The sequence below is a fragment of the Diadema antillarum genome, unplaced genomic scaffold (assembly GCF_040938485.1).
Source record: "Diadema antillarum isolate AM-2024a unplaced genomic scaffold, OU_Dant_1.0 seq00000533_RagTag, whole genome shotgun sequence".
NCBI classification, from domain to species: domain Eukaryota; kingdom Metazoa; phylum Echinodermata; class Echinoidea; order Diadematoida; family Diadematidae; genus Diadema; species Diadema antillarum.
In genome coordinates this window covers 295310-367398 of record NW_027271484.1, presented here as the reverse complement: position 1 = coordinate 367398, position 72089 = coordinate 295310, and the positions used below count along the sequence as shown (strand labels likewise).

The 72089-nt window shown below is 37.9% G+C and overlaps 1 protein-coding gene and 1 pseudogene across 1 annotated transcript; one reads left to right on the top strand and one right to left on the bottom strand.

The window, feature by feature from the left end:
• The first annotated feature begins 3868 nt into the window (after nucleotides 1–3868).
• Nucleotides 3869–8139, top strand: LOC139734597 (uncharacterized; annotated as a pseudogene).
• An 8133-nt stretch (nucleotides 8140–16272) lies between these two features.
• On the bottom strand, nucleotides 16273–41226 carry LOC139734581 (apoptosis-resistant E3 ubiquitin protein ligase 1-like). The gene is made up of 16 exons (XM_071645364.1): nucleotides 41041–41226; nucleotides 36250–36467; nucleotides 35339–35573; nucleotides 33132–33322; nucleotides 30858–31032; nucleotides 30190–30401; nucleotides 28100–28241; nucleotides 27586–27704; nucleotides 26754–26829; nucleotides 26060–26172; nucleotides 25121–25303; nucleotides 20520–20645; nucleotides 19308–19437; nucleotides 18742–18887; nucleotides 17844–18019; nucleotides 16273–16945 (listed from the first exon to the last, which is right to left on the bottom strand). Exons 1-16 carry the CDS (start codon nucleotides 41123–41125, stop codon nucleotides 16843–16845), a joined length of 2430 nt encoding a protein of 809 aa, XP_071501465.1. The 5' UTR covers nucleotides 41126–41226; the 3' UTR covers nucleotides 16273–16842.
• Nucleotides 41227–72089: the final 30863 nt, after the last annotated feature.

The following is a 72089-nucleotide window of genomic DNA, read 5'->3' as shown; positions in this document are numbered from 1 at the left end:
ATTTGATGCAAATTGAAAGTGATTGGTATGATTCTGTAGCTTTATATTACTGGAACTTTTTCTCCCTCATTGTCTTCTTTATCTCCAAATAATCCCTCTAAGTTATCATATTTCATCCTCCTTAATTTCTGCCTTTCTATCATTGTTTGTTTGTTTGTTTTTGATTTCTGCATATAACTCTCGACTTGACCGTAGTCACCGGCAGATATGGTTGCTGCTTATTTTCCTGACTTCTAAGATAATCGTTTGTAGGCGACTGGACAGTATGAATGCCTGTTGACTTTCCTTTCATTTGGCACAACAATTTCTTAGCACTTCCGTGTTAACTGTAGGTTCAACCCAACAATGTCAATTCATGCTTTGGCCAATGCAAAGCTCAATGAAATCAGTAATGGTACTACATTGTATTGATCGTTACTTTGCTTGAGAATAAGTATGGAACATTGCGTTATGTTTTAACTTGAAGGCCTTTCCAGTCAAAGTATGTAACTTCTCAAGATTGTTTTTGCATTTTTTGAATGTCTTTCAAAACAAAAGAGTGTGTTGCCAGTCAGGTATTATCTTGAGTTATCATTGAAATTTAAATGAAGGTGGTTTTGTTTTCCTTCTAAAATTGGTAGCAGACATTGTGCAACTGTATTCCTGATTTTATTTTCTGAAGATTATGTTGTCCACTCTTTTTATTAAAGTGAATTATATATTGCAGAATAGACATTTCTATTGGGAAGGAAAAAAGAGCAGTTCTTAAAAGATGTGAATGTACTGTATTTTGCTCTGAAAGTGTCAATTTCAAAAAGATATGCAACGTTTATTTAATGAACACTTGCTTTAATGAGCAGCCAGAGATTTATTTCTGTCCTGTAGGTCAACTTGAGCTTTACACTGTAAATTTATTGACGTGAAGGCTTCACAGAAAGAGGTGCATATTTGATATAACTACACTCAGTATTATAGTCATATCCACGTGTTGTGCTGGGATAAGTTATATACATGTATCATGTCATTTTATTGAAGCTTTAGTAATATTATATGTCATAAATATCTATACAATATTTGCATATATGAATTCATTGAAAGAAATGACATGTCTGTTAATGAGAATTCTTACCAGAGATACACTAGTGCTGCCTTTTACAATTTCTGACATAACATGTAGAAAGTGATGAATTGTTGATTCTATCAAACTGTGACTGGTATTCCTCAAAACTAATGCTGATTTTTAAAAAAATTATTTGTCATGTTTATTGGATCCATAGAAAGCAGTTTTTCGAAGACGATGTAAGTTTTAGTTGTCTGGAAATTGTACTATCTTTCTCATCCCCTCTCATACTTCCTAGATGTGTTGCCTTATATGAGAAAATAAATGAACACGCAAGGTTCTTTTTTTTTAATGATTCCTGCAAGGGAGTTACAAAGAACGTTGGATACAGTAGAATGACCACATAAATGCATGTTATGTAGTCCCCTCAATACCGACAGTCACAAAAGTGCAATAATTTCTTGATTTTAATTACATGAACTGGATGTGCATGTGTTAACTTCACAGAAGTTTTGTTGAAGCATTTTGCTAAAAAAAAGAGGACCCCAAAAAAGGGCACGTTTTCTCGCTCAACCTGAGCAATTTGTATGATTTCTGACATATCAAACAAATTCATTTATGACTTGGAACACAAGTGAATGTCAGATTTATTACAGTTACAACTTGATAAGTTAATGTGCAAAAGACCAACAAGTAACCTTGTGCAGGTATTAGGAAGGTTCATTTCTGGGAAATTAATAGTTTATTTTTCGATGAAAAGGATGTGTTTCCTTAATTATTTTTCCCTGGATACATTTTTGTAACCTGATATTAAGGTAACAATAAAGACCAAAAGTGATTTGGGAAAATCAGCAGTGAAACAAATTTATTATTGTCATTTTTGTTCTTGCATATTTTGGCTTCTTGCATGTTGTTTTGTTCTAATGCATCATGAAGAGAGAATATGAATTTTGGGAAGTCTTTCATATCATCATCCATGTAACAGTAATACATGTCATATCTTAATGTGGTTAAAACACAAAAGCAAAGTGGCAGGCTGCACAGATTATATATATATATATATATATATATATATATATATATATATATATATATATATATATATTATATATACACACACTTGGTGATTCTATCATACTATGAAGACTGCTCGATATCCTCAAAGGAAGAGCTTTAGACAGAAGTATTGAAACAAGTTCACGCAGTTGACTGCAGGATCATCCGTATTTATTGCAATAAATACGAATGAACCTGCAGTCAACTGCGTGAACATGTTTCAATACTTATATATATATATATATACACACACACACACACACCCACACACACACACAGATAGATAGATAGATAGATAGAGAGATATACCGTATATCCCAAAAAAAAATTACGGTACCCTCTGCAACGATAACTTTAAAAATAGTGGATCAATCCAAACACAATTTCAGGGTGCGAAACTTCATGTATAACTCATTGCCCACATCTTACAGAAAACCCCATTCAGTTTGCTTCAGTGGTCAAAGAGAAATGAGGATTTTTGTAGAGCATGTAAGGAATCCCTTCCCTCCAAGTTCTGTCTATTGTGTTTACACATTATTTACAGTTCCAAGAGCATCCAAGTTCTAAACTTCAAAGAATCAGACTCGTGATGTGCTTTACAACAATCCACATTTCTCTGTGACTGCTTAACTGAATTGAATGGGGTTTTCTGCAAAATAGAGCTAAGGTGCTATATTTTAAGACCCGAAGTAGCATTTAGATGGTTTAATCATATTGGGTGTTATCAATGCAAAACTCCTATTGTATTTTTTTTTTTTTTGGATATACTGTAGATATCTACTGCATATACTTCATGAGGCACAAATATTTTCAAATTTATATATTTTTTGATGTATCAACCTACATATCGTAATAGTCTCTCCCTCTCTCAAGAACACACAAACATACCGTTAACACATTTCCCCTCTCCACCATTCTTGAACTTGCCTCCACGTTGCAACATCCACATTTTGTGTTTTGTGGTGTCTTCTTTCTTTTTCTCACACTTTTATGATCAGCATATTTCTAGGCTTTAATTCCTTTTCATAAATACATTCATGTGATTTGATAACCTGAAAGGAACATCTCTAACTTTGTAGATAGTTGTAAGCACAGAAAAATATGGGTAAACTACAAGAGGTTCAGTTCATGAAATCCACGTCTGTTTATTCAAACGGTAACCTTTCAAAGAATGTCAATGGTCACAAGAGTTGGACAGGAAAGTACCTCCTCACTGGCACCAAGAATGATTCCTTCTTGGAGCGAAGCGGTTCTAGACTGGTCAGGTAAAATTATGTGCTTGAGTTTGTTTCATTTGTAGTTTAAGAACACCATGGGGGACATGCACAATGGGTGAAAGTTGTCATCTGTCACATTTTCTAATTGTGCCATTTGGTCAGTTAGCTGCTGACCACCATCAAGACTAGTCGCGTCATGGGATGCAAACGGTGACTCGCCCGTTTCTCCAGAAGGCTCATTGCAAGTCAAGTTTTAGTCCCGCCACAGAAGTGAGTCGCATAATACTTGATAATTTGACGTGTACATTAATTAGCTGAAAAGGAAGCAAATTGGAGTTTGCTCGAGTGAATTAACGAACTCATTTGACTTCTGTTGGATTTGTTTGTGTAAGTCGCAACGTAGTTAGTGGCAACAGATCGAAAAAAAAAGCTTCAAAGCTTCACTATCTCAATTCACGGCTGGGCAGAAACTCGGGTTTCCCATTCTTCAACTATTCATCGCATTTGATTTCTTGCTGACTTGGAAAAGGAGACGGAGGGAACACTGCATTAAGCCATGAGTTCAGAACTGAAGGAGAAGGACCTCAAAATCAAGAGGAGGACTGCCAAGGCAAAGCCACTCAACAGAAAGACAGATGATTGCAAGCTTCAGTTAGCCATATATCTGAGGAGGACAAGTCAGGTAAACAGACCAACTTCAAATGCTGGACTTGTAAAACCTCTGAACACTGGGTGGACCAGTGTAAGAAGCTCCTCTCAAAGAGTCAGCCTGAAAGGTCCCAAATGATGAAAGACAATCATGCATGTTACAGTTGCCTGAAGAGAGCAGGCAGGGACCACAAACTGAAAACTTGTAAGTGAAGAAAGAGGTGTACAGAGAAATTGAACAGAGAACAGTGCACATCCTTTCACCATCCTTTGCTGCACAGAGAAACAACCTGTGAGATTGTGGCAAGTGTTTCAGATAGAACAGCCCTTCTGCCAGTTGTGACAGTTACTATGGTGGGTTCCAAGGACCAGAGCTACTCAGTCAACTGTCTACTGGATTCGGGTGCACAGATTAGCCTTGTCAAACGATTGGTTGCAGAAAACCTAGGGTTAAAGGGAAAGCCAATATCCATCAACATCACTAAAGTTGGATGCATTGCCGAAGAGGTCCAGACAAAGATCTACCGAATAGGACTGTGATCTCTCGATGACAACAGAGTATAAAGAGTGTTGGCTATTGGTCTGGATTGCATCAATGACGACATAGTGGAAGTCCAGAGAGATGATTTGTGCAAGACGCTCAACATGGGACAGAAATGTCTACATTGTAGCAGCGAATCAATCATAATGATGTCCTGGTTGGAATTGATAATGCGAAGCTGCATACAGGAGAAACCTGACAGAAAGGAAACTTGGAAGCCAGATATACATCCCCCTGGGATGGGTGGTATTTGGAGCTGACTCACATCATCAGGCTACCAAAAGCATAGTATTGAACGTGATGCTTACCAATACCACGAACCTGAAAATTTCTGGACAACAGAGTTGATGGGAGTTTGTCACGGTCCAAACCAGTACCAACCGGACGGACTTAGCAGACACGAAATAGACGAGGGTAAGCTGATCAGTGATTCCTGTCAGAAGGTTGGAAAGCAGTGGCTCGTTCCCTATCCATGGCAAAAGGAGCCGGATCGTCTACCGGATAACAAGAGCAAGGCTGAGAGGATGCTTATATGCTACAGAGAGGAAACTGGCAAAAAATCCCAATCATGCAGAGGCATACGACAGACAGATCAAGGAGATGGTCGAAATGAATTTTGCCAGAAAGCTGTCACAGGATGAATTATGATCGTATGAATGTCCAGTGCATTACATTTTGCATCATGCGGTCATTCGACCAGAAAAAAAAAAAAGAGTACCCTCATCCAAACTGTATTCAACTCATCTGCCTCCTACCAGGGACACTCGCTAAGTGACTATTGGATGAAGGGTCCCAGTCTGCTGAATCGACTGTTTGGTGTGCTGATGAGATTCAGGGAACACGAGGTGGCATTCTGTGCAGATATATCTAAGATGTACCACAGAGTGATGATACCTGAAAAGGACCAAAATGTCCATCGCTTTCTGTGTAGGAATCTGAACCCTGACAAGAAGCCAGTTGCCTATGTCATGAGAGTCATCACTTTCGGTTATAAACCAACCCCAGCTATGGCACAGACAGCATTGCGGAAGACAGCCGAGGAAGGGGCTAAGTTGTACCCAAAAGCAGCATCGACCATCATGCATGATATTTACATGGATGACATCTGTGCATCAATGCCGACAGTGACTGAGGCAGAGGAGCTGAGCAGAAGCACCAATAAAGTACTGGCTGATGGAGGGTTCAAGGTAAAGGGATGGAGGTCAAACAAGGAGCTCTCCAGAGAACATGAGAAGGATGAAAAGCCCAAATTGCTAGAGACAATCACTGATGAAAAAGTCTTGGGTGTGTTATGGGAAGAAAATGACTCGGACACATTCTCATACAAAGTCAAAATGAATGAGGATGCAATTCAATCAATCTAGATGATGAAGAGGAGCATCCTTAGTCAAGTTGCTCGTATCTTCGATCCAATTAGATTTGCAACCACTCTAGTGATACGAGCTAAGATTGGATTGCAGAGGCTATGGGAGGAAGGCTTGAACTGGGATGATAAAAAGATGTCAGGGGAAAGTCAGGCTGAATGAAGAAAGTTATTCCCTGAAATGGAAAAGCTGACAAATGTCAAATTTGAGAGATGCCTGACACCAGCTAATATCAGAGGTAAGCCAACACTTTGCATCTTTTGTGATGAATCCATGGAGGCATGTAGAGCATGTGTGTATGTCAGGTGGGAGGTAGACGAAGGGAAGTACAAAGCACAGTTCGTGACAGCAAAGTTCTGAGTGGCATCGCTGAAACAGTTGACTGTCCCACAGCTTGCACTACAAGCAGCAGTACTTGCAAGCAGGTTGTATACACAGGGCTCGACACTAACGGTGGCCCGGTGGCCCGGGGCCACCAAAAATGAAAGTCGGGCCACCAAATTTTAAAAAAGGGCAAATTTGGTGGCCCGCCTCGGGCCACCAAAATATTTTGAAAAGTATGTCAATAAATTCGTAACTTTTTGCGCCGGAAATTAGCAGTTAAATTTGTTCAAAGGATGGATGAAAAGGACTGAATGAATGCCTGAGAGTGAGTGTTGCAAGTTTGTTGAAGTTTATTTATGAGTAGATATGTCCAACTTCTAATTCTTACTATCATAAATCTTAAATATTTGACTCATTAAAAAAAAGGACTTTTAATGTTTTTTATTGTTTTTTTTTCGGGACACCAAATTTTTCTCTCGGGCCACCAAAAATTTGAAATTTAGGATTTTGGTGGCCCCATCGGGCCACCAAACAAAAAAGTTAGTGTCGAGCCATGGTATACAGCAATCCAAACTGTGATGTCGATGGACATGACTGATGTTATCTTCATGACCGACAGTATGATAACAATATCATGGATAAAGAGCAAGGCCAGGAATTACAAGATGTTTGTCGCTGTCAGAGTTGGAGAAATCCAGACTGCCACTGATCCAAGTAAATGGTGTCATATCCGCTGAGAAGTGAAAGTAGCAGATGACCTAGTAGAGAGGGCTGAATTCAGATCAATTGAATGCTAGATGGCAGCAAGGATCCGACTTCCTACGTGAGCCAAAGTCAGAATGGCCTGAAGAAGTAAAGGTAGAGGAAAAGATGCCCGAAATGGAGAAAGAAAGAAGGAAAGAGCAGTGGGTTCTAAACATCACCTAGCCAGAAGAGGATGTCATGGACTGTACCAAATTCTCCAGCTGGAGAAAATTGATACAGCTGACATATGTTCTGAGGTTCCTCAGAAAGTTGAAGGGAGAGCAGAAGGAGGAGAATATCCTGATCTAGAAAGCCCAGAAGTCATTAAAAGCCAGAGTCGACAAGGGAGAATTAAAGACCCTCAACCCATACACAGACAAAACAGGTATAATCAGAGGAGAGCAGGGGGCAGAGTAGACAAGGCTGAAATGTCATTTGAAATGAAGCATCCAGCTGTACTTCCATACGAACATTGGATATCGACCCTCATTACGCGGCATCTTCACAAGAGCAGTCGCAATGGAGTGGCAGTAACGACTGCAAAGGCACGATGCAGGTACTGGATACTGAAAGGACATAATTTGGCAAAGACCGTAAAGTTCAGATGTACAGTCTGCCGAGCTTTCGACCACAAGACCGAGACCCAGGAAATGGCAGAGTTGCCTAGAGAGAGGCTATCTTTACATTCACCACCATTTCACTACACAGCATGTGACTATTTCAGGCCCTTGCAAGTGAAGATAGGACGTATCAAGACTGCCATAAACTATGGCATGCTGTTTACATGCACAAACTCAAGGGCTGTCCACCTTGAGCTTGCTACTGACTGTTCGACGATGGAATTCCTGCAAGTACTTCGACGATTCTTTGCTGTAAGGGGTCAGCCAGGAAAAATCCTAAGCGATAACAGAACTCAGTTTATTGGTACACAGCGTGAACCACGGGACATGGTAAGGGGCTGGTCCAAAGAGGAACTAAGAGAATTCTGTGCTGAGAAAGGCACAGTAGAGTGGACATTCATGACACCTGTTGCCCCCATCAAAATGGCAGTGCAGAGTCGTTGGTTAAAAGCTGCAAGTTCGTTCTCATGAGGGCAACTGGGAGCAAATCTTGACACCATTCGAGCTGTACACATACCTACTGGAGGTTGCCAACCTTGTAAATCAACATCCGATCAGCAGGATTCCTACAGATCCCGATGACTGAACTAGCTTTGAAATATCATGTTCATTTCTCCAGGCCCCAGACTGTTTATTACCTCCAGGAGTGCGCTAGTGCACGAGGTTTGTAGTCTGTGGTTTGCGTTTGACTTTGTTTCATTTGTAGTTTAAGAACACCATAGAGGACATGTGCAATGAGTGAAAGTTGTCATCTGTCACGTTTTCGCATGGTTTCAAATTGTGCCATTCGGTTAGTTAGCTGCTGACCATCGTAAAGACTGGTCGCGTCATGGGATGCGAACGCTGACTCGCCCGTTTCTCCAGAAGGCTCATTGTAAGTCAAGTTTTAGTCCCGCCACAGAAGTAAGTCACATTCTAATACTTGATAATTTGACGTGTACATTAATCAACTAAAAAGGGAGCAAATTAGAGTATGCTCGAGTGAACTAACGAACTCATTGGAACTCTGTTGGATTTATTTGCATAAGTTGCAATGTAGTAGGTGGCTACAGATCGAATAAACAAGCTTCACAGCTTCACTATCTCAATTTACAACTGGGCTGAAACTCGGGTTTTCCATTCTTCGACTATTCAATCTGCAACTTTGTAGATAGTTGTAAGCACAGAAAAATATGGGTAAACTACAAGAGGCTCAGTTCATGCAATCCATGTCTGTTTATTAAAATTGTAACCTTTGAGAGAATGTCAATAGTCACAAGAGTTGGACAGGAAAGTACCTCCTCACTGGCATGAAGAATGATTCCACCACTTCCTACAGGTGCATACAAGTACTTTTTATGAAAAGTGCCATAAAGTGACAGATACAAACTCAAACATTTCCAGAGACAGTTATTTCCAACAGACCCACTGGAGGAAATGACTGAGACCAAGTGTGTCCAGGTAACAGGATGATAATCGGCGAGAACAATATCAATGTGTTGTTGGTTATAAATAATGTCGCTGACAAATGCATGTTTATTGCTGACCAGCATACAGATTTGATACTCTGTGGTTTCTCAACCCAAGTCATGTGACATATAGCACCTGCTTAAAAATTTCGTTCATCTGCCATTTGTTTCAACATACAAAGCTTGTTGTCATGTTAACCCTTTTCATACTGAATTCTGAAATCCCCATAGACTTAATAAACAGGTCACAAGGTTCCCATATGGAACAGGTTTAGTATGGAGTGACAGAAACCTGACATAATCTATTTACTGTTTCTTGTGGTATTAAAGGGGAATGAAACCCAAATACATGTATGTAAATTGAGGGAATGCAGCAAGTCAAGTTCAACATATTTTCACTTTTCTAGCATAAAGAACTGAACATGTCACTGATGAGTTGAGGGAATGTTTACTTTTCGTAAAAAGTGAAATTCTGCGAAACTCCCTCTATATTTTCTTTATGTCATTGTACATAAATGACATCACAAACTGTGGTACTCTTTCACATGTAGCAATGGCTGTATACCAAAACTTTAAAATTCATAACTTTTGACATGACTGTCCAATTTTTTGCTGTTGTGTTCTACTAATATTGCTACATTCAGTTAATCCACATGTTTACTATTAAGTTGGGTTTCATTTCCCTTGAACCCATTGAATCTGCCATAGTGTGATTTCCTCAGAGGGTTAATGCATGGCACATCCAGTCCTTACAAGCAACTGGCTTAACAGTTCTCGCAAATCTCATGGTGTACTCTTTGCTGTGATAATGTATGGATACTCAATATCTACCTAGGTATGTGGTTTAGAAAGAAAATCACACACAAACCAAACTCCCATTTCTCACAAAAGTGAATAATGGAGGTTTTTGGTCTAATGAAGAATGGGACAAAAGCCCTTCTTCAAAATATAAAAAAGAATAATGCCTCCGGCGATACTTCGTGGCGGAGGCATAAAAAACGAATGAATAACCCTTCTGTAAAGGCAATGGTGAATACAAATGGGTATCTAGTTGTTAGTCACAAAAACATCAACTTTTGAGATGGATGTTCCTGACACGGATATGCTCCAAGAAGAGCAATGGGCCATTATCTCCACCACGATAAGCTGTTTCAAATTAGTCAGGTAAAAAAAAAGAAGAAAAACTTACATTTCATATTGTGGTATGCACAGGATAGCCCAGACAGGGCTGATGTAGCAACAATGATAACGATAACAATTTCTGAAAAAGTGTACTCAAAATGTACTCTCTATTGTTGATGACTGTTACCTATAGACAGGATCTTTTCCATTTTCGCTGTAAAAACTTTAAAAGATTTCAACATCTTCCAGATCCCCTCAAAGTAAACAAAGGGACAATATGCGAACACTCGACAAATTCCCTATTGCACAGTGTTGTGGGAGTAAATAAAAAATTACAACTTTGATAACACAAATACATACATTCACAAATTCCTCACGAAAGACCTGCATCTATACTTCTCTTATACATGACATTCACAATAACTTAATCAATAAAGAGATCACATGAAATATACATGATACTTTCTCAATGACTTAAAGGTAAAACATGGTTTCCATATGCCTGAAGAAACTGTTGATTTTTGCTCTAAAATAGACACATTTGCATAAGACATGTGTGCAAAGATGCTGTGATAATATAATTTCAGTTGGGTAACAGCAAAAATGCAAAATATTAGCCAAGAAGGTGTGCAGACTCTATTGCAGTCTCTTCAGAGCATATGACTGTGGTTGTTATGTAATGTTTTGTAATTGATTACAAATCAGAACAAGTATCCCTCTATCTTTGCGAGAGTGAATCGCATGCAACTTTGATATTGGGAAATACTCCTGCCAAGGCATAATCGATCATCATGTAATGCTCTTCCTACCCATAATAGGGCATTTCAAGAATAAAAATCATGTACTACGACTGAAATTATTTCACACTTTTGATCTCAAAATACTTTACAACAACTCATCATCCTGGCAAACCGTGTCAGCCAGACAATTTTCTTGGTAGACCCTTTCAATATATTGCACGCAAATACCAAGTGGTGGAAAATGAATTTTGAGCCCATCTGAGAACTTTGTTTTACCTTAAGTTACCTTTAAACTTTATCAAAAGAATTCACAAACACAATTTTCAACAAATAAATACGTTTTCAAAAAAGGACAATTTCTGCCAATTACACTTCCAATATTCAGCACTCTAACTTACAGCAAATAAAGACAATTGGATTACACATATGAATATAAAAACATAACAAAACTACGACAACCTTTAAACATTAAGTATTTGCTCCTTTGAACATATAATTACACAATTAATACAATCACTATGCACGTATAGATGTTTACCGACGAATGCACTACCACAAATACCTTTGTCATCTGTTTCTTTAGAAGCACGTCTTGCAAAGGAAAAGAATAATGATCATAAAAAATACCACAATTCTATTAAAAATCATTGCATCGCATAATATCTCAAATATAGGCTAAGAGTGCTCATAAATAAACTTGAAGATCAAAACTCATTTATTGAAGCGTAGCACTATGTTTCTGTTGTGATTGCTGGTCGAGTGTAGCCATGTTTGTATGACATATGGGCTCTGTTTCCTCCTTGCAGAAATGCAAAATAAAACGGTCACCTCAGCCTTCAGTGGCACATGTGATTATACAGTATCTATGTCACAGCATAGGAGTGAAATTGCTCAAGGACCAGTTTCCAGCTGCATGACTGTAGTGCTTTGAGATTTAAAAAAAAAAATGAGATGCATGCACAAACTGAAAAAAAAAATATATATATGGTAATCTTAGAACAACTTTGTAGCACCAAGGGACACACAGGTAGGTGTAAAATCCTCATTTTCCAATCACAATAGGTACAGATTACTGTGTGCCTTGATGGATAGAACTCTTGATTACATTGTTTTGTTTTTATCAGGTTTTTTTCCGCAATCAAATTTGTTTTTCAAATGATAAAATTGCTGCACAATTATTTAGACTCAAAGTCACACATATCACAGATGTTCCCCCGGAGTAGGGGTGGGGTGGAAGTCAAGCCAATCAGATCTTCATGTATCATGCATCTGTTGACCTACTTTGGTCCACATATTATAATCCCCTAGCATGTCCTTGTGACATTTCTACCACACTTTCTGTGACAACCCCCTGTATCGCTAAGACATGTGAAGACAACTTCTGTCCAACAGAATGTAATTGAGCTTGTCCCCACTGACTGTCATAATTACTGGTGTAAATAGGCAAGTCAGCACACATAGGAATTCACTGTATGTGGCACCACACCAACCAAACAAAGTGTCATTTCTACCAGGTTAACAACATCACAGTTGTTGTCCTTGTTGTTTATTTTGTCTGATTACCACCTTCACATGATGACTTCATCATACACTACCAACACTCATGTGGGCAAATCCATAATGCAGCACTAACTGGTTTGTCACATCTAGTCCAAGAAATGTAAATTCCTTTCTTTCTTTCTTTTTTTTTCTTTTTTTTTGGGGGGGGGGGGGTGCACTTTCATTGTCTACTTCTTGGTTTTGGGAGCTGTATATGTATACTGAAAATGTGTAGATGAGTGCATTGCTCCTGTATCAGAACGTTCCAAATGCCACGCAGAGTATGTGTAGTGAGAGTTACCTCTGGACTGGTATAATAGAAAGAGGATGTGCACTCATAATGAGATGCAGATTAGCCGGAGCATCAGCCTTCTCAAAAAACTGTGAAATAAAAGCATTTACATAACATAAAAATTCACTGCTGCAAGGAACATCAGACCTTTCACAGCAATTGAAATCTTCACATATATATACACCTATACACCATTTTTCATTGCTTGTTTTAGTTTTTGCCTTCTTTTGGTGGAAAACCGTTGCATTGAGGTAGGTTTCAACTACAAGCAAACTACCAGTAATCCTCAATTTTCTTCAATGTTGAAGAAGATAAGCTGGTCATTAATGTGGTCATTAATGTGTTTACAACATTACTATCAAAGGAACCACATAACTCTCTCTCCAAAAGAGACTACAGATTGTTGCTGCATTTTCATGAACACCTACATTATACAGATGAAATGAACTTTGACTTTTCAGGAAATAATGGCTGCACAGATATCAAAGTTTATGTTGAGCTTGCATTCCTACTTCATTGATGCTCCTAACCTTACCTGTGTAAGAGACAGATGTACAAGCATGTACAAGTTTCTCCTTTTCTTTTTTTTTTTCTGATGTGGAAATTGACCTTCCTTCTTGATGTGTTGCTGAATACTGAGTAAAAGATTCAAATATATGATACCAACCATATTTTTTTTTCTTATTATTGACCAGTTTTTGTCCAGTAATTGGTTTAGCTGCTGAACACAGGACATACAGATCTTGAGTCTGCTGATAATAATGTAGTCTACATCATCACTTCATGAATTTAGGGCAGATGGATTGCATGGCAAATTGAGTTTCTGGTACAAAAGACTGCACTTGATAACAGGGTTATATCACTTGACACTGGCACAAATGAAATACAAACAAGAATTTTCAAAGTACCGGTAGTGGAATCAAGTACCATAGTAGAAACACAAGATATTTTCCCCCATATGTACACTATTCTCTAGGTGCGAGTTAAAAAGAACAGAACTTGCATGCATCAAACTATGCTTCTGAATGATTAAAGAGACATACACATGCAAGGATGAAGTCACAATGAATTTCAAGTGGCAAATCATCTACAGATGCAATATTTTAAGGAGAGCTCTTTCCACAAATCATCTGTCACATAAGAGATGGTGAGAGTCTGAATGACATTAAGACATAATACATGAAGTAATAATTACATTTTGTCGACAATATCCATCTTCTTTCCATATCTGCTCCTGAATACACAATGGCAGTTAAGCAGTTCTCTATCATACACAGAATATTTCACAGAGTGGAAATTCTCACAAGTACTACACTCTACAGAACGAACACAAATATAATGACACAAACATTTTGGGGAGCTACGGAAATATGTACAGATTGAAATACTTTCATCTGCAATATTAAAGTCACATGAAGTTTGCTTGAATTGGCCCAGCCAAAAACAGACAAACAAACAAACAAACAACAATATCAACAATAATGATAGCAAAGACATTCTACTTGTACAATATATGTATAACAACACTTATCAAAACTTAATCAAGTCAACACAATATATCTATATCTGTATGGTAAGCACCCTGAAAAACAACACCAAACTGATCAACAGCATCCAAACTTTTGCATAACTCATGTGTTAACGTACCAGGTACATATAGCAAAAAAAAAAAAAAAAAAAAAAAAATGACTTTTAATATGTAAACTTTACAAAATTTGTCTTCTATGATGACAGGCACTAATCGTGTTCCTGTGGTATGAAAGCACTGAATTGCACATTGCAGTCATCTTCATATTGGACTTTAATTGTAAAACAAAATATACAAATCATTCAAAATGAAATACTCATTAAAAAATGCTACAAAGCATGCAGGACAACAAAAATTATTAAATAATGCAACTAGCAACTTTGATTTTGTGCTTTAACACAACAGAAGTAATTGTTATATGACATGGGAGTTCAAGTTTAGATAGAAATCACATCAACCCACACACTTATGATTTGATAACTGAAATATCTTAGGAATTGGGAATCATGTAATACCTAAAACACATAGTCCTACATATCCACATCTGAATTAGCTGTTATTTTGAACACTGTTCATCCACATAATTACTGTAGAGTATCAAAAAACGTTTGTTTTATTAATAGCTAATTCTTCTGTAGCATGCTTTATAACCATGAGATATATCAGTGTGCTTTGCATACAGAACAAATGAATTAACATAGTGTTTATTTGCTCCCAAAATTGACAATACTAAGGAGTGAGTGAATAAGAGCTAAATCATTCATAAACATAACAATGACTTAATTAGGGTAGTGCAGATTTTAAGATTTCTGCTGTTGTTTCAAGAGCACAAGTTCATTTTGAGGGAAAATTTAGTAATGATGCTTCTGATGGAGTGATTCAAATATATTTATAATTGCATGGAACAGTATGCACTGATCAGACTTGTTTCTATCAGCAATATATTACAGAGGATCTGGTAACCTTTTTTTCTTTTTCTTTGTAATAATGATTTTCATTTCAGTAATTTGACAGCTGAAATTGTCCTCCATACAAGTTTTGCAGCCTGCACTGATGCCTTCCATTATACTGCTTTTGAGGTTTGAGGTTTTGCAACATTTTTGTTTTCTTCTGGTATTACAAACTATACACAAGCTTTAGCATGAGTATGGTGGTATGATGATAAACTATTAAAAGCAATGGAAAAGTGGATATCACCATGGTAAATTTTCATACCTGCTGATTTCAGAACACAAAGACAGCTCAGAAGTATGATGCCTTTGCCATTAATACTATGTATTCACAGATTCAAACAAATGAAGAGGTGTAACTGTGAAATGTTTTGTTACACATCACTGGCTTTTACCGTTCCATCTCAGTTTCTGCTAATTTGGAATTGCTCTCAAACTGCTTTCACTGCTTTCCTTGATGTCAGGAGTTAAAAATGAAATAAGTGCATAATGATATCAAAAATGTTGATTTTTCTCTACAGTAGGCCTTCATGCTTTCTATCTTGACTTCAATCCTTTGACCAAGGTTGTGGTAAACTCTGAATTAAAAGAGCAATCTGTTTATTAACCATCAGAAACCAGTTTATCCCCTTTAACACTTTGAGTACAGCTGAATGAACTGTAATTCAAATCATGACCTCCATCATTGAAGTTATAGAATGATTCTTTATATGAAAGCAGTATGCAAACCCAGGAAAAATAGTACTATCATGAATTTCAAGGATTTTTTTAATGTTGCTTCACCTTTGGAATGGATTCAAATTTGGCAAGAAAGTTTCAGTCTTTTGTCCATCAAGAAGCCAGATCTTAAAACTGTTTACATCTCAATTGAAAGATTCTTATAGTATCTCTTCATACAAAAAAAATTCCAAAATCATCCATTTATTTTTCAAAAGCATAAGATTTCAGATCAGCCTTTATCTTGTGTTAGTATAAAGTAGTGCAAACAGAAACAAAATAATACCCTGCAAAAAAATACCTACTTTAATAGCTAAATGAGCTGATTTAGTAAAAGATAACATGGAATACACTTTACAAATTTAAGATTGCATATACACGACAAATTTCCTGCAAAATTCTTCAATCAAAAGTCATACATGGTTTACACAGATATGGTGAGTAAATTTTGCAACATTAATAATTGCCTTGATCCCGTGATATTTCAATAAAATTTTCATTATCCACACAACATCTTCGTACGAAAAAAGGGAGTGGCGCTACAGTGCAGCAAATCCAAGTGTCGCCATTTGACAGTAATACTGAGTAGTGTTAGAGTGAGGGGCACAACGCTACGGGTTGCATGAGTGGTCAGGGTGTGATGTGACAAACTGGTAGTCTTATCATCATGCTGACAATCAACAACTAATAAATGTGTCTTTTTCAAAAAGTCTTCAGTACCCCCTGGTCACTCTTATCACCATCGTAACTTCTCTCACTCTCATCAAATGAGACAAATATGGCTGCCATCGAAGTCATCAGTGTGATCCAGTATGATCACAACTTGCATGATTTCATTTCTGATGCTTGCTGCACAAAGCCAAAACATGTCTCTACACTGTTCAGCCAAAATATCTCACCATTCTGGTCTCACGTCAGCACCACAAGCTGATAGCAGCCCAGCTCGTGCCGACCTATGCCATACCGAATCCGACCACACCCTCCGTGATGGCAAGTACAAGCGATTTCTGCAGATGCTCTATCGTATCGTAGGTAGGGAGACAGAGCTGGTTAAAACTGTATTGCAAAAGAAAGGAGAAACAATTTTTATTTTTCTTAGGAGTTCTACCCCTGCAAACTTTTCACATATAACAAAATTTGACAATATTTTTTTGTGCGTGCATATCTAAATCCTGAACACATTTGTATACTCGACCACTTCTGCACTTTGGAAAAGAAACATACGCATCACATTGATTCTATTCCATGTGATGATGACATAGTAATAATGTCTCTCTTTGAAATGACCCTACTATTATCATCATTTTCACTGTCATTGTCTGGTACAAATTTGTATGTCTGGGTCAGGAGGTACATCATAGGTATCATGCTGTGTCATAAGGCTAGATATATGGGGTACAAATTCAACCGCAGAAAGTTGGTTTAAGAGTCCAGAGACTCAACAATCACATCACTACACTCCACTCTACAAATACAACGTGCCCAGAATGTGACAACATGTTTTCCTCTTTTATCATGGTATGATAAAACTGACTTCATCCCTTTTTAAAATCATTAATCAAATGCACTTTACACCTGCTTTACTAGCTACATTCCAGCAAGATTTCCAATGGAAGTATAAAAACCACAGACTTGCATACTGGTAGATCATTATTCACTCCCTTCACATCTCTCTTGCCCATTCTGACATTGCTACCAGAGTTATGTTTAACTCTCTTTTCATACAAAATTACTACAAAGATGTTTTCCCTGCAGAGAAACACTGTTGCAAAGGTCTTGATAATGCAACAACTGGTCTCCTACATCCACATTTCTGAGGCAGTAATCTTAGCTATTTCCTGAAGTAGTCGGGTATTCATACATCCTATGATATTCACTGAACTTTTGTGATAGTGTAACATCAAGAAACAAGGAGGAGGGGGTATTATAGGTGACGCTATTGGGGTCCACTAACCATGTGTGGGCCGTTGGGAGGATGCCATGAGTAGGGGCAGCCACCAGCTGGAACTTGGGCTTGAGTTCTGCAAAGCCCCCTGGAGGCAGCTGTGAACAGCCAGTGGTGAACTGCAGGAGACGAGACATCTCCTCCTGGGTGAAGCTGGCGATGACGATCCAGAACCACTCCACCGTCTGGTGAGAGGAGCCCATAAGACAACACTCTTTGAGTCAGCCCACTTCTTAGCATGGGTCACTACAAAGCTTGAGCTAGCAACTCTCTTTAAAATCCATTGCCTCGCTAGTCATCAAACAAATTGAAGCAGTTTTGTTTCATTAGTTTTTCACTCTACGAGTCCCCTGCTAACCTTCAAACTTAATACACTGAAATCTACAAAAGCACAAATTTGCATACATACAGTACATACAATGCATTAATAGAAACAAACATCTTCACAAGTTGGATTATATTTGCGAAATTAACGACTCACAAAAATATTGTCTCCCACAACACAAATGAGCTGTATATCATATTTGGAGGAAGTTTTTTCTCCTGAAAAAGAGTAATACTTATTTTTCAGTCCATCACTGTGGTTCTGGATCACGAATTCGGTCACTTATATATACGATTTGTGAGTGACAAAACTTTGATTTATTTCTATACAGCTCAATTTGCTTTATTATAGCAGGAATCTACTAGTACTACCAAGCAAATTGTCACTCATCCTTAGTCACAATGCAGGTAAATCTGTGCACTGAACTACTATCAGCCAGAAGTTTTAATAGGTATGACTACTCATTAATATAATATTGGATTCCAACAACAAACCAGCACTTGGACTAAAGTAAAAGCAAAAACACAAATGAGCACATGTGGGACTGCACATGAACCAGCAGCTACAAGGGATGAAACATACCTTCTTGAACTCATGACCCATACCGGCTAGGGTGTGGTTTGCCTTGAGGTCCTCCAGACTGAAGCAGCATGTCCCACATATCAGCAGCTCCAGTTCATTCTCATCAAACATGCTCATCAGGTTGTCAGGGATCAGGTCGTTCAACCCTGCAACAAAAACAAAAAGAAGAACACAGTGGTTGCAGATTGCTTGTTAATGTTCTTTCCTTAACTTCTATTTCCACATAAACATTTTGAATACCATTACATCTGTCCTGAAGTATGGTATGTCTCACAGACCTGACAACATGAAACACAAACACACAAACAAACATGTATTATGCTATTTCACTTTCATCTTAAAACCATGATTTCATTTTATTTTTAACCCGTTGAAGACGGTTTGATTTTGCTACGACACACATTTCCCATAGACACCTGCCCGAGTATATTCTGGACTCGTCCTCAACGGGTAAAATGAGGTGATAATAAACATGCAACAAAAATACATAATATCCAGCCATCTATCTACCCATCTTTCTACCTATCTATCTATCAATCTATCTATCAATCTATCTATCTATATACCTTTGAGGAAGGCTTCTATCTCGTCGGATACAGAGGTGGCCAGTCTATAGTGGGCGAGAAGGTCAAGGTACTGTATCTTGTTGTCATTGGTTACAGGGAGACTGGATCCTCCTGGCAGCAACTCTACAACCTTCATGAGATGAAGTGAAAAAGGAAAAAACAAAATCATCATTTTAATTACTTTTAAAACAAGGTGATATGAAGCCTTATCAAATGATAAGCCGAGACCAGTCTTTTATTTAGCCTAAAGGCCCAACTTTACTTTTCACCAGGTGTTAGTACACTAATGACTGGTACTACCAATCGCCAGTCTGCATTCTGCTGCATTGCCAGTTCATTGCAAATGCATTGCAATTATTGTTTGTGTGTGTGGTTCAGTTAGCTTGGAGCTGGTGCTGGTGCTGGTCTGGGAATCTTGCAAAAATGGCCACCACAGAATTTAGATCATGTCATCATTTTAAAACACAGATAATCCACAGTACTTGCTCAAGGATTTTAATTGTAAAATTATCTGCTCTCAGAACTGTAAAATTATGCAGGGTGGATATTTCTAACTCATGCCCTGTGTACAGTGTATTATTTGTATATTAGTGCTGAGAAAAAAAACAGCTCTAAAAGAACTCACTTGAAAATTAACAAGTATATTTCCTTTTCTATGAGATCACCGCTTGGTTCCTGGCACTTGAGAATTTTTCATGAAAGTGAAATTAGGAAGTGATTACACACTACATATGACTAAGACAAATGCATATGTGTGTCAATATTTTAATTTCACTGCAGTGTTAATACAGAGTAACAAAGTCTACTCAGCTTATATTGAGGTATTACAGAACTGTAATATATAAGCCTTTTTTTTGAAGGAATAGCACAATTTCTTGAATGACAGGACATCCATGATTCTCAAATTCTTATCATCTGAGCAAAAACATCAGACACACTCCATTTAATCTGAATCCAATACAAAATCAATCTATCTATCTATCTACCTATCTATCTATCTATCTACTCGTATCTATTTATCCAATCTAGATATATGAAGACATGTGCATTAAATCATATAGTTTCTGTACTACAAAAACCATTATTGTATTCCACTTTCTGTTTCACACACCACACTGAAGCATGTATAAAATGAAGAGGGTTGGAGCACTAGACCCCCATGAAAGGTGCGATGACCCCAACCTATAAATGCCAGAAGTGCAATGACCCCACCTGCTCAAGATGTCCCCTTGAGTCATAGAGCTCTTCACTGAAGGTCAGCTCCATGTCCTCCACATCGTTATCCCTGATGTACCTCACTTTGGTCATGTAGAACTCTGTATCATCTGTCTCAAAGTACTAATTGGGTGGGGAGATGGGTAAAAAAGAAAGAAAGAGAGGGAGCAATAATATCATGCAATACTGTCAATGTTTGATGCAACTATAAATTTCATCGCTCAGTGGTCCCCACTTTAATAAGGAACAAGAAGGAAGTATCACATCCAAGGGCGCCGGAAGCGGGGCGGGGGGGGGGGGGGGGGGGGGGGGGGGGGGGGGGGGGGGGCATGGGTGGCACTTGCCCCCCCAAAGTGCCCCCTGTAACAAATAATTAATCAATTATTCAAAGACAAAAATGAACAATAAAGGCACTTTCCTTGTCTAAAAGTTGTAATTTCATAACTGAAAATCAGAATTCATTATTAATATACATTATGATATCTATACACTAATATTTACTTATGAGTAAATTTAGTGTATAGATGGTAGCCTCGCGTCCTCGAGTGTGCCCCCTGAAACACACCTTTAGTAAACCTTTCATTTTCCCTTTCTTCTATACTTTTTAGCAATATAAGAATAATTTTTATTGCTCGAACAATGCGATCACGTTTAAGCTTTTAATGAATACATTTCAGACGAATGGCAAAGTGAAAGAGGCTCGCTCACTCTGCGCGTACATATAGTAAAATGAACAGTTTTCATAAGTTATGATGATAGCCCTCCGCAGTGATGTTTGTTTTGCTACGTTTAATTCCCTAGAAATTTGAATTAAAATGTTCTGTAGACGCGACTTTTAAACTCTGTTTTTACAAAAAGTCCCTACCGTGATACCCCTCTCCCACACCCTCCCTCGTTGAGGATCTCACACCGTCACATAATGTACCCCCGTATGTTATAATCGTAGTCCTTCACACTAATTCTTTTTTTTTTTCGCCATGTTTAATTCGCTAGAAATTTGCTTTTAAATGCTCTATAAATGCGACTTCTGTACTCTGTTTTCACAAAAAGTCCCTACCATGGGAGGGGGGTATCCCCCCCCACACCACCCAACGCTCGGTCGCTTCACTCCCTCGCCGAGGATCTCACACCGTCACAAATGTACCCCCCATATGTTATAATCATAGTCCTTCGCACTCATTTTTTCACTATGTTTAATTTCCTAGAAATTTGGTTTTAAATGCTCTATAAACGCAACTTTTGTACTCTGTTTTTACAAAAAGTCCCTACCGTGGGAGGGGGGTATCCCCCCTCCCACACCCTCACCGAGGATCTTACACCGTCACATAAATGTACCCCCGTATGTTATAATCATAATCCTTCGCACTAAATTGTTTCCACTATGTGTAATTTCCTAGAAATTTGCTTTTAAATGCTCTATAAATCCGACTTCTGTACTCTGTTTTCACAAAAAGTCCCTACCGTAGGAGGGGGGTATCCCCCTCCCACACCACCCCACGTTCAGTCGCTTCGCTCCCTCGCCGAGGATCTCACACCGTCACAAATGTACCTCCCGTATGTTATAATCATAGTCCTTCGCACTCATTTTTTCACTATGTTTAATTTCCTAGAAATTTGGTTTTAAATGCTCTATAAACGCAACTTTTGTACTCTGTTTTTACAAAAAGTCCCTACCGTGGGAGGGGGGTATCCCCCTCCCACACCCTCACCGAGGATCTTACACTGTCACATAAATGTACCCCCGTATATTATAATCATAATCCTTCGCAATAAATTGTTTCCACTATGTGTAATTTCCTAGAAATTTGCTTTTAAATGCTCTATAAACGCGACTTTTGTACTCTGTTTTTACAAAAAGTCCCTACCGTGGGAGGAGGGTATTCACACCCTCCCCCTGCTCGGTCGCTTCGCTCCCTCGCCAAGGATCTTACACCGTCACGTAAATGTACCCCCATATGTTATAATCATAATCCTTCGCACTAAATTTTTCCACTATGTGTAATTTCCTAGAAATTTGTTTTTAAATGCTCTATAAACGCGAGTTTTGTACTCTGTTTGTACAAAAAGGCCCTACCGTGGGAGGGGGGTATCCCCCCTCCCACACCCTCACCGAGGATCTTACACTGTCACATAAATGTACCCCCGTATATTATAATCATAATCCTTCGCAATAAATTGTTTCCACTATGTGTAATTTCCTAGAAATTTGCTTTTAAATGCTCTATAAACGCGACTTTTGTACTCTGTTTTTACAAAAAGTCCCTACCGTGGGAGGAGGGTATTCACACCCTCCCCCTGCTCGGTCGCTTCGCTCCCTCGCCAAGGATCTTACACCGTCACGTAAATGTACCCCCATATGTTATAATCATAATCCTTCGCACTAAATTTTTCCACTATGTGTAATTTCCTAGAAATTTGTTTTTAAATGCTCTATAAACGCGAGTTTTGTACTCTGTTTGTACAAAACGGCCCTACCGTGGGAGGGGGGTATCCACACCCTCCCCCTGCTCGGTCTCTTCTAAAAAGTCCCTACCGTGGTAGCCCAGATCGGTCGCTCCGCTCCCTCGCCAAGGATTTCACACCGTCACATAATGTGCCCCCGTCGAGATTTTGCCCCCCCCCAAAAAAAAAAACAAAAAAAACCTAGATATATCGCTACGGCGACTGATATGCCTCCGCCATAATGCATGGTTCTCCTAATAGGTCTATAGTACAATGTCTTGACAATGTGTGATGACAGTTTCAAACAACTGGCAAAATATTAAAATGACAGGTTTGACACAAATGTGCTGAATGTTCACTTTCCTAGAACTAGGTTCAATTGGATGAATGATTAAAATGTCAGAGTGCAGGTATTTGGGGAACTGATGATTTTTACTTGACTTTTGACCCTTTTATAAGTTTATGCATTGAGTAAGTTTTCAAGGTATTGAGAAAAAGTATAATTTCACTATCAAATGGGAAAATAGCATTATCTAAACCTGGCCTTTGACCTTTGACCTCACAGTTCCAAAGAGAATCACTGTTAGGTTGAACATGCATAAATATGTAAGTTTCATGATGATACCTATAAGTGAGTTACTTTTGAGATATGGAGGAAAAAGTGCAATTCAGCACTTTCACTTGACCTTTGACCTTTTGACCTTTGACCTTTTGGCAAGAAACTTCCCACAGAATATATATTGGGTAATACATGTACACGTATACATCAAATTAAAAAAAAAAAAAAACCTTCATTCATTGCATAAATATTAGGAAAGTAGTGATATTTTGAGGAGTTGACCTTGACCTTTGACCCCTGACCTTTGACCCATGACCCCCAACTTCCCTAGATAATCACTGCCCATCGGTACAAGCATATATACTAAGTTCCATGAAGATACCTTGAACCATTTGCGAGATATGGAGAAAAACATGAAATTTCAATTTTTTTTTTTCACAAAATAACCTGTGACCTTTGACCTTTGACCCTGTGACCCTAAAATCCACACAAAGTATTATCCCCCAAGGATATACCCTCATACCAAGTTTGATGTAAAACCACCACACGGTTCTTGAGATATCGACAAAAACAAAACGGGACGGACGGACGTACGGACGGACGGACGGACGGACGGACGGACGGACGGACGACCCGAAAACATAATGCCTCCGGCCACTTCGTTGCGGAGGCATAAAAAAGTGTTCCGGCACCCTTGATCACATCATGCTTGCTTCATAGCCTGCAGTAAGTAGTCCTGCACTGTTGATTCCATAGTCCATATGAGACAAATAATCAGGCCTGAATGCCATGGGGCCAGTTGGGGGGATTGAATAAGAACTTGGGTGGCTACCTCTCATTTCTACCCCCCCCCCCCCCAATAAGAGATGGAACAAGTGAATTTGACAATGACATCCCTTATGCAGCCATTAGTACAATGTCTGTCATTCAAAATGGCATCATAAAAAAACCTCGTGCTCGGCTAGTCATTGAGAACAAATTTGTACCATGATGCACGGTGCCTGCTTCAATTTTTATCTATTTTTTTTTTCACACTTTATATAATGTGTGACATATTCTTGGTCTATATGGATCATAGTAAGAGTTAGGTCTTAGCTTCTGAATAAGGTTGTCAAATAAAAGAACTGGTGGCAGTAAAGATATCATCAAAATGACAACAAAATAGTCTTGCACAAATTTCACTATAGTATGTTCCTCTTAAAAATCATAAATGCCCTAATAATTTATAAGAACTTTTGCACGGCTGAAAGTTTAAATCACAACAAAGTACAGGGGAACCTATGTTAAGGGGAACCATCAAAGCATTGATATACTATCAACAAAGTTCAATCCTCATCAGACCTTCATAAAAACTTGCTGGATTGGTATTGCGAGTTTTTGTACGGAATAAAATAAAGGTAAACACTCACACATACACAGTCACAGACAGACAAACAAGCAAAAACAAACAACCATTCAGCTCGCTTGCAAGCAACAGAGCAAATGAACAAATGGACAAAGAAGCAAAACAAGACAAATGCACAAATAAGCAAACAAACAAACTATCAAATAAGCAAGCAAGCTATCAAGTAAGTTAAAAAAAAAAACAAATACTCACTTTGTGGGTAATCCTGAGACCGATCAGTTGCGCAAGAAAGGAGCGTGTAAAGCGGGCCTTGACCACCAATGGTGCATTGCCAGCCAATGAAGATTCGTACAGACATTTGCCGATGAGTTTCCCGGCAAACTCGTAGTATTTAAGCTTACTGAGGTAGGATGGACGGTTTGGATTAGGATGGACCTGGGGAATCCAGTGACAGGAAAGGAATCATTAATTGCTAAAGTAGACAAAAATATTGAGTATGTATCTCATAATACCAATGATTTTCTGAGGGCTGAAAAACAGTAGATATCAGCAAAGGCCATTTCAGTGCAACTGTGACAATCTAAAAAGAAAAGCTACAATACCAGATGCATTACTTCATTTAGCTTCTGCCATAAGATTATATAATTTGAATGAATGAGTTTGATATTCATCATCTATCACGAACAGGACAGTTTTTCACAAGTGACTGAGACGGTGAGTTAGCTCAGTCGGTATCGCGTCTGCCTCACGATCCAAAGGACCCGGGTTCGATTCCCGAGTCCAATTGAGCAATTTTGTGTGTTATCACACCGTCCCCTCTAGTAAGAGGCAAAACACTCTGTCCCTCAGATAGGACATACAATGGAGGTCCTGTGTGTGGGAGAGTCAGAACTCATGCACGTAAAAGATCCAGCTTCATTTATTCATTGCAAAGAGCAGGGTGTTCAACTTGTTGAAGTGGTCCTGTCTAACATCCAACTGGACCCCATGGAAGACCAGCTTAACATAGCTGAATATGTGCTATCCAGTCATCTTCTCAGATGGAAATGAAACAAACACACAAACAAAAACTGGGAAGGTTCATTGCTAATGCACTGCTAATTTTCACGACCTCTCTGAGAGAATGAAGGAGAGCCTCCAGTTCTGATACGATAATTCATTTGTTCCTTTAGTCCACATCAGTTGACTTACCAGGGCCTGATTGTTGTCCTCTTCAAACCGCTTGAATAGTTTGTTCTCAGGGTCAAAGAGGGCCACACACACAAGATTAACCCACTCCCTCATCAGGCCTCCCCAGTCCTGACCTGTAGAGGGCAGCACATATGATTGAAAAATCATAGCTTGAATGCATTACATGTTGAAAAAGCATGGTTCCACTCTCAAAGTGATTATAGCCACCATACAGCCACCATTATCCTACTATCTAGGACAGAACATGTTTTAAATTGAGCAGTGTATGCATGCAGATTGCATTATCCAACTTAGAAAACCAAACAAAATGTGATTGGAATATTGAAGAACACAGATGGAATTTCTCAAATCCAAACTGAAACTAAACAACGCACTATTTGTAGCTTTCAAATCTAGTATATGTTCAAATATTGGTATCACTAGACGGTAAGATAACTACAGATAGTTGGATAAAAACCAGTTGATAGATAAAGATCTGTACATATGCAGATAGGCAGATAGATTGATGGACAGAAGTGGGAAACAGCATCTTCTCTTTGGAGTCATTAATGGAACAAAACCAGAACAGATAGTTTTAATATTATACCTCGAAGTTGGGAATTAATTCCGGTTTGCTGGCACTCAACATGTGTATCAGTAACATAAATAATCTGCAATTTCTTCTTGACCATAATTATGATAAACATCAGCTCACCTTCTTCATTCACAAAGTGGATCTCAAACTTTTTGCACCATTCTGACGTGGACAGGTTTTTGGTAGCTTTCATTGACTGCATGAAAGGCGAAACAAAGAAAGCACAATTTATCAAGCATAAAGAAATAAATACATGGCATACAATTCCATTTGACATTACTACAAAAGCATCATACATACGTAGCTAATCCCTCATGATATTTGAAAATGGTATCTGAAAATGCAAAAAGTTTATGCATGACGCAAAACACACAATCGACATCGAACAATGAATGATTCCGATAGCTCATTTGAGTCAAAGGCTTAAGTGAGTTAGACATAATACATAACCAATACAGACAGGGTATCTTAAGGCCCCGTCACACTACAGCGAATGCCCAACGAATGCCCAACGAATGTCCAATAGATTAAAAAATTTGAAGATATGTTCACATCCGTTGGTAATACTAGAATAGTTCGTAACATGCTTGGCGTTCTTTGTATTCATTAGCTAATCGTAGGGATTCGCAGAGATACGCTGGAGCCGATTTTTTTTTAAAACATGTCCAAAATCTCCAGCGTATCTCTGCGAATCCCTACGAATAGCTAATGAATTCAAAGAACGTCAGACATGCAAACTGTCTTCACATTTTCGAATTCATTGGGCTTTTGCTTGGCATTCGTTGGGCATTCGCTGTAGTGTTTACTTTAAGGAATTCAACAGAAAATGGCAATGACACTCCCTCAGACAAGTTAAATTTTCCTTCTTTACAACTATAAAAATTGTCAATATCAAGCTAGAAAAATTGCATTGCAGCATCAGACTCAATGTCCACTTTTGTCTCAAACTCACACTTTCCAATAAGCTATGCCGGTCTATGTTGAGACTGATGACAGAAGTCTTTCTATTGTGAAGCTTCATCACCTCCTGGTAGAAGCAGCGCTGCTTGTCTTGGAATATCTCTGACCCACCTGTTCAAAAACACACATATAATGAAAATAGTAAACCTTAAGTATGCTAGGAAGTCATAATACTGTCCCATCAAATTATCTCAGTCCTGATTAAACACTGGTGGCTGTATATGTGGATACGAATGTAACATTACAAATATACACAAATATATCACAATATGTATGTTGACATGTCAAGTGTCTGGCTGTATGAAGTCCCAATAAAAGCATCATCCACTACCTTGAATAATGTAAAAAGAGTCATTCCTCACGTCACATAAGCTTTTATTGTCCACCTCAGAAATTAACAATTTTGTAGGCCTTCTACAGCCTACTTTGTGCTGAATTGCCATCAGCAGCCTGGAATCCAAAGGAATGCTTATAAATGGACACAACAACCAGTATGTGAGCCTCACCAATGTTCATGAGGAGAAACTTGGAGAAGGTGGCCGCTATGATGTCACGCTGTTTGGCAGCCAACAGAATGGGGGGTTGCCCGCCGTCATCGATAGTGAACATAGGCGCTGACAGGTCCGTATCACCACCCTCAAAATGAAACTAAATACCAACAGAGAAAAATGTTTGCATCAAATCTGAATTTGACCTCCATGATTACTGTGAGAAAAAAAGACATTTTGATGAAGGACTTTGTTAATAAATGAAAAAACAAAAAACAAAAACAAAACCCTCTTATTTCTATTTCCCCTGGTCTCTGGTCCCTAAAGCTCTCATGGAATTGTGTGTATTTACTTCATAATCAATTCTCGCTATCACCAATGACGTAAAAAGTACCCGGATGTGGCTTTTTTGTCAAGATTTAGTGCACTTGGTAGCAAGGGCACTTCCGGCGCGGAGCATAATTTGCACAACGCTAGCGTGCGCGTACGTGTACCTTACCTATAGCGCCGCGCCGACCACGGATACTAGTACAGTAGCTAGGCGGCTGTACCGCCCGAGCCAGCGAGTGGCCAGGCCTGTCATACTCGTACACTGTAGTCGAGTCCCCGCCCGGCGGCCGGCCTTGCATTAGCATGCACCACTGCACGCAGGGCCACTAGGGCAGCGCATAAGCTAACACATACTGGTACAGAGTACTGCTTGATCATGCGATCGATGTGCACATCACAGATCAGTCATCTCTGCATACGCTGAAAATATGCTGGAAAATATTCACTCACCTGGATATCGTCATGGAATGCCCATCTTTTTTAAAATTTGTTCTCTGTCGAAATGTCGCGAACACAATCGGGAACGAATCGTGATCTCGAACTTATCCTGTCTCCGAAGCAATTTCTTCCAAGTAAGTACTAGTACGTAGGCACTAGGCCTACTACCACTAGTACTAAGTCGCGCGTGCACGTACTGCGCTGTGGAGTCACCCGCAAACTTCACCCACGCGGCCACGTCACGTCTCGCATGCCAGTAAGGGTCCTATTTCTGCAGATTTTTTTCATTTATTGTCGTGCGAACAACACATGGCAGCTTCGCAGCAACAACCAATAGTCGTATTAAGAGCAATTTCCTCAGAATGGAGAAATTTCAAATCATATTAAAGCTGTAATTCAAGTCGAGAAAACCGGAAGTACACGTAGAATACAGTCGGTTGTGTGTGTAAATAGCATTAGTCACGTATCACGCGCGTACGAACGGAAGTGACTTTGCTACCGGACTATCCCATAATGCTCCGTAAATGACGCTTAAATCAACATCCGGGTACTTTTTACGTCATTGGCGATAGCGAGAATTACTTGTACATAAATTGCAGATGTAAGAGATGATTCCAAACAGCAAAGGCATTTGCTTCCAAAGTTTAAGGCAGAATTACAATTGTACCACACAGTTGAATGAAAGAAATGCAATATGAAATGCTATTGTTGGTGACAGCTGAAATGGTCACTATGAGCTAATGATAATTAGAAATAGGACAATCACAACTGACAGACCTCTATTCTTCAGATAACAAGTTGCAAACAAACAGCTGTAATCCGGACACACTTTATTCACAGTGTTACTGAAATAAAAGAATGATGACAAAACTGCCAAGTTCTGTCAACTGTACCAGTTGCCAGTGAGTGACTGAGAAGATTTCCCTTGCTCTGCTGGCAAGACACTGGTGAAAAAAAAAAAGTTTTTGAACAAATGCTGCTGACAGTATTACAACTTTGGGGAGATAGGCACTTGTTTCATTTCACTGTGCATCCTCCTCTCCCTTGCTCCAAGGCTATCTTCATCAATGAACTACTTTGAAAGTGGATATTTTCGTGTGAGTAATTTTTCACGCTTGACTGGTTAAGCAATTTTCGCTTGCTTTTAATTCCGCGGCATGAGGACAACAATTACTGGAATATATGGCATGCAAAAATATTCACATGCTTTTATTTTCGCACTCGATTCTGCTTGCACGAAATAAGCGCGAAAATTTCCACACGGAAAAAATTTACACTTTTGCAGTAGATCAAAGAGGAGAGGATGGGGGGGGGGGGGAGGAAGAAGGGGGTAAAATTACCTTGGTTGCAGGACACACCCTGAAGGTGAAAAGTCTCTTTGGGATGACCATGAGGTAGTACTCCTTGATGGTAAACTGCTTCGGTGAGATGTAGCAGTACACCTTGCGAGGTTTGCGCAGCTTCTCCCGGTTGGTGGCCAGGAGGGTCGCCTCATACCAGTTGTCCACGTGCTTCTTCTTGACCGTCTTGTTCACCTTGGCTATGTCCGTCTCTGCAGAGGTACATAATTCAGAAATATAAATACAAATGAGGTTTCCCAAGGTCAAAATGCCTCCAGCATCCATTGAGATGGAGGCATAAAGAAACAGACACGAAATATAAGTAAAAGCAAACACTGATTAATATTTTTAAAATTTTCTTGAAATTTCACATAATGCTGACTGATCTTTTCTTGCTAAGTTGACTAAATTTTAGTTTGACTGATTGGACATATTTTGTATTTCCATTTCAGATACAAATAAACAAGCAAATGCATTGCAAACAAAGACTTGAATCACTATATGAACAAGCATAAGTTAGGACATGTGAACAGCAGCCACAGGAAAAAAAATCCATCCATTCCTTGGAAACTGGACAAGCAAGGAAAAACTAAAGCATTCTCCAAAGTCGTATCATATTATCAAAAAAAAAAAAAGCCACAACACTCAGTCAACTGTTAGCCACTTACCATTTAGTACCAGGATGTTAAACTCTCCATTCATGAGCTTGATGTCGTTGCAAGTGGCGACAGCCTTGTAGCACCCAGCCATATCAAGCTTGATGATCATTGAGATACACTGACTGTCTCTCACAGGGGCAATGTCATACAGCGGGCTGAAGGAATCAAATGCTTGGTCCCCGACCTGGCATTGTAGAAACAATGTGAAGTAGCATCACAGAAAGCACATCCTACTTGGCTAAATCCGGCAATAGCTAGGGACTATCTTAGTAATGCAATTTGGTGTGGTTAGCCAAAATGATAGTGAGGCTGTGTCATAGAACGAACCCCCCCCCCCAAAAAAAAAAAAAAAAAAAAAAAAACAGGGTTAACCTGTGCAAAATTCAGTCATCTTCCTAAATATCTATTTTCTCTCTCATCCAATCAGGGCATTTAAGTGCTTTGTCCCTCTGAAAATCCTCCATATTTACCCACGCCGATGAAAATCGGCAGGGGGTTATGTAAAGGGTTCCGTATGTTTGTTTGTTTGTTTGTTTGTTTGTTTGTTTGTTTGTTTTTTTGTTTTTTTGTTTGTTTGTTTGTTTGTTTGTTTGTGTACAAGATAACAAGAGAACGGGTAAACGGATTTGCACGAAATGTTCAGGGAATGTTTGGATAATGACAGGAAAGAATCGATTAGATTTTGGTGATAATCGGTTGACCCTTGCAAATTCTGTGTGACCTTGAAGTTTTGACCCCATGGTATAGTGACCATTCCGAAAATTTCCCGTTTCTCACTTTGCGATTTTCCGCTACCATACGAAGACATAAACTCCCCAACGATCCGACTTCGCTGCTCAAATGTTCGTAAGAATTCCGAAATTTACGTTTAGGCCTATTTGAGGGACTATGTCCTTCTAGATTTATGAAAGTTCGTTCTCCGTCATCACAAACTGGCCCGTATTTTGATGATTTTTCAAATTAACATTGATTGTTTTTTTCGTTGGAGGAGCATTTTGCTCGGTCGCAGTCACACTGCATGATATGCGTGCTCAATGTCAATGCGTGTGCAAGGCCGCTGAAAATGCATCGCGCTCTACACTGTTGGTGCAAAATTGCACCGGGGACGTTGCGGCGCTCGTTGGTGGCCGAATACTGGTGCAGTAGACATTTGCATTCAACCCTTGCATTGAATAATTCCCGTAGACACTAATCATAGGGGTAATTGCCTAGGGGGTACGTAAATTTTGTTTTTCTTTTTTGCTTTTGTGGATACCATCAAAGATCGTACACTCATACGACCTTTGATATTTGATGATTTTTCAAATTAACATTGATTGTTTTTTTCGTTGGAGGAGCATTTTGCTCGGTCGCAGTCACACTGCACGATATGCGTGCTCAATGTCAATGCGTGTGCAAGGCCGCTGAAAATGCATCGCGCTCTACACTGTTGGTGCAAAATTGCACCGGGGACGTTGCGGCGCTCGTTGGTGGCCGAATACTGGTGCAGTAGACATTTGCATTCAACCCTTGCATTGAATAATTCCCGTAGACACTAATCATAGGGGTAATTGCCTAGGGGGTACGTAAATTTTGTTTTTCTTTTTTGCTTTTGTGGATACCATCAAAGATCGTACACTCATACGACCTTTGATATCATCACACTCTCGGCTTGCTATAATCAAAATATCCCGCAAGAAAACGGCGTATTTCTCGATTTTTAGCGCTTTTTCCGCGACCCGTCGCGTAGACAATACTCTTTAAACTGGACTTAATTCGCGCGTGCTTGGAAAAGTTCCGATTCTGCACTTTTGACGGTGGAATTTGGGATTTTCGATGGATTTTTGGAGGAGACTTAAGGACTTTCCTGTACGTGAATGAGTGTTAATACCGTATGTGTAATTATGTGATTTGCGTGTGATGTGACTGTAGAACCAAAGATCGTACACTTCAGTGTACGATCTTTGGTAGAACTCACTGGCTGGTGATAAAGCACACTGGCAATTAAGTGACCGAATTCTGGTAGATGACCGAATGCACATTATGTTTACCCCGACTTTGTACTTAGGCGTGGGTCTGCCGCCTTTGACGGCCCCTCTCTAGTTTGTAAATGAGAAAAATAGTCACCATGACAACACTGCACAGCTGTATGATAATGGGACATGAGATGGCGCCACATGACGCCGTACCCCTGCCTAATCATAAGCTTGACAATTACTAGATATTGTTGAAAATGTTGAAAATGAAAGGGAAGTTAAAAAGCAAATCTTGTAGTATGCATTCCCCTAAAAACCTTTCACTCACTCTGGTAACCTGCAGTTTGAAGTCCAGCCACCTTGAGTCCTGTGAGTTGTGCTGCTTGTTCCATGTCCCTGGGGAGCAGGTGTTGCCAAACTCATCCCTTGGTTCCACCTCCAGGCCATGGAGGAGCCCCTGGGTAACTACCACCAGGGAGCTGTGGCGCACAAAACCAGTCTTGTGCGGATCCACGGCACCTGCAAGGGGGGAAGGGGGGGGGGGAGGGGTAATGTGACAGTTTAGTGATCAACACAATAATTCCTTACCATGAGATACAAAAATGGTGATTATAATTGTAACTGTCATGGTCATTGTGAATGTGAATGTGAATGTGAATGCGAATGCGAATGCGAATGCGAATGCGAATGCAAATGTGATTATGATTGTGATTGTGATTGCAATTGCGATTGTGATTATCATTGTAATGTATTGTGCCTGTGATTGTGACTGTGATTGTCATTGTGACTGTGAATGTGATTGTGATTGTGATTGTGATTGTGATTGTGATTGTGATAGTGACAGTGACAGTGATTGTAATTGTGATTGTGAATGTCATTGTGATTGTGATTGTGATTGTTATTGTGATAGTGATTGTCACTGCCATTTTGATTGTCATTGTCATTTGATAAGATGGGATGTGACGCAACAGAAAAATAGCTTTCAGTGTCTGAGGATGCTGCATTCTACCAGAACGAATCAACACATTTAAGTTTACCAGGCAGATCTCAAAGTGGACAGATTCTGCTACAGCGTAACATTGTGCAGGTTTGATCAAAGTCTATCAAATGTTTTGTAAATATCAGCAAAATGTACAATTTCCTGGATTGATCCAGCCTTGTTCGAAGGCCCCTTCACATCGTCATTGCCAAACTTTGCAAGCAAAGCTGAAGCTGAGCACATCAATGCTGCCAACCCTCTGTAATTTCTAAAGCAACAGGGTCTTTCACATCTATAGGCTAAGACTGATCATGACATCACACTGCTTATCACATCACAAAGTTTCAAGAAAGGTCATTGATTTAATTCTTATCTATAAACAACAGCTGAAGATGTGATGTATGAGCATATATGTGACCCGCTACAACAAAAGGATCCAAAAGTCGGGGGAGGACAATTTTCTGAAAATGGCATGAGATTATTCCCTTACTCTTCTACTTTAATTTCATACATAGCACAACTCATAAAAGTACTCGGTTGCGGAGAAATCGATGATTTTATTTGCGCCTGTCAAGTGGTTGAGAAAATCAGAGTTTCGAGAAAAACGCCTTCAAAGTTTTCCTTCCAACGCTATCATGATCAAGGGGAGGCGAGACAGTTTTAACCGCTTGACAATGGAAGGCATGCTCCTAGCGACCTCCGCGATGTTCACTCAAGCTTAGCGCCAGCGGTCTAGGCATGACCAATCAGTAATTAGGATGCCACGCACTGACAAATAAGATCCACTCCCTCGTTGCTAAGGGCGGAGTCTAGCTGCGGCGCTAAATCCAAATCTTCGAACATGTTTCTGTCATGTTGAAAGTCGGAAAATAATGGCCCAGAAAAACACTGATTTCTTGCCTTTTCTTTGATCATTTAGCTTCAAAATTTTAGCAGATGATAGACAAATCATTAGACTACAAAATTATGCTAAAAATAGAAATCCGATTGTTTTGATCAATTTTGATGTTGTGACTTCAAACTCGATTTTTTCGGCTCAACCGTCAGCGACTTTAAGATCCGTTTGTTGTAGCGGGTCACATATGGCCTTATCATCATGATGTCATTTAAGTCCATCAGTAAAGTTATCCTCTATGTGGTCAGAAATATGCACTGCAAGATTCATGGCAGGCATTCAAGTTTTAGCAAGGAAAAACAATTTCACAAGCAAGGACAAATGGACACCAGAATGACAAAAGATTACATCACAAAAGCAGTTAGAATAAAAATTACCTCGATGTCAATACATCAAATAATTTAGTAAGTATTGTAATAGCCATATACTTTGCAAGGTTTTCATTCCTATGAATTTTGACAGTCAGGTGCTATTCGCATATTTAAAAACATGCTAATATATCAATTCTGATCCCAACATGACCATAACTTGCACACATACATTTCTCTGGTCATTACTGTTGTCCAAAATTGCAAATTCAACCACTTGCAAAATTGTCAGGAAGTCCTGATTCAAGAAAAATTAGACTTGCTAAACATATGGCGTATACAGTTACTGTTACCTGGAAGGAACTCTTTCTTGAAGGGGCTCCCTTTGATTGGTATTGGCCCAAGTTTGATGGAGATGGCATATACACCAGAGCGGCGGACAGTGAAGGCACACTTGACGCAGTGGTACGTAGTCTTAGAATTGCTGTAGTCTACTGAGCAGGCCATCCTCTGTTGACCCACTATGACCTCCACTATCAGCTGGTCTGCATCTGAGATGGCGTATTTCATCCCATTTCTCTGGTAGAACTAAATTGAGGCAAGATACCATATGTGCACTAGATTGACACCTTCTCAAAAGGGAATTAGAACTCTGCAAATTTGAATATGTGGATCAATATTCATCTAGAAAAGTATATAAAGGGCATCAGTCATCTTTTTCTGACAGAACACAGTGATAGATGCACATGGCAGAAATCCAAAAACTTTTGTAAAGGGATATATATCAAAAATACAATAAGAAAAATTATAGTATTGGTATACTTACAGTATATCACTAGCTAGGTTTGTTGACAATCACAATTTAGGTTTGTTATCAATATCAATAGTGGTTGTAGCAAGAGCATCACTTTCTGAATTAGTGGCAGCAACAGTAATGACCACCGTTTGCTCTCACATTTCCTCGACAATATTCCTTTACATACCCAGTTCTTGGGCTTGCTAAATATCACCTGAAAGAGAGAGTAAACTCTGCGTAAGAATTGCCAAGATCCTTCTAAACGGTAAGCAAGGTTGTTGAGGCTGCAGAGAGGTTATTTCTTGCATATATTGAGGTATGGATGAATGAATGGGGTAGCATTTTCTAAATCTCCCTCTTGACAAGACTGAAGGCAATCCTGTAAGATGAAAAGATTGTGGATCACAAGAGCAAGCAGGTGACCACCAATAATAATAAACAGTTCTGTTCCGCTGCTGAACTTTGTACCTTGATTATGAAGGACATTGTATCTCCCACTGGAACAGCGCCCTCCCAGTTCCAGTCCACCGTACAACTCTTCGGATCCACCAGACATCCTGTTATGTAATCAATGATGGGGGCGCTGCGGCTGCGTGAAGATACCCCGCTGGCCTGGGCAGTGCGATAATTTCCGGTGACCCAGGCAAAGCCGACAGCAAATACCAGGGTGGAGACAGTAAGGGGACCTTTAAAGGAGAGAAAAGCCAATATACACACACGTACTCAAAGAAGCAAAGTTCCCCTCCTCCCCAAAGAGAAACATAGGAGAGAGCAACAATATGATACACATAGGCATATCTGAACAAACAAAAACAAAAACAAAAACAGGAAGCATTAAGAAGGGTACAAAAAGGGCATAGGGCATCATATTGTTTGTTTGCTTTTTACTTCTTTGCAATTCATACACATTTATACATTTAAATCTAAATCAATATAAAAGCTGGAGTGGGGAAAGGCATAAATTCTTTTCCTCTTGTGAAAAGCCCCCATGAAACCTGAAATTAATTCAGTTACAATCATGTCTAATTTTTGTCATTTGTTACTTGGTATTTTTCCATTCTTTTCACTACCCTTCCTGCCAAATTAATGACTATAATGCATTCCTTAGTTTTCCTACTTGAAAGTATATTTCACTTTTAAATGGAGGACATATTCATTGATCTTTGACCCTATGAAAATCTGTCCAGAATGTCATCAGCTCATCCATAAACCATCAATGGCTTGCAAGGATTAATACATTCCTCTATATATTCAATTTTTAAATCAGCAAATTTCAGGCAACTACACCAAGATTGATACATACGAGTCATTTTGCCTGTAACAACTGAACTATCCATGGGGGGGGGGGGGGGGAGCAAAAATAAGAATAGAAAATAGATGCAACCATATGATTGTGATTCTTCACTCTTTTTTCACCCTATCTATCTCTCTTTCTCTCTCTTTATCCCCTCCCCATATAATGTAAATGAGTATGCACGAGATGAGGCACACCCTCTTCTTATGTCAGACAAGTGGCGGGTCACATTACCAACACTCTCCCATTATATCAGTCAACTCCTCCCCTGGAGTAACTGAAGGCTCAGCTTGGAATTTCAGCTACAATATCACATGTGTACAGCTGTACATAGGTGTGGGGGAAGGGAGCAGGATCACATATATCACTTTGCACAACAAATACAACTTTAACCATGCTACATGTTGAAGCACTTGTCTTGCATGTACTGTTTATTCCTAAGTGAAAACTGCACCCAAGTAAACAAAAACAATAACATTTATCTCTATTGAGGATTTGAATCTCCCATTCAAACTCAACACAAGATTTGCAGACAAAAAAAAAACTAAAAATGTCGCTATGGAGACTGGTATGCCTCCGCCATACTGCATGATTCTCCTAATAGGTCTATAATACATGTGGACAATTTGTGATTACATTTTCACAAAATTGGCAAAATATTAAAATGACATGTTTGTCACAAATGTATCAAATGTTCACCTTCCTTGACCTATATTTGATTGGATGAATAGGAGAGCATGTATTTGGGGATTTAAGAACTTTAACTTGACTTTGACCCTTTCATAAGTTTACGCACTTGAGTAATTTTCAAGGTATGGAGAAAAAGTGCAATTTCTGTATTGAACAGTAAATTGTTATCATTTTCATCTGGCCTTTGATTCATAAGAGAATCACTGTCAGGTAGAACATACATAAATATGTACTGTTTTAAGATAACTTGAGCCACTTCTTTGACCTTTTGACCTTTGACCTTCTTGACAAAAAAAAAATCCCAGAGAATGTCTAGTGGGTTATACATGCATATAACATCAAATTAAAAAAAAATAATCCAGCTGGCATTGCATAAATGTAAGGAAAATAGTAAAATTTTGAAGTATTGCCCTTGACCTTTGACCCCATGAACCCCAAATTCCCTGGATAACCACTCCCAGTCAGTACATGCATATATACTTTGTTCCATAAAGATACCTTGAACAATTTCCAAGATACAGAGAAAAAAGTGAAATTTTAACATTTTACTTGACCTGTTGACCTCATGACCCCAAACTTTCACCAGAGAATCTTATTTGGGTAATACATGTATACACTAAGTTTCAAGAAAATATCTTCAGGCATTGCATAGATATGGGGGAAATAGCGAAATTTTAAGCATTTGACCTTGACCTTTTGACCTTTGAGCATGTGCACCCAAAAGTTGATAGGCACAACTTCACCCCCTAATACACATACATGCCAAGTTTCATTAGGATACCTCAAAAGGTTTTGAAAGTTACCCAGTCCACAAAATTCATTACGGATGGACGGAAGGACGGACGGACGGACGGAAGGACGGATGGAAGGACGGACGGATGGACGGACGGACAACCCGAAAACATAATGCCTCCGGCACCACTTCGTGGCGGAGGCATAAAAATGTCAAAATACATTAGATAACCCAAATGATACCTGTTTCATATCTGGCTCAAAAAAGTGTGTGTTTTATGTCTCACATTTATACTGTTATACCCATAGCACACTGTACCAACGACATACTGAATGACATCATAGAGCCACAGAGCATACATTCTACTGCCGTGATTACATTCATTTGACTAGATAGAAGCGATAGGCTACAGAGCGAGTGGGGGGGGGGGGGAAGAGGAATCATTATCCTCTAAATGTAGCAGATTAGTAGCTTGGCATGACATCAGCAGCCAGCCATAACAGGCCACATTACGTGATAAACAGTGGGGCCTTTAAAGTTGTCTATGAATGCAAACAACTTCCAATGCCAAAGAAAACCTATAATTTGCCTTGCCTACAAGTAGCTTATGCTCTCATGAATATCCATGGGCATGAAATGTGGGTTCTGAGGAAGTGCATGATTACACAGCATCTGAACTGCTGAGTACTTTACATAAATTTACGGTTTGTCCTTGTGAAATTTTGCAATTTGCCCCACTCCCCCCCCCCCCCCCCCCCCCCCCCCTCTCTATACAAGTGCATACTAGACAGAAACAGTTGGGTCCATATTTGAGCTGTGTGCATTCTGCAGTTGAGAGAATATTTTGTTCATGCCTTCTCTCTAGCACATGGAATCAAATTTTCTGCATATCCTTCCCGAAATGCATCGAACAATGACATCTAGTAGACATTACTAGACACTGGGCTGTAAATTTCTCCCTCATTTATACTCTGCAGGCAAGTGATCATAGTCTACTATCAAGACAGTCATATGAATATGTTTCATGAGACACAAAAAAACACCCCTTCCAGCTTCATACATAGGCACATGTGGGATTGGTGCCCCTTACTTGGGGTTGAAGGTGCAAATTCTGTAACCATGAGAAATACCTGTTGCCACACTTTGAACCTAATATTAGCTTCAAAAAGTATTTACAGGTTGTAGTGCAGACGAAGGCATACTGTGGAGAGGGGCTAATTAGCATCCTTCATTTCTGCCTCTCTTACCCCTCCCCTGAATACACATGTGTCATGTTGGTGAACATGCCAGGGACCCAAGAAGGTAAAAATGGACGGTGACTGATATTCGATGAAAATTTTACCTGTTTCTAGTGCCATTCGAAATCCAATTCTTTGAATCAGGACTTATTGATAGATTTTGCTGGAAAGCTGCTTTGAGTCTTTAATTCTCTTTATTCAACAACTTTAGATAACTTCCACACAATACTTTATAGGGGATTTCACCCAAAACATTTCCATGAATTCAGTCAATGCACTTCTATAATATTAGTAGAACTATCAGAGGACTTTGAGGGAAATCGGACAATCCATTTGAAAGTTATGAACAGATTGTCTGATTTTCCTCAATGATGTGCTCAATATTTCTGCATTCACTGAATTGACTTAGTATATATTTGACAAAACTATCCCCTTTAATGTAGATGGCACACAAAGGAAACGATGTATTAAAAGAGCACATTTTTAGGAATTGTCCACCAACTGTTCAGAACCATCAGTGATGGAAGCTCCTTCTTATACAGGAAACAAGTTATGGAATCTAGCTCAAGTAGTGAACTGCGTTCAGTTTTAGAGCCATCAGAACGCTCACAAACCTATGATAGCAACGTACCTAAACAACAGGTTTCCAGATGTAGTAAGCAAGAATCATTATTTTTCCCTACAAGTGTATTTCATTTCCCCTGATTGGGTTTCAGTAATAGATAACTCAAGTTAATGTCAAAGATGATAATTCATTGGATAAACCATCACATGTAATTAGAATGAGTCATTGTTTTTAAAAAGAGTTTCATTGTTCCAGCCATCAATATATTCCACTTCCTGTCTACACATGACACTTACTACAAGAAGATACAAGTCAAATTTCAACTCAGCTGGCAAAGGATCAAGTGATCTGAACTGAATATTCTTTTTTAATTTTCAAGTGCTCTTACTCTTGTAGAGTTGGTCTCGTTCATATGATTATTCTTGTCCCATGTTACTAGAAGGTGACTTCAAGGTAACAATCCTTTAACAATAAACATGGATAGCCAAAACCCATTGCTATTTTCTGTCATCCCCCCCCCCCCAAAAAAAAAAGGAGAGAAAAATATGTATAATATAAAAATGATGGTGGTCACAACTTTCTGACTACAATGAGTCTACAGGTCTTGTCTGAGCCTTCCCCCTCACCTAAACACTCTCAGACATAAATATGAATGCATCATTGCTAAAATGCAGATGCTTCTTCACAACAGTTTTTAGTGTATGTACACAATGCTATCAAAGTCACTGTGATTCCTTACCAAACTGAACAGCGAACTGGTAGATGCCACGAAAAACCGACCCCATGGTGGATAGGGACAACTCTGCCAGACTCCCTGGTTCCATGTGCTGCTCTGCTTGCCAGTCCCCCCTTAGGGCCGCCAGATCCTGGAGAGCCTGCAGATCTGCCGGGCTCACACCATGCTCGGCTGCACCATCCGCATCCCAAACCACAACCTCGCCCAGCTCACTCAGGCCACCGATGTCAAGCTCTGTGCATCTGTGTCAGATGAAAGACGATGTGGTTGATCAGAGGCTGGTATCTTTTTTTCCCCTGGTCAAATACATAGAACTGAAGTAGTTATTGTCTAGGGAATTTTCCAGACGTCTGAAAGATCTCTCTGTCAGGACCCCAGCATCAATAAATGAGACATTCAGTGTGATACATATGCATGTACAATCCATTTGCAGACATCATAAGGGGTACAAGACTTACCTTAGGACTGCCTTTATGCACATCACACTATAGTGTATGTGCATTACAGAGTTCATATAATGTAAAGTCAACAATTTTAAAGTAACAGCACACCAAAAAAGTATACTTCAAACTTAACATACAGCAATAGAGAAGATGAACTCTTTACTACTCTAGGTCCACGGATGACTGCTTACTTAATTTTCGGTGAGATCAGAAGAATCACAAAATGTGACAATAATCAACCTTTGCGAACGACCACATAGAAGTTGAGAATTTTGCTGAGATACACCATACCATCTGAAATCTCCATGATACAGTGAACTAGTATACTATATGTAAGCAATGCTCGTGACTACTCATGTAAGCAATCTGTAATATTTCATGAGCAGCATGGGAGCATAATGAACAGTACTTGTACTGGTAGTGTTCATCTGCAACATTCTGTACCACTTGTGATTTCTCCATACAGTTGCACATTTCCTCCTGAAGCAGCACTATTTAAAAGCAAACTAATAGTCACCACAGTTTACCAAGTTCAGATTGCTGGTAGGCAATTTCTTTTATTCTTTTTTCACTTCTTTCATTCACATTGAGGATATTTTTTAAATCAAGGATTAGGGTTGCCAAAATGAGTTAGAATTTCAACTAAAGGTTAGACTGGCACAATGCTTTTGTCTTTGAAACACCACATGTCAGTCAAAGTAGGTTATGTACATGTACATTGTAGCTCCAGAGATAAATCTGGGATAATGGGTCTAGAGACTCCAACCCCAAGCACCTTCTGATCTGGAGATTCTCCCGCCAGAAACCCCTAGCAAACGGGAGACTCGAACTTGATGTGCGCGAAGCGCGAAATTTCTTGTGGCGGGGTCCAGCTCTAGGGTTCTATAGATACTATTTCATTGTTATCTAAGGCTTATTTTTCAACATACGATGACGTAAGAAATCATTTCAAGCGGGAGAAATTTAATTTCAAGCGGGAGAACAGGAGATTTTGCAAAAATGGGCTTTCGGCAGGAGATCTCCCATCGAAAGCGGGAGAGTTGGAGTCTCTGTGAGTCCCTGCAGTGCTTCACTACAACACACTACATGACAATGATGAATGCTACCATTTGGGAAATATCAGTGATTAATGACTATCTTAAAGGACAAGTTCACCTTTATGCACGGGAATTGAGAGAATGCAGCAATATTACCAGAACACACCAGTGAAAGTTTGAGGGAAATCGGACAATCTGTTCAAAATTTAAGAAGTTTCAGTGCCGCTATCGCTGAATGAGAAAACTACCATAGAGCATGTGATGTCACATGTGTAGAAAGATATAAAGAAAGAGAATGTAATATATTTTCACTTTTCTCGCATACTAGAAGAGCGCTTGACTTGCCTCTTTCACAAGGCATGGAAAATAATGTACAGTTACCCTTAAATATGTGTACATCACTGACAAGTCAAAGGGAATGTGTACTTTTTTTCAAAACATGAAATTCTCTTTGTATTTTCCTTCTATCATTCTACACTTGTAACATCATAAACTGTACAAAGTAGTCAGTAACTTCAAAAGTTCATATCTTTTGAATGGATTGTCTGATTTCCCTCCAACTTTTAATGATGTGTTCTACTAATATTGCGGCATTCACTCAATTCACATGGATGTATACATGAGTGACCGTGTCCTTTAAATGTGCTCTTAATTTTTTTTTTCACATACAGGGTACATCCCTGGAATAAGTTGTTACACTAACCATGTCCATACATGATGTATCAATACATAAAAGAATGAATGTGTACATAGATGAACACATTAAGAATAGAGTAAATGAATTAAAAATTCATACTGGAGCTGGGTAAATATTTAAAGGGTGTGCAAGGATAAATGGATACATTACGACATATTGCCACCAAACAAATGACGGGAGCGTTCAAAGATTTAAATACAGTATACCACAGCAACAGCCAATCACTGTTCAGGATTTTGAGATGTTATCACAGTGGTTGCAAGACTCACAACTCACTACCTTGGAAAATGAATCATGATGCAGCATGGCTTTATCATGAGCACCTATATTTTTTGTATTGGTACGCACTGCTGTGCAGCCAATATCAGAAGGGCACAATCTCTCCCACTACCCTTTGGCAAAAGATCCTCTGAAAGCAAGAATCATCTCCATCAGAAGAGAGAACAATACTTTAGCATGACAAATAGCAACAGCTATTCACATAAATTTGAGATCTTCCACGTCATATTGATACCATTACTCTTACGACTTCTCCCCCTCCCCCTCTCTCTCTGATACAACGTCTTCACTCACATGCATAATATCAAAGTGCCTTGTTTTCCCCACTGCATAATAATATGTCTCCCACATACCATACATGTCACTGCAAATACTTCGGTCACATTGCAATAGATGGCATATTCATATCTTCAGTATTGGGATCAGAATGTCATGCGAAACTGTGATGACAATATGAGAGAACTGCATTGAGTGCCCAACAAATAGCTCAGGACTACAATGACTCCTCTATTCGACTTGAACAAACATGCAATGTGAACCGAGAAAATGAACTCACGAGAGAGAGAAGAAAAGGGGGAGGGAGGGAAGGGGAGATATGGAGGCAGAATAACCCATGTATTATAGTGTGCATCATGTGGTTGATTCTACTCCCTGTGTGTCATCTTCCGTCGTACTGTATTGTATAGTGATGACAAAGTTTTCTATCAACTAGGAATTGCAGCTCTCTCAAATATCAGCTTACATTATTACCACGTTGCAATTTGGTATGATCTACTGTCTTACAGTATCTACAGGGTTATATTTATTAACAATCACATGAACAAAAAATCGCTGACATAGTTTCTGGAAAGATTTGTCTGCTGCCATGAAAAGGTGGCAGTCAATTTTGTTGTTGTTGTTGGTTTGTTTGTATGTTTTAAGGCAGCAAGATAGCTTGTATTGGTTCAAGTATTGTGACGTTCTTCTTTTCTTTCTCTCGCCACAGGGGCAAAACACAACATGCATTCTCTTACAATTCCTTTTGTCCCTTTCTTACAGCCAAAGTTTTAAAAGGACTTCTACAAGACACTTAAAATTATCATTTTTACTGCAACATAACAAAATCTCCTTCACCGATAGCCACCATTCATTGATAAAACACAACACAGATGTACCTACTGTATGTAATTCAAGTTAAATCAAAATCCCAAACTTGTGCAGTGCAAATAAGACTTGCTTTGGAGCATTCCACGGAGTAGAGACCAGAGCCAAAACATTCTTGGAACTCAGACTTTGAGCCAAATCTTAGCCTGCAATCACCTACCCTGTCTGTACAGTAATTAAAATTCCCCTACTTTACACTGAGTAGGAAAACCTCTTGAAGTAACCTGTTATCTTTGTTGGAAACTGAAACCTCATCAATAGCTCCTTGCTTCTCTTTTTCCAATTTCATCCACATATCGTTCCATTCCTCTATACGTACATGTAGTACAATGCCATTATAATGCTATGTAATCTTATACCGGTATTCTAGACTAAAAAATGCTTCCGAAGCTGGGCAGAGGCAGGGAATAATTTTCCAACTCAAATTTGATTAGCAATTTCAGCTGATGAACAATATCTCACATGGTATCCTGTAGGTGGGTAATTCCATGGGGTTGGGACTGAAATTGTGACATACAAGTTGAAAATTCAAGTTGGGTAAATTGAAATTTCCTTTTTCCCCCTGATTTGTTACTCCCATTCTTCAACATATTCCACTAGAAATCTGTTTATTACTTCGCACACTTTCAGTCAGCATGGGTAAACAGGTATAGCAAAATACCTATGTTACACGGACTTCATTTGTTGACATCCTTCATCATTTTGTGTTCTGAAATGATAACAATGAACACATCCACGTTTTTTTCGTCCATAGCACATCAACATGTTATTTAACAGGCGCATGAGATCATTATTAGTAAGATTGTATGTTCTGATGTCAACTGCAAGCCACTTTTATTAACATGTTTTTTTCTACAAACCATTAACAATTTCAATCAAAGGTTTAACTTTTTCATCAAGAGTGACACAATGACAATATTCTTAAAAGCACCACAATTGAAGCAAGTGATTTGTATGGGTATTCAAGTGAAAACATGATTTTATTGTTATAATCAGGGGTTTTCAGACAACAACCTCGCCCACGGTGTACTACCTATGTTACACAGACAGTATGTCTTTGTAACATAGGTACACTACGACATATCAACTGATTTCCTTTATTGTGGTGCGAGATGTTAAAACCTACACATATAGACTTTGTGTATGTTCCCACAAATAACACTATTGTAACAGTTCTTTGGAATTATATCTACTGCACACCTGTGGAACAATACCTATGTTACACAGACTTCAATTCTTTGTAACTCTGATATGAAAGAAGGCAGACTTAATCAGAAGAAGAAGAAGAAAGTGAAGCATATACACTAACAACATCATCAACTAGTTGTCAACTAACTAAGAAAACTAATAAAGAGAAATCAGACAAGTCTTCTTGTCTTCTCCATGTTCTTTGTTTGAAATTAATTTCTGCTCTTTTGTCCAATGTCCATTTAGCCCTCGATTTTTGTTTTTCTTCTGTCCATTTTCCCTCTGTGCAGTTTTCTTCTTGTCTAGTTTGTTACATTCGCTCTTCTTGGGTGTTGCTTTGTCGGCTTCCTCTCTGTTTGTGGAGTGCTGTGGATGTGTCCTTTTCACTCTTTCATGTAGTTTAACATGTAGCGGTGGTAGAGGAGGAGCCATGGCAGATTCACCGACAAACTGAACAAAAGGTGTAAAGAGAAATAGAATAAAAAAATTAAAAGAAAATTTTTGTCGGGGTTGACTATATATTCCTGTTGATGTATTGATCTGTGTGTTTATGAATGGACTTAAATAATTTTAACAATTTTGCTTACATTTCTACCTCTTGGCATACCCATTAGCTAGAGTTCCATGTGTACCTCCCACCAAAATTGAAAAAAAAAAATGGGTTATGCTTAAAATGATGTAAATATTAATAATAATAATATAGCATGCAAAACATAGGAAAATATCATTTTCATACTCTATGCTAAAAACTTGTTTTCAGATGCAAGCTACACTGTAGGAAGGGCAGGTTGCTGCCCCCAGTGTCCTAGCTAAGGTTAGGGCTAGGGTCAGGGTTACGGTTACGGTTATGGTCCTTAATAGACTCCCAAAATAATACTAGGCCCTATTTTATATTCATCCCCCATCGAAATTGTCGCCCTCTTTTTGAATGATAGTGTAGAGCAATAATAGTCCAATTTTGATTGGGGTTCATAATTTTATTGAAGCCTTTCCTACCCACTACCCATCCAAACTGAATAGGACACTGGCATTTTAGCTTTGAGACTTCACACTTGGGTGAACATGGAATGGAAATGGTGAATCTTTGTGAAATGTTAACAACTTCATCAGAGCATCTAACAGGTCAGTGAAATCTTGGAAGGAAAACATTGACATTTTCGAAGTAAATCTGTTAAAGAGAAAGAATTTCACAGCTCCTAGTTCCCTCAATATCACCAGCAAAATAAGGCAAACTCTATTTCTCTAGTTCAGATGCAGTCTGGACATCTACGTTTTCCAACTAGTATATAGTGATTAATACTAACTCTAGCACGTCTACCTTGGTAGATACCTAATGACAAAAGAGTCCAAAAATTCACAATAATCGGGAGGTAAAACAATTTCATATTGCAGTGAAGATACACTGATATACTTTTGTATGGTTTTCTAAGAGAGGAATATATGCTCCTTTTGCAGAGACCGGCATGGACGGAAAATTTGGCAATCAAAATTATGAACATGAACCTGTAACAAATATCTCAGTATGTGGGACTACAGTATCATCGTCCACAGTATTTTTGGCCCGTTCAGAAGTATAGATGTCGTTTTTTTTCCTCTAATAGAGTTACAGAATATGACAAATGTTATTATTTTCATAAAATAGCGTAAAAGCTTACCAATTGACATCAGAAACATTAAAACTCCTGTACCTACGTTACATGGACAACGGCAGAAAAACAGATCTTGCGCTGTCCAGGTAGGTGTATATTGGCTGTGAGTAGTTTTTCTGCCATTTGGGGAGGACTGCCAGTGACATGAATACGATTGCTGAAGTTAGTAGCTCTTCTTTTTATCGCGAGAGCATCTTTCCTTACCTATGTTACACGAAGAGGCCGGACATCGCACTGAAGTACAGTGATATGTTCCGTATTTTCTCGTTTATTTTGAGGATTTTGATGCTAATTTTTGGATAAGAATACTCCTGAAATATAAATCTCATTATAGAAATAAAGTTTTTAATCATATTATGATTGGAAGTGTATGTAAAACCATGCTATACCTATGTTACAACAAAAATTGCCATGGACATCGTTTGTAACATAGGTATGAGGTTGCTTGAAGATGCTCTGGTGTTCTAATTTTGTTACAAATGTTTATGTGCCTTATAGTCTTTGTAGAAGTCACCTTGCCTCTCTTAATTATGATAGGCATAATGCTGAAAGGTATTCCTGTTTTACATTGCCATGAAAATGGCATATATTTATGTCACAACATAAACCACAAAAAACCATGGGACATCACGAGTGAAACAGTCATAGACAAAATACATTTGTACACAGGCTTGTTTTTTTTTTCATCAAATAATTCTTCACACATTTCTCTCCAAGAATAACTGCAAACCACGGACAATTATTTGATAAATTTTTCAGAATATGACTTTTATTCCCTACACAACATGAAAATCTAGAGAAGACCCAACCCCATGGAATGACCCAGCCTGTCCTACATTTCTATGGAAGAAAACTGCTACATAAAAGATAGTTTGTGTAGCAGTGGTGTAAAAGTGCATAGCAAATTGCGATGTGATACCAGGAAAATTATTCCCTGAAAGGTCATGCACTTTCAGTCAATTTTCTTGTAGCACAAGGCAGTCTACTTGCTTGCAACAAATGATTATTAAATTTTTAGCATATCCATTACTAAAATCACCCTATATTCACACACTTCTTGTGGCAAGAGATACTGTGTTATATTTTCTGAAAGTGTCCAATGAATCAAGTTGCCTTTATGTACACAATATGTACAATACGTTGGTGTGATCGAGCACAAACACACCAATAATTCAATATACCTGCACATAAATAAGTAATTCATGGGCATAACCTGCAACAATATAATAATACAGTATACATAGTATCACCCTGCCCCGTATTCATTACACTAATCACTGGCACAATCACACTGCAGAGCAAAAGTGTTGCTATAGTGACCAATGTATGTGAGGATCGCTACAATACGTTGCATACAGGGAGACGATACATAGTGGTAATGAGGTCACACCTGGTATAACGGATATGGTACTGAATTAGGCCATACCAGTACCAACATACCGACCATGGCCATACCGACACCAACTCTGCTTACATGATGCATGTGTGCATGTGTGTGTGCGTATGTTATGTTTGTGTGTGTGTATGTAGGTGTGAGTTTGTTTGGTGAAGCTTAGTTGAACAGATTAAATCACAATTTTTCAAATATTAGGAATGTTAACAACTCTCATCCTGCCTCCCCCCCCCCCAAAAAAAAAAAGCATCCCGCTACCACATATTGACAAATAGTACATTGCAGTATATTGTACAGTGCTGTGAGATCAGGTGGGTGAATCTCAACCGAACATTCTAAAATCTTTCTTCTCCTTTTTTATGCGGAAGTGCCAGAAATGTTTTACATGACATTGACAAATTTCAATACATTCATCGAGAATGATTTAAAGGGACTGTACAGTGCTGGTTGAGGTGGAGATTCATGTTTTGAACATTCCTAAGTGAGATAATGAGAAACCTCTCATAAAATATGAAAGAGCATGTAATTTTAAGAAGGATTCAATGTTTATTTGATGAAAATTTCTTTCAAATGGCTGAGATATCCCAAAAAGTGATAATAATAAAAGGCAATGGGCCACGCCTTTTATTAGGATATCTTTGTTTCACCTTGTTTTTGGATATCTCAGCCATCTCAAAGCCGATTTTCATCAAATAAACTTTTGATACCCCTTAGAATTGCATGCTCTTTGACATCTCATAGAGTGGTTTCTGAATTTCTCGCAAAACGTTAAAAGCTCAATCCTCATCTCGACCAGAACTGTACACACCCTTTAATGTGGATGGTACCTGTAAATCTAGGTCTACCAAATCCTTTCTCTTTTAAGAAAGAGAATAATTGTTCCCATCAGAGCAAAACCTAACCCCTCAATCCTCTTTTTTCGTCCATGCATATAGTATCACTTTACTTCATGTTGCATTTTTGTCCTAATCAATCACCTTGATGACAGACACCAAGGTAAATCACTATCGCCAAATATACTACAGGTAGTGTGCACGGACAATGATATAGGAATGGATATTTTTTCCCCAATGCTTGACGTAAATGTTGTGAACTCAAAACAAAACTAGAAACAGGAAACTCGGTTCTATGGTTTTGTTTATGATTTCTCCTCTACATGTAAAAGTACAGACCACATCATACTTAATACGTGGTACATAAAAATATGAAAATAATGTATTAGGAAGGTGGGGCGGAAGGTGAGGGATAGAATATGGTTTAGAGTAAAAAAAGTTTAATTTCTTTTATGAAAAGTAAATATTACCCTGACTTGTTATACTGTGAAATATGAAAATATGCTGAATTCTGTTTATAAATAGTATATCTTTTTAAATATCGTTGTAGGTACATTACATCACAAACTGTAGTCTTCTCATCCAGTGATGGCTGCACAAGAACTTTACAAATTCATACCTTTTGAACAGATCGTCTCATTTTCCTCAAACTTTCACTAATGTGTGCGACAAAATTGCTGCATTATCTCAACCATTCCTGAATATCAACTATACTGAAACTAAACACAGTTCCGTCGCTATAGGCTTACAGAAGTTGCAAAATGGCTGTACCAACTGCGGTCTAATCACCAGTCTACTCAGTACAATCACACAGATTTTGAATTCATCACATTAAGTTTCCTACCTCAGCCATATACACAATATATCTCGATCAATTTAGCTACTGATTGGTGTTATCGATATTGACTCTATACACAATTTACAACATAACTGAAAGCGAATATTTAATGCATCGTCTGCACACTGTACACATGTTACTCTTCTCCGCACTGTAATCACTTAGTAAAACGATTTTTACACAGTGTAATAAGGAAAGACAAGTACAACGTACTTCACACCGACACCCAACATTTGCTACAACATGAAGGCATGACATGAACATGCACTTACACAGCTAGGAGATGAGACAACCCGTGGTCTTCCAGGAAAAATTCCAAGGACAGTTGGTCAACTGCCTCCTCAAGTCGCTTCTTGGCCTTCAAGGGCAGCCTCCTCAGAGCTCTGTGACTGATATCAAGACGAGCTGCTTCCCCAAGGGACTGGCAACCTGCAAAATAACCATGACCACATAAAGGCAACCTTCAATGACAGCTTCCCTTTATCAAGTGAAATAAATGACCTTGGTCACAATAACACATACAGTATGTAAAAAAAAAAAATTGTATACATGGAATCCTGCAAATCAGATGATCACTAGGTGTACCTCACTAGTCTCTCAAGTGATCATACAGTCAGTAAATTGGACTTGATCACTCTCAATAATTTTACACATGATCCTTGATTTATTTTCATTAATACATTGTATCTACAGTGTATTAATGAAATCCAAATCCAGGCAGTCCAAGCATGTTACACAAAACAAAGAGAAGTCTTACTCCACACAGACTTTAAATCATCTTCATTAGTACTGTAGGCCTACCAATGTACATTGTAATTATTGATAAGGAGATGTACATGGTGCATCGTACAGACATAATACACAATGAAGCAGGCCATCCCTATTGAAAATCTGGAAGAATTACAAGTTTATAGTACACACAACATCAGCAGCCACAGAATATACGGAAGAGGTACAAATCCATAAATATATCCACAATATCTAGTGTAAAATCCTGCATGGAAATACTTTCAATTTAGGAAGAATAGGAGAGGGTTAGAATTTGAATAAAAATACAGGGATGCATGTAGGCACATACAATGCAAATTGTTTGATGGATCCATGCAGTAAAAGAATTTAGAGCCTCTCATGACTATCATGATTTATGGTAAATAAAAATCAGCAGTACACAAGGCACTGCTTCAATCAGGATGACAAATCAACAGTGGAATGCTCGTTTCTCCACATACAGTATTTTAAATGAGTGATACAGAGTCAAAGAGGTTTCTACTTGTAGGTTTCTAGAGACCATTTTACGTTAAATTGTGAACAATTAGAAACCATGGTAAGAATATGATAATAAATATCATTCATAAAGCACTTATTACTAAAGTTTCTAAGTGCTAGGCGTCTTGTAATGGAGAAGAATTAGAAAGGAGAATAAGATCATGAAGTAAATAGTAAGATGAAACAAAATATGGAATACATATTACACATATTGTAAATTATAAACATAAAAAAATATATGTTGGTAGGGTGATAGAAAAAAAGAATTAGTGAGGTATTTACACCTCGCTAGGGGCTCTAAAACCGCCACCCAGTGTGGAGTACAGGCACACTGAAAAAAAAAAAAAAAAAACGTGTATGTATGCACAGGACTGTGTGCAGTATACTTGGAACTTTGTAGCGTTAATAGGGTTACCACAATCAAGCAAACTGATGCAAAAACAGGCCAGCTTTTCTTGAAAATCTTAAATTTTTAAAGAAATATGTGTTATGTACAATGTAAGTAGGCCTATAACCTTATATAACTGCGACCAGCAGCCCCAAAACGCGTAGCGCTACCGGTACATGTTTTGGGGCTGCTGGTCGCAGTTAAACCTTATACAGGTAAACTGTGTGTGATCCACAGTCCCCTGCACACATCTTTTATTACAGCTGTACATGTAGGTACTCTGTCAATGGGGACATGGGGTGAGTGGCGCGGCGAGGTGCGGGTCCTTTCCTCAGCGCACAAATCAATGACATTGTTCGCATTTGGTGACAAGAGTTACAAATTTCTGTTATCAATCACTGAACTTGTGGTTCCACTGGAATCTTTAACATTTTTTCCTGTAAAAAAAAAATCCCACACAAAGGTCCGAGCACCCGTGCCAAAATTTGACTAAATACACAATACAAACATAAAGTTTCTAGATCTGTACTAGACTACATCACATAGCTGGTGGTCAAATACTGGACAGCATTACGGTCAGATTACAATGTATATGCAGCTTTCTTAATGCGAATAGGACTTTAAATTTATAGCATTTCAGTGATGTAATGGCGATGTGCGGGACACTCAAGTAATACTACAAAGATTGCCGAATCGGCCACTACACTGCTCGTTCTTTCTTGTTTCACTTGATTGTTCTTGCTTCACTTGACACTTGATAGTTTACTATTTCTGCACTTGTGAATTTGTATCTCACTCTAAATCAACTACATCATAGCATAACTTACCAGCTTTGTCAAGTTGCTTTTCATACCGCTTCAAGCCGTTCTTTGTTAACCACTCTTTGAATTCAGCATGCTCATGATTGGACACAGACGAAGAACCCCAATACCGTCTTACTACAATCCATAGTACCAAACACAATACTATTCTGACCAGATAATTAGATCGAAACGTAGATAATTCCGCCATATTTGTGGCCACACGACATGACCGAAACAGCAGAGACAGCTTTCACAAGTTACTTGGGAAGCTATGATGGTTAGGATCTGGAGTTAGCGTACTGTTGGGATACCTCCACCCCACCGGATACGGGTTACCTTTTCACTGACGTCCGCACACAGCAGTCCTCAATATTCCCCAACGAATATTCAAGCAAATGACAAAGCACGACAGCAGAAACGTTTTCGTAGATTCCTCCTACATCAACACTAAATAGTCAAAGCACGTATTAGATGCGATAGGAAACCGGGAAACCAGCACTGCGATCGAGAACTTGATATCAATTCTGGTCTTCTCTCCTTCCTCAGGACTGGATCTCGATCCTCACAGAGAAAAAGCAGTGGAAATATTATTACGTACAGGTAAAGTAGAGACTATGCAGTGTGTGTATAATACCAGTACGTACGAAAGAGCAATACCAGCGGAGAGCTAGCACACCATACACCAGCGCAGCCAAGAGAGCAGAGCTGCTGCTGAGGGGAATTTTGCTGCAAACTGTTGTTAGGTGGCGCTATACATGATGACCTCAATAGATTTTGCTGTCTCTCTCTCTATTACTAGCTAGTCCATGTATCTTCGCTTTACTTGCCTCTTTCTTTCTCTTCAGTGTTTCTACATTATGGACCCTACCACGATTCCAGAATTTAGTGATGTTTGAATATCACTTACAACACTGATCAGACCCATGTGTCTTATCAATAGTGTCTACTGGTTTGTATATTTGTTTGGGTCTCTCTGGGTTTTTTTTTTTTTCAGCTGAAAAAAAAATCGACCACTTAGCCTATTCATGATACATTACGATTGTACATACTTGTACTAGTAATTATCTTCCAAAGTGACAAGAAAATAATTTCACAGTTAGGATAATTAAGTTAGTTTAGAGTGAAGGAAATAAAAAATGCAAATTTCGATGTGCTGAAGTTGTTGTTGTTTTTGTTGTTTTTGTTGCTGTTGTTTTTTTCGGGGGGTTAACACGGATCGTCTGAGGAAAAAAAAAAGTGAAAAAACAAACCTAGGGTCATTATCAAATGAATGAAGATATCTGTTCATCGTTGATTCGAAAAAAAATTAACTAATATATCATTGATTATCTTTGCTCTGTATTTCAGTACCTTCACTCGCTTCATTATTTCAGCAATACAGAGACTCCAACTCTCCCGTTTTCGACGGGAGATCTCCCGCCGAAATCCCTGTTTTGCAAAATCTCCCGTTCTCCCGCTTGAGATTTAATTTCTCCCGCCCTGGCTCTGTGTCTCCCGCTTGAAATGAATTCTTACTTAATATCATTGTATGAAGCCTTAGATAGAACGAGAGAGCATCTAGAACCCTAGAGCAAGAACTTCGCGCACATCAAATTGGAATCTCCCGTTTGCTAGGGGTTTCAGGCGGGAGAATCTCCCGATCATAAGGTGCTTGGGGTTGGAGTCTCTGGCAATATTATGACCTCCGGAATTAATGTTATAAATGCACCACACACACACACACACACACTTTTTTGTTTTTCAGTATTTTCATTTTTTTTTTTTTTTTTGTTCTGTGTGTTTTATTTTTACACACAGAGAAACACACACGCACCAGCACACACACAACGGACTGGCCCACTTTCATACCTCCTTGGTGAGATCTTAATGGGACGACACGAGTTAGACGACACGGGAGCCCGCACCCTCGAGAAAACATGCCCGAGTCCATCTACATGCCCGAGTCCATCTACATGCCCGAGTCCATCTACCGCAAGTATTACTGGCGTCCATTCTGTGCTTCGATGTAGGCTACCGTATGGCTATACAATCATGTTCAGGATAACGTCTGACTGATATCCCGCATAGGGATCAGCGGTTCCATGCAGGGAGGTGCACCTCCCTGGTGGTTTGTTTTTGTTTGTTTGTTTGTTTTTTTATTGTTCCATATTCCACATTTCAACAAATACATAAAACATAAACATCACAATACAAAAGCCTGGATGAATTGTCAAGTACAGCTTATAAGACAATAAAACATGTGAAATATGAGGAATCTACATAGAAGCATTGCTTGTATAGGAAGTAGATTCCCAGATGCGGATGTGAGATTATTTCTTACTTGGTATATGTAATTAAAGGAATGACAATTTGTGAATTGGAGAAATATAAACGCCGAAAAGTAAAAAGAAAAAGAAAAAACAAAGAAAACAATGTCCGCGGCACAAGACTTCTTGAGAGTTGCGTGATCACCCGAGCGAGGTACAAGTCAGATGCAGTGTAAACTGTACAATAGCAGAGATACCAAATGTGTACAAAGGAAGTTCAGGAGATAATACAGAAATCACGAGCGTGGCACGTGACATAATCGATAATGTCAGTAATGTGAAGTATGAACAGAGAATGTCGATGAGGATTGAAGAATAGCTATAGATACAAATTCAGACAAACTAGTTTAAGTTTATGCTTAAATAAATAAAGAGACTGAGATTGGATTATTTCTCTCTCCAACTCATTCCAAAATTTAGGTCCTGTAGTGGTTATTGTTTTTAAAGCAGAATCTACGGTCCGTACAAGAGAAAGATGAAAAGAATCTTTTTGTCTAGTAGGGTAATAATGAACTTCAGTATTTTTGACAAACATCGAAGAAAACACATCAGGGAGACCACCTGAGTTTAATTGATACATACAATGACCCGATATTGAAATGATATAAATCCTGGATCTTAAGTATTCTACTGGAAAAGAATAAGACAATAGTGTGTTCCAAAAATGTGGCGAAGTTAATTATCCGTATAGCTCTTTTCTGTATCAATAATAATGGTTCTGACCACGTCGAAAGCATCGATGTATCCATGGCCCAATACAAAATACCGAGGTGGTGAGTACAGTATGTAGTAATAAACAAAATACTTCAGTGCTACCGTACATACCCCTGGCGCAAGGGAGCATCTGGTTATAGGCTACGCCTTTCAGCTTTCAATGATTATTGATTAATGCTGCAAAATCAACCAGATAGAATACTAGTAACAAACGTATCATCCAAATGGACAAGAAGAAACTGCTCTTCTATTACATAAGTCCAGTTGTTTTTTCAGAGTAAATTCGATTATTGCAGTAATGTATAGCCGGGGTAATTTGCGAAAAACGGATTCTTAAAAGCTGCAAATTATTTAAAATAGAGTTTTGAAAACTGTCCTTTTGGTGCAACCAAGGTACTCGACCTCATCAATCTACTATCGTTTGTCATTGGACACTTTGTATAAAATTTCTAATGGAATGCTTCCGGAATATGTATGGCAAAATTTTGAAGAATATACATAACGAATATTTTTATGAGAAACAGTATGAAAAAATTTGTACTGTGTTAGGTTAAAACAGAAGTTGGAAAAAGAACGATTTCCTTTAGAGGAGTTAGATTCAGTTAGCCTGTGATTTCAAAAGTAAGCTCTCTCTGTCCAGTTTCAAACGAGCTCTTGATATATCTCTGCTATACTCCTAAGAAACTGCCCAGGATTTTTTTCTTTCTTTTTTTTTCTCTCTTTCTCTATTTGATATCATTAAAATAGCATGTTACCGTAGGTATTTGCTCCGTTTCCCCCTTTTTTGTTGTTGCCTGACTCTTATTCCTTTCTTTATTATTGTATATGCAGTTTGTTAAAATTTCTGTTTTTTTTATGTTGATCACGGGTTTGCAGAAGAATAGCTTTGTTGAAGAAAATTGCTGTGATTAAAATGAATTAAACTGGATTAAATGAATTAAACTGAAATGAACTGAACGGAACTGTTCAAAGTGAAGTTAGACACAATTTAAGCCGCTTATTTCGGGGTTTTTAATACTCACCGTGCAAACGTGTCAGTCAGTGTATAATAATTTTGTTGAATATGGATTTTTGTTATTCAGTGTAATGTGATGATCCGATGATTAACATAGGTCAATGCATGCAGTGTTTATATTTGTTATGAATATAATGTTGATACTGTTATACAACAACATAGACAATGTGTCTTTTTTTTTTGTTATTTATAACCATCAAGTATGCAGTAAATTTCAATTGATTATCCGTTAGAATGTTACTTTTCTGTTCATGTATATCATTGAATGTGTATGTATAATGTATATTCTTATACATATCATGTATCTGTATTGTCAAACCATGTGAAAACTGAATTTCCTTCTTCGACAATAAATCAAATCAAATCAAATCAAATCAAATCAAGTTATGAATCATATGACACTGCATGCGTCAGAAAACTTTCTTGAATTATTAGTTTATTTTGTTCTACATTTCTGTTATGCAACTCATATTTTCATGATATTTGAGACTTTTCACAATCAACATTATTGCACCATTGACTCTCAGATGCATAATAAGAATGACTTAAGGCTGAAAGGGCGGTGAGTTGGCTCAGTCAAGTAGCGCGTCTACCTCACGATCACGCGGCCATACAGGGTTCGAACCCGAGTCTGGACTGAGCAATGTTGTGTGTAAGCATACCGTTCCCTCTAGCTAGAGGCAAAACACTCTGTCCCTCTTATAGGACATAAAATGGAGGTCCCGTGTATACGAGAGTAACAACTCATGCACGTAAAAGATCCCGCTTCATTCATTCATCGCAAAGAGCAGGGTGTTTAACCCGGTGAAGTGGTCCCACCTCACATCCAACTGGACCCCATGGAAGACCAGCTTAACGTAGCTGAATATGGGCTATCCAGCCATCTCTCAGATGGAAATGAACAAACAAACAAACAAACAAACAAACAAACAAACAAACAAACAAACAAACAAACAAACAAACAAACAAACAAACAACTTCATACCTCCTGCGTTTTACTTCTGACACCTGCCTGAACACAAATCAGTCAAAATATTATGCATATTGTCGATGTCAATAGTATACTTATTACTTGAGGTCTTCATTGGCGCTGCACTTTTGACATTGCTGATACCCAATATCAACATCAAGCGTTTGATTATTCCCGTCATCAACATACCGTTATATACTCGATATATGGTTTGTGACAGTGTATAATGTCAATTGTCAATTACCTCCTCTTTCTATCCCCCCTCTCTTAATAATACACATTGTAACATGGGATAAAGAGATACTCTATACATCCTTATAAAGCAGAAGCTTCTTCAATGACAAAGTCACAACAGATTCTTTACTATTGGCAATAAATCTTAGAAGATTAACGTCCTCGCATCTCTGTCAAAATGAAATTCTTTTATCGTGTTTTTGTTGTTGTTGTTGTTGTTGTTGTTGTTGTTGTTGTTGATGATGATGTTGTTGTAGTTGTTGTTGTTGCTGCTGCTGCTGCTATGCTGCTGATGTTGTTGTAACGACAGTAAATATTATACCGGTTCCATCTATACCCTTTTTCCAATATAATTAGTGATGCAGCAAAATTCAGCAGTGCCGAATTAAAGACATGATAATCATTTATCTTAATTCTATCGGATTCTCCTATAGGACTTCGCGATGATAGGTTCTATGCATAGAGTACTTGATTTGAAGGCCAATAGACGAATGGAATGGCGCTTCTCTCCGCTGGATACTTAGTGTAGGAAACATTAATTATTGACGTATTTCTAACACAAAGTACTGCCAGTACAAAAGAGTTGATAAAATGAATATACTAATTTATCATTGCGCTTAAAGGGGAATACCAATTCAACTGAAAGTTAAATCTGAAAAGAAAAAGAAATATCTAACAACAATGAAAATTGTATATCAAAATCGAATAAAAAGTAAGAGAGTTTTATATTTGTGAAGCTTCGCTAACTTTATTACACAGTTCTTGTTTAGAGTCAATGTGGATGTACAAAAGGATGTGTCGTGGTGCTCTGCAATGAAAAAAAGGAATAACAACAATGAAAATAAAATGAAAAAAGTGAAAAAACAAACAAATGAAAATACATAAAAGAAAATAAAAATCACAAAAATGGTTACTTCAATACCAAAAGAGTTGAGTCATGCAGTCATGCATGGCAAAATAACTCTCCTCAAGGTGGCCATTTTCAAGTTTACTGTATCAAAATCAGCATATCAAACTCCATCACATAATTACAATGTCAAGATGAAATATTACAATGGGAACTTGATTACACACTAAAATTGCGGACGAACCACTTGCTGTCCCGTTAGTAATAGAAAGAGTCATACATTCACTTCAGAAATTCACTTTTTGCTGTCTTTGATTTTTTAAATGACCTGCGTCTTTGTTGTGCTGTACTTGTTTCTTTGTGCTAAAGTGCCAGTAACGTTAAGCGCTTTCAACAAAGGGCAGAAGTGCTTTCACCTGTGACCTCTACAAAGGGGGGGGGGGGGGGGGGGGGTGTTAGGGTTAGGGTTATCGCATCTTTCCCGCATTTCCCGACTCGAGCAGCCTCGATCCTGGATGTTGTTATGGTATGAAACTGCTCAAAAACAGGAAGGGGATTTCCCTTCAAGACTTCAAGTCCTACAAACGTGTGTGTTACCCTGAATCCCGGAGAGGAAAACATCAATATTTTAGAGCCATTGCTCTTACGAGATATCAATAAACAATTGGAGGTGTGTTTAGAAACCCTCCTTTTCGAAGGTAGAGGACATTGACTTATCACATCACGTGCGTCATCGGTACCTGTGCTTCATTGGTGACTGTTTAAGCCAACTTTTGATTGGATTTTCCCATTTCTACCAAAGGTGATGCGTTTTAGTTCAACGTACATCCTTAAAGGGGGTAGGGGGAGATATGTGCTATAGATATATGGAGGTATAATAATAATATTAATAATAATAGTAATGATAACAATAATAATAATAATAATAATACTAATAATATCATTATTAACATATTTCATTATTATTATTATTATCATCATCATCGTTATAGATAAATAGATAATGTGGGTCGAGAAGGGAAAGCACAGGACTGGATTCGAACTCGGGTCCTCCGATTGAAAGTCAGGAGTCTTATCCATTATTCCACGGTGCCTCAGAAGAAGGTCTTCATCATTACAATAAGTGTGCAACGTATCTAAGGCATTTTGGAAATCATCTTTAGATTTACCCATAATGATAATGTCATCAGCATATTATATGATAACGTTATTAGATTACATTAAGTGACTGTGTCCTCAGTCTGCAGTAATTCAAAGGATAGTTTCGATATCACCTTTAAGCCATTACATCTTTACAAGAGCTCACTTTTCAGGTCGTTTAAGCATATAGCAGATAAAAGAAGTGATTGTCACTCTGTCTCACACAAACACGAGAAGTGAAGTGATGAAACATCTGACCACAGCGTATAAGATTGATAATAACATTCAAAATTTTACCATTGTACCATAAATTCCATAAACGATCATACATTTTCATAGTTTAATCCTATTGATTGAATCAAAAGCCTTACGACCGTCAATGAAAGCACAAAAAAGTTTTATTTTTTCTTTCGGCGTAGGAAAAATATCAATAGTTGACTGTCTATATATACCGTACCATTGACTTCGACGGGCCTGCTTTTGCATTCCCTGAAAAAAAAAAAATTCCAGACAAGATAGAAAAAGAGAAACGGAGATAATTCTATAATAAAAGTTATTCAAAATAGTCTTTGCATGATAATGTCATAATCTCCACAATATATAATGCTTGTCATACACGTCATTACATCTGATATTCTTAGATAAGGCATTTTGCAGTATTTTTGAGTCAACAGATATTTGAATTACTTTGTTATGTGACATTTTAATTACCTATACTATGATCGATGTGATACTCTCATTGACGTAAGATGACGAAAGAATTTGTATTGTGTGAGTATTTGACTTGGCTATGGACTTCTTAAATATGTCCCTATAAGGATATTGGTCATTACTACTCAATTATAAGTGGACATTTGATTTTCTGATGAAATTTGAATTACTATCATATACTTGCTTTGATATAGCAGTTGACTTGGAAAACCTATACATGTTCTTGTGTGTAAACAGCACCATACATCAAATGCCAGAAAGAACTGCAATTCATTGAAATTTTTGCATGATGCACACCTACAAAAATAAAAATAAAAATCAACGTGAATCTCATGATATGGCTTCCATCGTATATTTCATAGTTTATAAGAATAGACAAACAAACAAACAAACAAAAAAATCCGGCTTGGGGCTATTCACTTACTATGTCCAAAAAAAAAAAAAAACACCCAACAACCAACAACAACAAACCAACACACAGGAAAACACTCTTCTTGAGAATGATTCTTAACTCTCTTGCATCATCCCACGGAAAAAAAAAAGATATTTCTTTTGTAACAAGTCTGTTGCAGTTCATAAATATTTACCTGTCATTTCCTGCAAATTCAGAATTCTTAGTCAAGTTTCAGTTTTCTAAATAATGTATCATCACTCTTTCGTATTCCCTGATAAAAAACAAACAAACAAACAAACAGAGTTCTTCAGAAAAAAAGTAAACAAAGATGAGTGAAACTTTTATTTGTTTTAAGAAAGTCATGAAAAATTGTCTCTGCATGATAATGTCATTGTCTTCGCCTGATATGCTTATCAAGATCTTATATTATTGAGTTAAGATATCTTTGCTGTGTTTTGGAATCAACTGATAACTAATAAATTACCTATAATGTGACATCTGAATTACCTATGATTGACGTGATATAATCTCACTGAGCTGAGATGACGCAAGAATTCCCATTGTATGGATATTTGATTTGGCTTCGGACATCTTATTTACCTTATAGAATTTTGGTTTTGCTGAGTGGACATCACCCGATTTTCCTATTGACATTTGAATTACCTAATGTGACACTTGCTCTGATATTGCGGATATTGAGGGGCTTTCCCTTCAAGTCCTTAACTGTTTGTTACCCTGAATCCCGACGAAGAAAACATCAATATTTTAGAGCTATTGCTTCAATGAGATATCATTATACAAGGAAGTGGGTTTAGAAACCCTCACTTTCAAAGGTAGAGAACATTGACCTATCACATCATGTGCGTCATCGGTACCTGTGCTTCACTGTAACTGTTAAAGCCAAATGAATATGATTATTAGGCAATGTTGACAATTTCAGGAAGTAAGGTGAAGGGGATTCGCGTTTTTGTTGTTCTTTCCTTGGTCGCCATTAAGCAGAAATGCGCGAGTACAAATTGAACTAGGACGGGAGGTCCTTTGATTTGGTTCCAACCAATCAGAGCACGTGGATTTTGAGTAAAATTTGAGATCATATTGAACCAAAGCCAGATTTAGATGAGCGCTCCGTTGATTTGGCTCCAACCAATCAGAGCGTGAGGATTTTGATTGAAAGTTCAGATCTTACCAAAGCCACGCCCAAGCGTTTTGTTATAAATCGTGTGAACTTGCAGTGTCGTTTCATCAGGCAACTGGACGGTGAGCAACCAACTCCTTCAACTGTCGACCTTGCAACTTCTTTCACCGACCGTCTGCATCAACTACGATTTCACCATGGAGAAATCAGGTTCACAGGTGAGCTTTCTAGACTAATATAACATCACAGAAATGACTTCACAGCATAATTCGCACTTTTATGTGTGTGTGTGTGCGTGTGTGTTTGAAAGAATTAAATTACTCAAATTGTGTACTCCAATTGGATGCAGAACGATTTATCAAGAAATTGCACAAACTTTTTCGTATAAACATAGTGCAGTGCGGTCTCATTGCAATCTTTCAAGAAATTTACAATTTCCCTAAAACAAACATAACTATCACTGTTCAATCCTCGCAACTGTTCAAGAAAGTCAGGAATGAAGTACCAGATTTATATACAGTGGTATCCTTGGCAATGAGCATAATATTGTCATGATATTACGATCGACGTTGATATTCATTCATCTAAGATCTTCGCACAGTTAAAAGGATGGTATACAGTTTCGGTTGAGATGGGGCTTCAGGTTTCCAATTTCTGTTGATAATAATTAAATATATATATATATATATATATATATATATATATATATATATATTTAGATATTGAGAAACCTCTTACGAAATATGAAAGAGCTTAAAATAATTCTAAGTTGAATTTGAAGTTTATTCGATGAAAATTGACTTAGAAATAGCTGAGATCCAAGACAAAGCGATCCTAATAAAAGGTAAGACCCACCTCTTATTAGGATTGCTTTGTTTTACTTTGCTTTTGCATTTCGCAGCCATTTCAAAAACAAATTTTATAGAGTAAACTTCGATTTTCTCTTAGAATATTATAAGCTTTTTATCATTTCATTTCAAGTGGTTTCTCAGTATCTCGCAAAAAGTTAAGATCTGAATAGTCACGTCAACAAATACGATATCATCACTTTGATATCTCCGGAGTTCATTTCTGTTCATTCAAACACCTCAAAACTATCGACATCTTCCATGTCATCTCTGGCCTATGTTAGTGCGACAATTCCTCGTCTTTGCCAGCGTACTCCGAGATGGGGGCAGGTACGGCGTCACCAAGAGCCTCGCGTTTCGCCTTGTGGAGGATCCCCTGTACCGCTGTTCTCATAACAGCTCTGCTTGTAGCCGGTGCCATCACAATCGCTGCAGTGGTGCACCAGGGAAGTGCTCAGTGTCAGGAACCAGCCAATAGTGGTCGCCTGAATGGGGCACGCGATCAAATCCTCGATCATGATGCAGTGAGTGCAAAGAAACTTCACATACTTTATAGATTCCATGATGATAATGTTAGGTATTATGGTCATGGTGAAAGTGATGATCGTGATTTTTCAAAAATTTCGTAGCATTAATTTAACTTTAGAATTGCTTTGTGTTTGCTATGGTCAAGGCCTTAACAGATTTGTGAAAACTTTCACTCTGCAGGTAATCATATTAAATCATCGATGGCATGAAAGTTCTATAATGCAGATTACATATACAAACGCTTTCACGGAGACTAAGAAAGCTTAAAAGACAAAATAGGTATAATAGTGAGACTACTACGATTATTTTTCTCCGAAATGAAGAGAATATCTACTCAGAAATTAACCCCAAAATTAATCAATTATATGAACCTCATTTCTATCTGATCAAGGCGTATATTTTTTTTTTAATATTTTCATGTTGTGCTAGGTAAGAGGATCGTTACAAAAACAGTTTACCGATCTATTTTGTGATATAGGCTGACTTCTCATACGTTGAAATCGTGCCTCTCAGTCCTCTATGTAACATTGTATCTGTTCATAGCGTTTCACAATGACTTTTGTCAGGTATTGGCTGAACCTCTTAATATCATGCCCAAATACAAGTCGCTACGTCATAATTATCTAACGTCATAATAAACTAATCTGAAGAGTGAAGGCCGTTTAAACTGATCACGTGATTTGCAGGTTAGGCACTTGGAGCTGAGGGGTGGAAACGGGGAGTCTGCCTCCGAAACCGTGACCTACAACAGCGCCCTCAACACTGTTCTCATCAGCGCTCCTGGTAACTTCAGCGATGGCTCGCCAGCGACGATCGCGATCGACTTTGATCGGGTGAGCTTGATTTCGCGTTTCTTCCTCTAGAGTTACATTATTTTTCATGATGTGCAATAACAACATGAAAAATTACATATTGCATAATACAGAGTGTATCCAAAAAAAGACGAAAAAAAAAGTAATCCAAATTTGGAGGACTACCATTTCATGTCAGCTATGGAGAGTGCAATGTTGGTTATAAGGAATTAAGAACTCTTCCTTTTTCCATTGATACCTAATTATGTTGATAAAGTTTAATGTCATGCATAACTGAGAACATGAACCTGTAAAGACAACAATGACAAATTGCACTTTCCCAGTTTAAGTGTCACATGAAGGAAAAATAAATGTCTCACTGAAGGGATGGGATCTGTCAATGACGTTTAACAATCTGGCGCACAGTTTAAGGTGAAATAGTTGAACAGTTTTCTATTTAAAAAACAAACAAACGATTTTTGCAAATATCTGCGATTACTGCATGGGGGGGGGGGGGGCAGGGAAGGAGGCAAAATGATTGTTTTTTCCCCAACATTTTCTATGGGTGGGAGGGGAGGGGGCATCGACATCCCCTAATAACTAGGTAACTCATCATGTTGTAGGAAAATGGCTATGAGTTCGTCCTATGTGAGTGTGTGTGTGGGTTTTTTTTTTTTCTGACGCATCCCTCATAAAGTTCCTATGTACTTTTTAACCATATCAATATTGCTCCTATGAATTCCTCCGGCAGAATGTGGTGTTTATGAATATTCATGATCAGAACACGTGCGTGGCTTTCGACCTGGAAGACAAACTGGCACAGATGACAAAGAACTTCACCAGGAACAAGGAACATAATCAGGTATCATTAAAAAGTTAATGTGTGCTAGTGTGTATGTCTTTATGAAACGTGTATGTTTGTGCGTGTGCATGTATCTATTATACATTATAATCATATACATGAATATACTGATATATATATTTATGTATATATATATATATATATATATATATATATATATATTTATATATATATATATATATATATATATATATATATATATATATAATAGAATGTTAGTGTGCTTGTGAGTGTGTGCGTGTATGTGTGTTTAAAGTAATTCAAATGAAGAGGCTCGAGGGCCCAAATCTCATGATTACGGGAAGTGGGGTTGTCGTTGTGGGTATATGCCCATGTACAACCTCCTCGACATCTGCCGTCACTTCTTTTGAAACTTAATCAGTACTTGAGGTATAAGTTGAAAAAAAGAAGATCCAACTTGACTTTCTGTTTGACGTTAGGAGAATCTATTATATTATTTCAAGTGCCTTTTGATCCGTTGGCCCCTCAAAACAAGCGCTGTCTCTCACAGTTCTGTCCACATCCATTGTACATGCCTGCTTCTATTTCCATGAACCACATAGTTGGTGTCGATTTGAGTTTATTGAACCGCTTTAACGGAATACTTTGATTTTTTTCCCCTTGCATCGACTATTTGTTCAGGTCATCGACTTGGTCTCGGACAAGATGGAGACAGAGAATTACCGTGTCGCAGGAACAATCCCGGAGGGCTACGTCCAGACCGCCAACGGGCCTATCATCAGCGGGATGTGCAGCGGTCGAACGTCTCAGTGGCTGGAGGTAGAGACCGATGGAGCGATGTCAGGAAGGCAGAGACGCGACCGATCTTACGTCTGCGTAAAAGTGCTTGGCATCAAATATTGCTACTGGCGGTGGTACGGATAAGACGGTCTCATTCGCTCGCATTCCTCTGCTGTCTCATATTTTAAAGTCTGTAAATTAAAGTACATGATTGTGTGCCCCTTTGGTAACCCTGAAAACCAGGTTACTTTCATCAGCTGGTATAGATTGTGTAAAGGTAATTCAGAACTTTCCTCAGAATGATAAAACTGGAAACTTCTCTATGATGGAGGGGAAAAATAGACTTCCATCGAAATTATTCGGACCCCGAAAAATTCCAAAATTCTCTGTTCGAAAAGAAAGGGTATTTTTGCTCTATATGTGGTTATTTTTCATTTGTTTCCCAAATAACTCCGAAGTGTATGACCGCAAGATTTCATACAAGATGTTAAGAGACATTTAAGTATCCTTTAAAAGCATGTATATTAACATTCATAACGTTTCGAAAAGAGATATATAGTGAGATTGAAATTGGAAAACTGAAGATTTAGAAAGATTTGATTTGTCGAATTATCCTGACGGGCCCTTCTTTGTTTGATTATTGTTGCTTGTTTGTATTTGTCCAGAAATGACAGAGAGTGGATGTACACGACTGATATACTATAAATCTTATTGAGTTGTAGCGTATACCACTACTACTTCTATTTCTGTAAGAATGGTGCTATATTGTATTACATAGGCTTTATACGATGTTCCTCTGGGGAAAAGGCTTTGTTATTAATACTCATTATACTAAAACATCAAGTATATGCCAATTATTATTGCACTTTCATGTTTCGCTTTTAAAATGGCAAAACTGCGATTGGTATGATAGGACCGGTATAGTAAAAGTGATTTATGATGTCAGTTGTATAACCTTTGCTCTGTTCATTTGCCAATGCTTTCGGTGTTAACTCTGTACCAAAATCGGCAGAAGATGTTCATTTGAGACAATTGATTTCGACAGAAATCCCTGAGCTAAGATATTAAATTTTTGTGTGCAGGTAGTGCTATTTAGTGTAGATTTGTGTGCAGGCACGTTGTTTAAATCCAATGTTTGAAGTTTTCTTCAAATACGTTTCATAAGTTCCTGAGATATAACAGCCAAGTAACACAAATTGGTCGGTAGCTTGTGCTACAGAATCACTTTATTGGAAGCCATATTCATAAACACGATTTACCAACACTGTCCAACATTTCAATGAAATTCTTTACTATACGGGGTGTCCCAAAAAAAAGCGGAACGGTGGATTTTCAGTACCTTGCTTTCTAAAAGTGATATATTTTTTGACATCATTAGAAAGAACATCTTCCGCAGAAGACCATGATACCAAAATCATTAAATTTGGTTCAGTACTCTTTATTCTACGCCAATTTCTGTAAATGCAGTCATTTTCAATTTTTTGCGACTTATGAGATAATAATTTGGGTGCGACACGCGTTCCATACGGTGAATTGTGTAAGCTCGTTGATCCATGTCAACAAAAGATAACGCTTTCATATTGGGAGCGCGCACACACACACACACACAAACTTTTGTTTTTGTTTTTCAACGATGTTTATTCTGTTCCATTCAAAGTAATAGAAAAAAAATAACAATTTTCATTTGCTACAATTGAAATGACGAAAATATACATTTGTGATCATAATAGCAAATTTGCTATTGCTGTACATAATGACATAACAAAAATTACATTTTCATGAACAATTATCAATTTACATACAGTCACTTCCCCTATGCTCTCAAAAAAATTGCTTAAATTTAACAGTGATAATTCAATTCTTCTAGCATTAATCTTAATAATCATCCAAATGAATTATGCAGCAAAATTATACAGTAATGAATAATGGAACCATATTATTTATCAACCAATACCCGCCCACCTACTAACTCATATCCCTTACTGAGTCCCTATGACCACCCCCACCAGTTCCCTCCCTTCCTGTTTCCTCCCCCACCCCTATCTGTACACATGCAACACACAAACACACACAAACACACCCATACACACACACATACACATGCACCTAATTTGGTTAACTGCTCTTGCCTACACATCACAATATAGTAAATATAGTTATATAATCAGCCCGCCAACAGGCTGACAGGAACGCATGGGAAAGGAGGGGGAGAAAATACAAAACAACACAAGAGAAAAAAAAAAGAAGAAGAAGAAGAGGAGGAGGAGGAATGAAGGAAAGGGGAAAAAAATGAAGAAAAGAAAGAGTGGAATACTATGGAAACATTACTATTTTCTTAAAAGTCACAGACGTTGCACGTAGCTTCAGACTGGTTTATTCAACGAGTTTATTTAAAGAGTTGCTCAGTAACCACGCTCTGATATATAAACGACCATGCTCGATATCTTTATTAATACCTTGACTTGCAATCGATTGTGGATTTTTTGTTTTTTAATCGTATGGCTCGATGTATTAATCAAGTTAAGGGTTACTCAGTAACCACGTTCTGATTTGCAACCGATCATGATTTAATGTTATTATCGAAACCTTAACGTGTCATTGATTGTAAAATATCTAGCTAATGTTTCTTTTTTTTAATGAGACGTGAATACCGTTATTTTGTTGTAAATTTTTTTTCTTTTATTGTCTAGATATTGAAATTGGTTTATTAAAGTATAGAATAGTGTTATATTTTTTTAATTTTTTTGTATGAATTAACCGATTTATTAAGTCTGTACTGTTATTGAGATTTGTTTTATTTTTTGTGTTTTTTTAAATATAGTTGTAATGTTAATAGATTGGAAATATGCAGTAACCCTGACATTACACATAAATCCTGTGTTTATTTTAATTTTTCTGTTTGTAATAGATTAGGACATTTTCATAATATGCCTCTTAGGCAATAAAAGATTAGGATATAGTTATGATTGATTTAGTAAGAAACATTATTATTATTATTTTTTCTTTTTTTAATATCCTTTTTTCTCTGTCCCATAATAATTTTGATTTTATGAGATTTAATTACAAACTTTTTTTTCAACATTTTTCTTCTTTTCGTTGCTTCCAGGAAAGATCTGTTATTAATAATTGTACGTAATAATGGTACATTAATTTTTTTTTTTTGTGTGTGTGTGTGATAGTTATTGATAGGTAATGAAAGTACCAATGAAATTAGTGAACGGTACAAATTCTAAGATTGTAGTTTGAACATAAGGTTATTTTACTCCTGTGCTCCTTTGGAGAGACCGATGTGACTCCTTAAATTGATAGATGTGTAAGTCCCCTTATGACGTTGATGTGTATGAGTACATTGTATGTGTGTGCGTCTGTATATGAACGTGTGTGTGTGTGTTTGAGTGTATGTTTGTGTATGTGTTTGTATGCATGTGTTTGTATGTACCATGTGTGTGTATGTATGTACACTCTTTCTTTTCATTCCCTCTTCTTTCAACAGGTCAGTAGATTTCTCATTACAGGACGTGCGGTGGTTTTGTTACGACCGTCAGGGTCTTCCAGCATTGAATCGATTTAATGGCTGATTCGATATTTGATTTTGACTTCAGTCGTTTGAATGAACAGGATTTTCATGATTTATTTGTATTTGATTCAAATAATCAGAATGCTACTGCTTCACTGTCATTTGACAACCTAATATCCAAAGATATTAATTTTCATACAAATGATATTTTTAATGATAAATTTCAAGATATTTCTTCGCCATATGTCACTGTTAATCAATTAAAGTCCAAAGATGTTAGCGAAAAGTTCTCCCTGATGCATATGAATATAAGAAGTTTAAATAAAAACTTTGAAAATTTGCGTATTTTTTTAGATAATTTTACAGACTCATTTTTTTCTGTAATTGGGCTTACAGAAACATGGCTCACTGATAATACTGCCTCTTTATTTAATCTCCCAGGATATCATTTGATAAATAACGACAGATATAATAGAAGTGGTGGGGGTGTTGCCTTCTATGTTAAATCCAATTATGATTTTTTCATTCGAAAAGATATCTGTCGAATGGAAAGTTTTGTTGAATCCTTATTTATAGAAATCAAAGTGCCTAATCGGAAAGATATTTTATTAGGCGTAATATACAGGCCCCCTGATGCTAATATAAAATTATTTTTTGATTATTTTAATGAATTATTACAAGAATCTTCAGTTTTGAATAAGGAATGTTATTTAATGGGTGACTTTAATATTGATTTAAGTAAATGTAATGATTCTTATTATCCCGAGGAATTTCTCAATATTATGCTCTCTGCATATTTCTCACCCTTGATTTCAAAACCAACCCGTGTAACAGAACAATCTGCCACTTTAATAGATAATATTTTTTGTAATGTAAACCCTTTTCCTGATTCTGCTATTATACTTACGGATATATCTGATCATTATGCTATTTATATGTGTTCATCTTTACAGTTAAAGACGAAAATACCTCAGAATTATGAAAGAAGGCGTAAGTTTACACCTCAGAATATAGCCCAGTTTCAGGAATCTTTGATGGAAATTGACTGGTCTGACTTATATGTGGTGCAAGATACGAATGTAGCTTATGAAATTTTTATAAATAAGATTGTTATTTTGTTAGATACACATATTCCATTAGTTAAAAAGAAGTTGGGTAGTTATAAACGTGATCCAAGATTGCCATGGGTGTCAAAGTCATTATTACGTTCAATTAATCGTAAAAATAATTTGTATTATGTAAGTAAGGCTAAAAAAACACAGCAATCTCGTGATAAGTATACTGCATATAAAAATACTCTCACTATGGTATTGCGTAAAGAAAAAAGGAATTATTATATGAGAAAATTAGATTTGTTTAAAAATGATATGCGCAATACTTGGAAATTGATAAATGAAACATTGAATAAGCATAAGGAAAGAAATGTTATTTCTAAAATTAAGAATGATGGATTTGAAATAAAAGATTTACGTATGATAGCAGAAATATTTAATTCACATTTTTCAACTGTTGGCCAGAATCTTTGTGCAAATATTCCGTTGTCTACTAAAGAATTTTATGATTATCTGGATGTAGGTAATCAAAATTCAATCTTTTTTTCCCCTGTAACAGTATATGAGATTTTAGATATTGTTCATAATTTACCTTCTAAAAGAAGTTCTGGTTATGATGATATTGATAATATACTGTTAAAAAATATAATACCTTATATTGTTGATCCTTTGTTTCACATTTTTAATCTATCAATATCACAAGGGCAGGTACCAGATGTTATGAAAATATCAAAAATAGTTCCAATTTTTAAAAAGGGTAATAGGGAAGAATTGAATAATTACAGACCTATTTCTCTTTTGCCTAATATATCTAAAATATTAGAAAAGATAATATATTCTCGAGTTATAGATTTTTTTAATAGAAATGACATTTTGTCAAAATATCAATTTGGATTTCGCAAGAAACATAGCACAGCACATGCAATATTATCTTTCACTGAAAAAGTATCTCGAGCAATTGATAAGTTTCAACATACTGCAGGAATCTTCCTGGACCTCTCCAAGGCCTTCGACACGATTAACCACGACATTCTTCTTTATAAACTTAATCATTATGGTATACGTGGGAAGGCCTTGGAGTGGTTCAGAAGTTATTTGAAAGACAGAAAACAATTTGTTTGTATAAACAATGAAAAATCTTCTTTGCGCTCAGTTGATTGTGGAGTTCCACAAGGAAGTATACTAGGGCCGTTACTCTTTATTATCTACATCAATGATTTTCCCAAATCTTCAAATGTTCTTTCTTTTATATTATTTGCAGATGATTCTAATCTTTTCTTTTCTCATTCA

What these genes read in the sequence shown, in the direction of transcription:
- LOC139734581 (XM_071645364.1), bottom strand. Translation starts at nt 41,125, where the DNA reads ATGGAACCAGGGAGTCTGGCAGAGTTGTCCCTATCCACCATGGGGTCG. An exon ending in CCAGTTCGCTGTTCAGTTTG is followed by an intron (nt 36,468 to 41,040) that starts GTAAGGAATCAC and finishes TCTCCTTTAAAG; the next exon opens with GTCCCCTTACTGTCTCCACC. An exon ending in TCAAACTGCAGGTTACCAGA is followed by an intron (nt 31,033 to 33,131) that starts GTGAGTGAAAGG and finishes CTACAATGCCAG; the next exon opens with GTCGGGGACCAAGCATTTGA.